Raw genomic sequence first — 72,089 nt, 5'->3', positions numbered from 1 at the left:
GCATCCATACTTCACTTTGTTCACATTTTAACACAGGGAACAGTGTTACAGGTGTGATGTGTGTTTTATTGGTGGCAGGGAGTGAATAGTGCTATTTACAGTGATGGCAAGTCGTCATGGGTGGGTGTCCTCAATGCCAACACAGTGGCAGCCTTGCTGGTAGTATTGATGGGTCCATTATTTCTTACATTAGTTCATATTGCCTCTTAGCAATGTATGGTGGTTGATTGAGTGGGATGGTTGCTGTGCAGATTGTTGCTGAGTTACTTCTTGAAGGGGGCTTGTTCTTTGCTGGGGTTCCAGTGCCATATCTTGGCCTGAGGGTCAGCTTGGGCGCCTGCTGTTGATCTTGAGGAGATGACATGGTTGGCCCTTGGGTTTCCTGTGAGGGTAGTTCCTGGGATGTTTCTGATGATGGTGTAATTTCCAGGTCGGTGTCCGGTGCTGTAGTGGGGGCCTCCTGTCCTGTGTGGGTCTCAGACTGGGTTTGTGCCAGCTGCAGAAGTGCTCCTGCTATGCTGGCCATTGTGGTGTTGTGCTTTTTCCTTGCTCCATGGCCTGTTGGTGGTGTTCTTGCTGCATCCTCTGACTGTGCTCCAGGGTAGATACTATCTGTGCCAACCTGTCATGGGTATGCTGGTAGGCCCCCAGTACCTCAGATATCACATCCTGGGCTGCTGCATTCATCCTGTGGCCTCCCCCTTGGCCCGCTGAGGCCCTAGCACTTGCCCTAGCCCCCTCTGCCTGTGTCCCCTGCACAGGACTGGCAGTACCACTTGTACTGGGGCCCTCGCCTTCTTGCATGTTGGGAGTCGGAGACTGTGGCCTCTGTACCTGTGTTCCACCAGTCTGTGGCCTGGATACACTGGTGTGGGGACGCTTGCCCTCAGCTGCTGGTCTTGACTGGGTAGTAGGGGTGTCAGTGGTATCCTGGGTGGGGCTGCTGCATGGTGACAGTCCAGGACTGTCTGAGGGGCATGCCTGCTCATCAGTGTCCAGGGATCCTTCCCCAGTGTCCTGTGAGGGGCCTCTGTCTCCATGGGGGGCACTGGCACTCCTTGTCCCATCCGTGAGGGTGGCATGGGTGGTGGTGCCTGTTGGGGGACATAGACATGTCTGTTACAAATGCATGAACGCTTAGGGTGCACAGGACTGGGCTATTTTGTGCTGGTGTTACTTTCAGTGGCCATCCAGGGTGCCTTTGTGAGGTTCACACTGCATTTTGCTTCGGGTGTGGGGTTGCATTGGGGGGTGTAGTTCCATTGCGGATCCTTGCAGGGGTAGGTGGCTGTGCACAGGGGGAGGGATGTGGGCATGTTAGTGGGTTTGTGGTCATGCAGGGGAGTGGATTCATTGGCTGTTGTCTGGGTGGTGTATTGGTGCTGGTGGGTGTGGGTGGGGTGGGGTGGTGCATGCATTACAGGTATGGTGTATATGGGGTAAATGTGGATGACTTATCCGAGTACATTCCTCCAGTGAGTCCAGTGAGTCCCTCAGGGTGCAGGATGGCCAGTACCTTTTCCTCCCAGTCGGTGTATTCGGGTGGTGTTGGTGGAGGTCCTCCCCCAGTCTTCTGGACTGCAATGTGGTGCCTTGATGCGATGCCCCTGACCTTCCCCCGCAGGTCGTTCCTTTTCTTCCGGATGTCATCCCTGGTGCATGGATGGTGTCCCACTGCATTGACCCTGTTCACAATGGTCTGCCATAACTCCATCTTCCTTGCGATGAGTGTGTGCTGCACTTCGGCCCCAAATATTTGTGGCTCCACCTTCAGGATCTTGTCCACCATGGTCCTTAACTCCCTTTCTGTGAAGCGTGGATGTTTGGGGGGGACATGGTGAGTGTGGTGAATGGTGTTGGGGCTGGAAACGCGGTGAGGGTGCTCTTCTGTGGGTCAGTGTGCATCTTGTGTATGGTGGCGTTCGGTGTCTGCTTCTGGTGTTCTCCGTCTTCTTTGGCCTGGATTTGTTGCAAAAGATTGTGAGGTGTGTCTAAGAGTGTTTTATGGGGTTATGACTGTGTGTCAGGTGTGTGGGTTTCACGCTTATCCAATGTGTGCACTTCTTGCAGTTAAGTCCACTTGCCACCCTTGGCAGTCGGCACCACCAATGGTTGTTCGACCTCCACTGTCTGCCAAGGTGATTTGTGCATCATTATTTGGAGGGCGGGATGTGGGTGTGCTCGGCGGTGGCGGGGGGAGGTCCAGCATTCCTGCCGACAAGGTCATGGCAGGGACTGGTGATTTTTGGTGGGGTCGGGATTTTTGTTCATTATATGGCGGGTTTCGATTCACCGCCAACGGCGGCCTTCTGTTCACCACCGCCACGGCGGTTGGAGTAGTTTACCTCCATGTTCATAATGACCGCCTAAGTCTGCCACCTTGACAAACTCCCCTGTCTGTCAAATTTAGAGATGACTGGCATCTAATGGGTCATCTCTGTAACTTGAAAATAACCTCCACCAAGGTGGTTTCCTTCAAGATAAAAAACAAAAAGTTTGGTGGACAGCTGCAGCCAGTTTTGAAATCCATTCACCAAGCTTTTAACTTTTTTGTTTTTTGGAAACACATTCTCAAATGGAGTTTATGTCTGAGAAAATTAAGAACAAATGACCCACATAAACCCTGATTGTTTTCTCCTAGGGAGCATGGGAGCATATTAGAAATGGGGTCTCTGGTTGGCAGTCAGTTTGCACTCTGTCCAAGCAGGGATCCTCACTCTAGTCAAGGTAATTGAGATACACAGCTCAGATAACTCCTGCTCACCGCCTTGCTAGCTTGGCACAAGCAGTCAGGCTTATCTCAAAGGCAATGTGTAAAGTATTTGTACAATCACACACAGTAACACAGTGAAAACACCACAAAAGTATTCAACACCAGTTTAGAAAAATAGCCAATATTTATCTGAGTGACAAAATACCAAAATGACAAAAATCCAGCATACACCAGCAAAAATATGAATTTTCAAATATTAAACTTCAATATAGCGCTTAGAAACACCAATGCTTCAATTTGGTGTTATCGCTGCGTCGTGACGGAGTCGTTCCCAACAATCTGACACCAATGACTCCGGTCACGGAGTTACACGGACCCCCAGGTACAGTACCTTTTGAAAGTGATGAAACAAGCCGGTGCACAGAGTCAGGGAGGCGTCGCTGGATCCGGTGCAGCATCAGTTTTGGTGCTGCAGAGCAATGGAGCGGAGGTGTGAGTGCAAAGCGTCAGGTCCTTGCTGCAGAGCAGTGGAGATCAGGTGGCGGCATTGCAAAGCATAGGCTCCTTACGCTTCTAGCGGGGTTAAGTCCTGTGGGTTATGACTCAGTGGGGTGCTCTCATGGGGTCGTGGTCACACCACAGGGCTGCAGGCGCTGCGATGGAGTCAGGTGTCACGAATGTCAATGACATGGCACTCGGGACTCACAAAGTCACGCGACGTCAGTGGCTGCTGCGGCATCAGGCCTGCGATGTCAGTCGGGGTCATTGCACTCCAGCAGGGACTACGGCTTTGGTTGCAGGAGGGGTCAGGTAGCAGCTTCAGTTTGGGTGTCATCCGAAGTCGGTGCACTTAGTTATTCTTGGTTTTTAATCAGCTTTCACTCTCAAGAGCCCAGGAACTGGAGTAGGCACCACCTGGTGAGTTTGAATCCACAGCAAGTGAGCCCAGAGGCTGGTAGGTGAAGTCTTTGCTGTCCCTGAGACTTCTTAAAAGGAGACAAGCTCAGTCCAGGCCCTTGGATAAACTTCACAAGCAGGAAAAACAGCAAAGTACAGTCTTTGTCCTCTCTAAGGCAGAAGCAGCAACTGCAGGCCAACCCAGCAAAGCACAAACAGCAAAGTGGCAGTACTCTTCCTCTAGCTCTTGAGCCCTTCTCCTTGGCAGAGGTTTCTCTTAATCCAGAAATGTTCTAAAAGTCTGGGGTTTTGGGTCCACTACTTATACCTCTTTTTGCCTTTGAAGTAGGCAAACTTCAAAGAAAAGTCTCTGTTGTTGAAAATATCCTGCCTTTCTGATGCCGGCCCCAGACACACACCAGAGGGTTGGAGACTGCATTGTGTGAGGACAGGCACAGCCCTTTCAGGTGCAGATGTCAGCTCCTACCTCCCCACTCTAGCCCAGGAGACTAATCAGGATATATAGGACACTGCCCAGCTCCCTCTGTGTCACTGTCTAGAGGTAATACACAAACATCCCAACTGTCAGTCCGACCCAGACATGGATTCCACAGGCATGCAGAGGCACAGAATGGTTAAGCAAGAAAATGCCCACTTTCTAAAAGTGTCATTTTCAAACTGCCAATCTAAAAACAAATCCTACCAAAAGATGTATGTGTAAATTGTGAGTTCTTTGAAGTCAAACTCCAAATCTCTGTCTGCTCCCAATGGGAAACTGCACTTTAAAGATACTTAAAGTCAGTCCCCATGTTAACCTATGGGAGAGATAGGCCTTGCAATAGTGAAAATTGAATATGGCAGTATTTCACTATTAGGACATATGAAACACACCAGTAAATGTCCTACCTTTTAAATACACTGCACCCTGCCCATGTGGCTACCTAGGGCCTACCATAGGGATGCCTTGCATTTAGTAAATGGGAAGGTTTGGGTCTGGCAAGTGGGCACACTTGCCAGATCGAATTGGCAGTGCAAAACTTCACCCTACAGACACTGCAGTGGTAGGTCTGAGATATGTTTACAGGGCCACTCATGTGAGTGACACAATCAGTGCTACAGGCCCACTGGTAGCAGTTGATTTACAGTCCCTGGGCACCTCCAGTGGAATTTACTAGGGATTTACTAGTATACCATATATGCCAGTCATGGAAACGCCAATCACCAATATAATTTACACAGAGAGCACTTACACCTTAAGACTGATCAGCGGTGGTAAAGTGCCCAGAGTACCAAACCAGCAAAAAACAAAGTCCAGCACACAGTCAAAAATTTAGGAAGCAGAGGCAAAAAGAAAGAGGAAACCTCACCAAGGATGACGGGTCTAACAGGGCAGTATTGTTTTTTTCTGTACCTCACCACCAGGTGGTGGTGACAGGCAGAAAAAAGCCGCATCGAGCGTGCAGTGTGAATGTTTTACACTGTCCCTACTCTGCCAGGCCGTCAGTTTGACTGCCTCTAAATGAAGAGGGAGGTCTAAACGTTTGGCAAACAGGGTACTTTGTACCATTTGCAATGGAATACCCTGTCTGCCAAATTCTAAATCAGACCAGTGTCATGAAGCCCACCACAAATCAATGGCACACCCAGAAATATTTATTTAGCCTAAGGGGAATTTGCTTATTGCATCCTTTTAGAGAAAAGGAAAATAGGCAGATGTCTCCCACTTTTCTTTCTAACAATTTAGGCTCATCTAGATTTACAGTTTTTGAGTCAGATAATCTTGCCAGACAACCTCTCATCTGCACGGTTTATTTGTAGTTGTATGGACCCTTACCCTGATACCTCAAAGCAACAGGCACACACACACAGTAGTTGGCATTTATAGTGACTAATTAATTTTATGTATATTCAACACACAAATTGTGTGTATCAGAATGCTGAGAATAATTATCATAATCTCAGCAGCCATTATATAAAAAAGATGAGAGTGATACACCATATACCCAGGGCCTGTGAATTAAATTCTACCAGTAGGCCTGCAGCACTTTTTGTGCCACCCACTTAAGGAGTACTTCAAAATATGGCCCAGGCCTGCACTGCAACCTAAATGCAGTGTTCCACTGCCATATCTATTTGGGTTTTAAATCCACTTGCCAAGCCCTAAACTCCCCTTTTATTATATATTTATCACCCGTAAGATAGGTCCGAGGTAGCCCATAGGGAAGGGCACTTTGTAATTGAAAGGTTGGACATGTACTTTTAAGTTTGACATGTCCTGGTAGTGGAAAAACTCCCAAATATGTTTTTCACTACTGTCGGGCCTACTCTGCCCATAGGTTAACATTGGGGATTCAGATTTTCATAAAATAAAGTGTAATTCCTGATTGAGAAGCAGTATATCTGCCTCATTGTATTACCTATGGAATTGTAATGATAAATCCTCTTTAATGGTGAAGTTGGATTTACTATTACAATTTTGAAAATGTCACTTTTAGAAAGTTGACATTTTTCCACTGTTAGTCCTGTGTGCCTGCAGCCTGTCTCCAATACATGTCTGGGGTGGGGTGACAGCTGTTTTCTACATTCCCTCTAGACAGCCTCACACAAAGGAAGGGTAGGTGTGACTGAATGGCCATCTGCATGTTGATGAGTCATTCTGGGCACAACGGGAGGGAGGGGCTGACATTTACACCTGGTTAGGCAGTGTTGTGCTCCCACATGAAGGACTATTTAACCCACTGTAGTGAGTCTGAAGCCAGGGCAGTAAGGGAGGACCTCTGTGCGCTTCAAAGACCCCCCTTTGAAGTCACCCTCACTTCAAAGGCACCATTGGGTGTACAAACTGAACCTCTGACCCTACCAAATCAGTATAATTCTGGACCTGTGGATTCGGTGCCAGGAAAAAAAACTGCTTTGCTGCTGAAGGACTGCTACTCTTCTGGACTGCTCTGGATGAACTCCTGTTCAGCTGTGCTGAACTTCCTGCTTCCTGCTGCCCTCTCTGTCTGGCTGAGAAGATCTGGACCTACTCCACTTGAACCAAGGACTTATCTTCCAACCTCCTATGCTAAAGTCTCTGGGACATCAAAGACTTCCAGCACCTGGACTCTGCCAACTGTGAGTCCTCACTGCCAAGTGGTGCCAATCCAGTCCTGGGCCCTTAGAAATGGGTTTGTGTTGCAAAGTGAATTATTGGTAAGGGCAGGTAAGTACCTACACTTAGCAATAGGCCACTAACCTCCACTAGGTCCAGTTAGGTCTCAATAGATTAATCCCAGCTCAATCTCTGGTAGCTTGGCAATAAACATATAGGCTTAATTTAGGCAACAAGTGTGTAAAGCATTTAAATATCTGAAAGCAGTAAATAAGTAAAGCACAAATCAATTAAACCCAACACCAATTTTAAAAACAATAGATTATGGCTGTCATTATGACCCTGGCGGACGGCGGTAATATGGTGGAAAGTACTGGCAACAGGCTGGTGGTACTTTCCACGATATTATGACACTGGCTGTATGTACCACACCGACTGCCATGGCGGTAACAGCCGCCGCGCTGGAGATATCGGTCTCCAGCCCGACGGCCGTCACTGTATCGCCTGCGGGATCATGACCACGCCTACCGCCATGGTTTCCGTGGCTTCCTTACCGTCACGAAAACCATGGCGTTAGGCACTATCAGTGACAGGGAATCCCTTCCCTGTCACTGATAGAGATCTTCCCCACCCCCACCCCCCTCACCAGATGCCCCACCCCCTTCCTCTCCAACCCCCTACATTCACGCTCCCCTTTACACACACATGCATCCCCACACCCATCCCCTCATGCATACATCCATTTACACACACACTTTCATGCATACACGCGGACACGCATTCACAGACCACAACATTCAGGCGCTCACACCTCCATAAAGGCATGCACATTCAACATGGAATACACACCCTCATACACGCAGGCACAAACATTCACACACACACCCCCACACACACACAACACCCCCCACCCACTTCCCCTGTCGGAGCACCCACTTACCTGTGTTTAGGGGGTCCTCCAGCAGGAGACAGGACAGGGCGCTGCTGCCAGCAGCAGCGTCCGCCAGCAGAACACCGCCAGGCCTTATTATGGGTCATAATACGGCTGGCGGCGGTCTACGGTGTGGTGCTGCTGGTGGCAGAAGTGCCACCTTACCGCCATCCGCCAACATGGCCACAGCTGGATTTCCACCGTTCTTCTGGCGGAAATCCCGCGGTGGTCATGATACGGCTGACGGCTGGTAGCCACGGTGATAGTCTTTTGGCAGCCGTGGCCACAGTGGTAGGCAGTTTTTACCGCCAATATTATAAAGGGGGCCTACATGTGTATCTTTAAAATGATACTAAAATGACAAAAATCCTATAAATGGAACCGGAGATATGAATTTTTAAAGATTAGATGTTTTTTAGTGCATAGAAACTAAAAGCAATAATCTGGACATCTTGTAGCACTAGACTGGGGCAAAGTCAAAATTTGAGGGTGACCGCAATGGAGCCCTGCTCGGCTATAGTGAGCGGGAGGCCTCGGTCAATGTTGTACCTTCTGACTTAGGGGCTCATTACGACCCTGGCGGATTTCCTCCGCCAGGGGCGCGGGACGCGGTGGCACCGCCGACAGGCCGGCGGTGCCCCGCGGGGCATTCTGACCGCGGCGGCTTAGCCGCGGTCAGTAAAGGGAAACCGGTGGTCTCCCGCCGGTTTCCCGCTGCCCCCAGGAATCCTCCAAGGGGATTCCGACTCCCCCTTCCGCCATCCAGTTCCTGGCGGTTCTCCCGCCAGGAACCGGATGGCGGGAGGGGGAGTCGCGGGGCCCCTGGGGGCCCCTGCAGTGCCCATGCCAATGGCATGGGCACTGCAGGGGCCCCCGTAAGAGGGCCCCTACAAGTATTTCACTGTCTGCTTGGCAGACAGTGAAATACGCGACGGGTGCAAATGCACCCGTCGCACCTTCCCACTCCGCCGGCTCGATTACGAGCCGGCATCCTCGTGGGAAGGGAGTTTTTCCCAGGGCTGGCGGGCGGTCTTTTGGAGACTGCCCGCCAGCCCAGGGAAAAACTCATAATACCCTCCGCGGTCTTCTGACCGCGGAGCGGTATTATGGAGGGCGGCATCCTGGCGGGCGGCCTCCGCCGCCCGCCAGGGTCGTAATGAGGCCCTTAGTCTTTTTCTTGAAGATTTTCTTCACCGGGACAAAGTCGCAAGTTGGATCCGACTTCCCTGGAGCCCTCTTCGGATACGTGTCGCAGGAGACCTTGGTACAGAATTCTGCCTTCGGACTTAGACGATTTTTCGTGACAGAAATCTTTGTCCAGGATGAATTTGAAATTGAAGCCGACCTCCCTGGAGCCCTCTTCAGATACACTGTGCGGGAAGCCTCAATCAACTTTTTATGTTCGGACTTAGAAACGTTTTGGGAGATTTTTCTCTCCCACATCGGACAACCCTCCACAGCAAGCCAATTTCGAGTCGATGTCGTTGGATTGCCTTTCCACAAGCTCCCAGTGAAATCCTGGAAGTCTGAGGCTCCGAAGCTTTTCAAAGGGATGAACCTGCAAGTCTGGCCGGGTCATGATCGACGTAAGCCAGGTAACTCAGTCCACGTATGGAGCTTTTTTCCTAAGTTTCTCCAAACTTCTCCAAACTTTTGGATCTTCTTCCAGAAGGTCTTTGAAGGTCCATTAGGAGTCCACAACTCTCCCCAAGGTTCCAAAAGCTCTGATTTTCTCCTTGAGTGTTAGGACTCCAACTCCCAGAATGCACCTGGTTCAAATCTAAAAATGACCACTGGTCATTGGTCAGCTGGTTAGTTTCTTCAGGGTTTGATGCAGGGGATGCTGGTCAGCTATTTTTTTACTTGTAGCCAACAGGGTGTCCCTTCTTGAAGAAGTTGAAGAAAGGCAAAGTCTTTTAGTGGTGAAGCTCCAATGTGCAGCTGTTGCAGTCCTTCAGAGTACAGTGTCTAGGTTCAGGTCAGGGGTCCAGCAGGTTACTTTTTCATCTTCTTGTCTTGTTCTATGTAGGGATCTGCAGTGGGGATGCAGCCCTGTCAATTTTATCCTTGCTCCTGGGGTGGGCATCTTCACCAATCACGTGCAGGCCACCATCCTCTTGAGTGACCACTTGCTGGGAAGTGTGGCACAAATCAATCCTAGGAAACAACATTCTCCCAAAATCCCACATGGCAAAAATTCAAACTCAATGCTTAGGTGAGGGTGGGCCCACGCACTGGTGTGGCTGTTTCCCTTAGCACGCCCCTTTCTAGCACTCCCTTAATCAAAACAGGGGACACCTGGCTATCAGGTTTTGCAGGAAATAGGGATGGTCCACTTGCTGGCTCAAATGTTCTTCCCTCCTTTGAAGTATAGTTTGGCTGCTCTTTCCCCATCCTTTTTCACTATCTGCTGAGGCAGTTCTCCTCTCCCAGGCAATTCCTTTTTGTTCAGCCCAGGCCACTTCTCACCTCATCAAGGCAGCCTGGGCAGACTGGCAGAGGCTGGCCAATCAGAGAAGGGCACTACAGAGCAGAAACTAGCAACTTTCAGGTGGAGTTCTAAAACTCTTTCCCTGTGTTAGTTATATTCAATTCAACAATGGCAAGTTGTTGGATTTATTATAACAATACGTTTGATACTAAACTTGAAATATTTAGCTCCTTTCGAGACTTTATTAATTAAAAATAAAGTCTTCCCATGTTAACCTATGGAGCCCATTCACTACAATAGGGGAAAACAAATGTAGCTATTTGTCCCTTACCAGGGCTTACAAAACATCTTTTATAAAGTCCCTGCTTATAGGTATACTGCACCCAACCCTGGGGTGACTCATATATAAAAAATAAGGTAGTTTAAGACTTTCAAAGTACTTTTTAGTCCAAAGTCGAATTTGGGGTTAACTTTAATATAAAAGCAGCCTGCAAGGCAGGCCTGCCTTTACAATGACTCTGGGCATCACAGCAGTGCATCTATGGGTGCACTACCTATGCTGGGGTCCCTAAACCTACATTAACTACCATATACTAGGGACTTATAGGTAGATTGACACAGCCAATTATAATTACCCCAATTTGCATATCCATTTTAATCAAAGCACAGGCCCTGGGACCGGTTAGCAGTGCCCATGGCACCATCACAGTCAGGAAAACACCGGCATCAGTGAAAAATGGGGGCAAAAAGTTAGGGGGCTTTTGCAATCAGCCAGTTTTCCCAAATAGATACCCACCCCCTCAGCTAACACACCCAGGAGACTCAGCCCAACCCTGGGAGAGTCTTCCTGGCTTGTCAGGTGAGGAAGACAGTAAGGGAAATTGGCTTTCCTTTTTGCAGGGCCTACTCTGCCTTACATTCTCCTCTCAGGGTCACTCCCTCTGGGTAGTGAACCCATCCCAACAGTAAAGGGACCCATTTTCAAGTGAAACTTCCCTCTGGTGGAGGGCTTCTTCCTCGTTCTCTCTGCCAACTTGGGTAGTGAGGTGCCCACCTCCCCTATTCCTGACTTTGCTAGGGCAACACCTAGCTTACTCACAGAGATTACTCAACACTTGAGCAACCCCAACATGACCAACAGGGCCAGGGGGCCTGCTTTGCTTTAGACACTGTAGGTCTGCTTCCCAGACCAAGTGCAGTGCTGCGATGAAGGCCAGTACCCAGCAGGGGCTACTGACAGGTGTCAGAACCCAGAACCACACCCTAAGCTCTCCACTGACAGGTGGGTGGGCTGTTTTAGTGGCCACTGTGCGGTCCTGGCACCCCTTTTTCTGTTTAGAGTGGGGGGTTATAACAACCTATGGCAGACATCCTTCCTTTCCTCTCCCTTCTGTCAGTGCCGGGGCAACACCCTGGAGCTGGACAGCTGGCTGACTACTCATCACTTCCTTGGGGTCAGGGAAGGCCTCACCAGTGCCAACTCTGGGCTCCCCCCTACTGGGACAGAAGGCCTTTGGCTCACTGCACCTTTCTTTAAGAGTGGCCTACCCTTCCTTTTCTTTTTCCCTTTTCTTGGGGACCCTGTTTTCTAACTGTAGGTACTGGCTGTAGGAAGCTGGCCTGGTTTGTAGTGGGTACCTCGGGTACTTACACCTTACACCATGTCCAGCTATCCCTTATTAGTGAAATGTAGTAGTGTTCTAGCGCCTTAGGCTGATAGAGGTAGCTATAGCAGAGCAGCTTAGGCTGAACTAGGAGACATGCAAAGCTCCTGCAATACCACTTATAATCAATCAATCAATCAATCAATCAATTTGTAAAGCGCGCTACATACACGTTAGGGTTTGAAGGCGATGGTGGGGGGGAGGGTGCTGCTACTGCTCAAAGAGTCAAGTCTTGAGGAGTTTTCTGAAGGAAAGAAGGTCCTGGGTCTGTCGTAAATCCGCCGGGAGGATGTTCCAGGTCTTGGCGGCGAGGTACGAGAATGATCTGCAACCAGAAGATTTGCGTCAGATGCATCGGATGGAGGCGAGGGCGAGGTTAGCGGAGCGGAGATGCCGGGTGGGGGTGTAGAAGCTGAGTCTGTTGTTCAGGTATGATGGTCCAGTGTTGTGAAGTGCCTTGTGTGCGTGGGTGAGGAGATTGAAGGTGATCCTCTTGTTGACGGGGAGCCAGTGAAGGTCTCTTAGGTGGGGGGTGATGTGGCAGTGGCGAGGGATGTTGAGGAGGAGTCGGACAGAGGCGTTTTGGATGCAATGGAGGCGTTGGAGTAGTTTGGATGGGATACCGGTGTAGAGGGCGTTGCCGTAGTCGAGTCTGCTGCTGACGAGGGCCTGGGTTACTGTTTTTCTTGTTTCTGTTGGTATCCATTTGCAAACTCTGCGAAGCATGGGGAGGGTGTTGTAGCAGGAGGAGGAGATGGCGCGGACCTGCTTTGACATGGAGTGTGAGGAGTCGAGGGTGAAGCTGAGGTTTTGTGCGCTGTCAGTGGGTGTCGGTGGGGGACCCAGCGTGGACGGCCACCATGAGTTGTCCCAGGCGGAGGGGGTGCGCCCAAGGATGAGGACCTCTGTTTTGTCCGAGTTCAGTTTTAGCTGGCTGTCTCTCATCCAGTCGGCGATAGCTTTTAGTCCCTCGTGGAGGTTGGTTTTGGCGGTGTGTGGGTCCTTGGTGAGGGAGAGGATGAGTTGGGTGTCGTCGGCGTAGGAGATGATGTTGAGGTTGTGCTGGCGCGCCACGTGCGCGAGAGGGGCCACGTAGATGTTGAACAGTGTTGGGCTGAGGGATGAGCCCTGGGGTACGCCGCAGATGATGTTGAAGGCTTTGGATTGGTACGGCGGAAGACGGACTCTTTGGGTTCTGCCGGCGAGGAAGGATGCGGTCCATTCGAAGGCCTGGTCTTGGATTCCTGCTGCGTGGAGGCGGGATTTTAGGGTGTGGTGATAGACGGTGTCAAAGGCAGCTGATAGGTCTAGGAGGATGAGGGCTGATGTTTCTCCATTGTCGAGATGGCTTCTGATGTCGTCTGTGGCGGCGAGGAGGGCGGTTTCGGTGCTGTGGTTGCGTCTGAAGCCGGACTGGGAGGGGTCGAGGATGCTGTTGTCTTCGAGGTACCAAGTAAGCTGAGTGTTGACGATTTTCTCGATTTTTTCGATTTTCTCGATTTTCTTCGCCGGGAAAGGGAGCAGAGAGATTGGTTGGACGTTTTTCAGATCCTTGGGGTCCGCCTTTGGTTTCTTGAGAAGGGTGTTGATTTCGGCGTCTTTCCAGCTTTCTGGGAATCTTGCAGTATCAAAGGAGATGTTGATGGCTTTCCGTAGGTGTGATGCGATGGCTGTGTCTGCTTTGTTGAAGATGTGGTGTGGGCAGGGGTCTGATGGTGATCCGGAGTGGATGGAGTTCATGGTCTTGCGGGTTTTGTCGTCGCTGATGTTGGTCCAGGAGGTCAGTCGGATGGAGCGGGTGGAGTTCGTGGTGGGTGGGGTAGGAGAGTCCAGAGTGTGAGGGGAGTTGAAGCTGTCGTGGATATCTGTGATTTTTTGGTGGAAGGCGGTTGCTAGGGTGTCGCGTAGTTCTTGGGAGGAGGTGATGTCGTTGACGGTGGCATTTGGGTTGGAGAGTTCTTTTACGATGCTGAAAAGTTCTTTGCAGTTGTGGCCGTTGTTTTCTAGGTGGGTTTTGAAGGAGGTTCTTTTTGCTAGCCTGATGAGTTGGTGGTGTTTGCGTGTGGCATCCATGAGTGCCGTGTGGTTGTCTACAGTGCGATCGAGTAGCCATATTTGCATGAGTTTTCGGCAGTGGCGTTTGGAGGCTTGGAGGTCGTTGGTGAACCAGGTGGCTTTTTTGTTGATGTGGTTGTTGGAGGGTTTTCTGAGTGGAGCAAGGCGGTCGGCGCAGTCGTTGATCCATAGCTTGAGGTTGTGTGCCGCGATGTCGGGTCGGTGGGGTTGACGGGTGGTTTCTGGGCTAGGGCGTTGGTTAGTTGAAATTCTGTGACTTTGCCCCATCGGCGGCGTGGTGGTTGTTCGGTGAGGTGGTGTTCTGTCTGTTTCTTGAAGGTGAAGTGGATGCAGTGGTGGTCGGTCCAGTAGAGTTCGGTGGTATGGTTGAAGGTGACGTGGTTGCTTGTGGAGAAGATGGGGTCAAGAGTGTGACCGGCTGTGTGGGTGGGTGTGTTGACGAGCTGTCTGAAGCCGAGGTTGGCGAGGTTTTCGGTCAGGGTGGTGGAGTTGGTGTCATTGTTGTTTTCGAGGTGAAAGTTCAGGTCCCCGAGGAGGATGTAGTCCGTGGAGGCAAGTGCGTGGGTGCTGGCCAGGTCGGCGATGGCGTTGCTAAAGGGTGCCCTGGGGGTCACACAGTACTTATACACAAGTAAAGACAATACTCAGTGTTACCAAACATACAGGTAGTTTATTTGGGTAACACAGTACCAAAATATCTTAGAGGCAATACTCCTTCTGGAGATAAGTATTATACACAATATATACACTAGACACCAAAATAAGGTAAGTAATTAAACATAGGATAGTGCAAACAATAGGACATGCTATAGAATGTAATAGGAGAAAATAGGTATAGGGGCAACACAAACCATACACTAAGAAAGTGGAATGTGAATCACAAATCCCCCCTAGACAAGTGTAGTGTGTGCAGAATCACTGGGCGAGTAAGAATACAGTAAAGGTAAGTAAATTACCCACCACGGAGCCCAGAAAAGCAGGAGTAAAGTACTACAAGTTTCCTTAGGACACACTACACCTTGTGATTGGAATTATTGCAAGAACCAACCAAGTCTGCAAACAACAAAAGGTGGATTCCTGGACCTGAAGACCTTCAAAAGAAGGAGACCAAGTCCAGAAGTCGAAAGAAGTTCCAGGAAGGACAGAAGCCCCTGCCAACCCAGAAGAGGGTGCAAAAGCAGAGTCCCCGGTGGGACAAAGACTGCAGAAATGCACCCTAGGAAGATGCCAGCGGGTTCCTGCATGATGCAAAGGATGTCCCACGTCGTGAAGTTGGATGCAGGCGAGTTTTGGCGCTAGATTCCTCCAACAAGCCTTGGTTCTGGCAAAGTTGCATTTTTGCATCAAGTAGGTGCTATCTGGACCCAGGAGGGACCTAGGGGCCTCAACTCTCTGTGAGAAGGAAGAGGGGACTCTCAGCACTTCAGAGAGCCCTCAGAGCGCCAGATAGCACCCACAGGAGTCCCAGGACATGGGGACAAAGGAGGTGCAAAATGCAGTTGGTGCAGCACTACAAAGGAAGGTCCCATGCTGCCGGAGACCAACTCAGTGAGTTGAGCGTCGCAGGATAGAGTGCTGGGTACCTGGCCCCGGCTGTGCACGAAGGAATTTTGAAAATAGTGCGCAGAGGCCTCAGGAGGTGAAGAAGGCATAGTGCACAGGGGTACTGTCATTCTAGGGGAAGGCAAGGTCTTACCGCCTCCAAATTGGGACAGCAGGACCACAGGACAGTCTGTGTCGATGGGGTCCACCCTCTGTGTTCCAAGGAGCACACTCGTCACCAGGAGAGGATTCCAAGAGAACAGGTCGTCAACTTAGAAGGTGCCTGCTTCAGCAGGGGAGTGACTCTGGGGTCATTCTGACCCTGGCGGTCAGTGTTAAAGCGCGGCCAACCCGGCAACAGGCTGGCGGCCTAAAAAATTGAATTCTGACCCTGGCGGGAACCGCCAACACAGGCCGCCGCATTAACACTCCGACCGCCACGGCGGTACAAACAAACAGCGCGGCGGTCACCGCCAACAGGCAGGCAGCAGACAATGTACCGCCCATCCTATCACGACTCACCAATCTGCCACCTTTTCCGGGGCGGGAGCCCTGCCGATAAAAACACGGCGGAAACAGACATCTCCAATGGAAAACGCTTACTCGACACACTCCACGCGGAATCGGAACAGCATGGAACCCGAACTCCACATCCTCCCAGCCATTGCCTTCCTGCTCTTCTTCCAGGATCACGAACCTCGCCGCAGACGACAACGGTGAGTACTGCACCTACGACACAGGAGAGGGGGGAGGAGGAAAGGTTACAGGCACACACATACGCCACACACCCACCCCCACCCTTACCCCCACCGAAATACCTACACACCTATGCAGATAAAAAAGGCAGCGTGACACCCCCAACCCCCCCCCCAAAAAACAAAGACAAAAGGCAATGAATGTAAAAGTAGAACTATATTATTGCAACAATAAAGTATAGCGACCTTAGCAATATATGAAGAATCAATACACATCTAGAACTATATCCATACAAGTAGCAAAAGTCCGGCCCAGTCTTTCAAAGTCCAAATGTCCGTGGGCCAATGTGCAGCAACACATGGGCAAAGCCCACACACGAGATCGAGTCCATTGGAGAGAACACTGCTGGGGCATCACTAAAATAAAAAACAGGCACCTCAGGGGGAAGGGAAGGGGGGGCACCTCAGCCACATGAGTCCACGACGCCAGATCCACGAAGGCCCTCCATGCCCACTGTGCCATCCTGGGGAGTGCAAAGCCACAGTCTCACAAGTCTCTACAGTGGGTGGATTGCCCACTGTGCCATCCTGGGGAGTGCAAAGCCACAGTCTCACAAGTCTCTACAGTGGGTGGATTGCCCACTGTTACATCCTGGGGAGTGCAAAGCCACAGTCCATCAGGTGGATTACAGAGACCACTGGTCATGGAGGAGGCATGGTTGGCAGAGTGCGTTGTGAAGGCCTGCCCGACACAGAACCGGGACTGCCAATGGGCCAGCGGTGCTTGACAGGAAGGGCCCAGCGGAGCGGTGCTTGAGATGAAGGGCCCAGCGGAGCGGTGCTTGAGATGAAGGGCCCAGCGGAGCGGTGCTTGACAGGAAGGGCCCAGCGAAGCAGTGCTTGAGATGAAGGGCCCAGCGGAGCGGTGCTTGAGATGAAGGGCCCAGCGGAGCGGTGCTTGAGATGAAGGGCCCAGCGGAGCGGTGCTTGAGATGAAGGGCCCAGCGGAGCGGTGCTTGACAGGAAGGGCCCAGCGGAGCGGTGCTTGAGATGAAGGGCCCAGCGGAGCGGTGCTTGACAGGAAGGGCCCAGCGGAGCGGTGCTTGAGATGAAGGGCCCAGCGGAGCAGTGCTTGACAGGAAGGGCCCAGCGGAGCGGTGCTTGAGATGAAGGGCCCAGCGGAGCGGTGCTTGAGATGAAGGGCCCAGCGGAGCGGTGCTTGACAAGAAGGGCCCAGCGGAGCGGTGCTTGAGATGAAGGGCCCAGCGGAGCGGTGCTTGAGATGAAGGGCCCAGCGGAGCGGTGCTTGACAGGAAGGGCCCAGCGGAGCGGTGCTTGAGATGAAGGGCCCAGCGGAGCGGTGCTTGACAGGAAGGGCCCAGCGGAGCGGTGCTTGAGACGGCGGTGCCCAGCGGAGCGGTGCTTGACAGGAAGGGCCCTGTTCAGCGGTTCTGGTCACGGCGGGGCCCTGTTCAGCGGTGCTCCTCACGGCGGGGCCCTGTTCAGCGGTGCTTATCACGGCGGGGCCCTGTTCAGCGGTGCTCCTCACGGCGGGGCCCTGTTCAGCAGTGCTTCTCACGGGGCGGCCCTGTTCAGCGGTGCCTGTCTTGTGTTTCCAGTAAACCACACCTGGCCAATAATTGCCGCTCAGTCTGCATCGGACCTTTCCGTTGCGGGCCCTCCTGTGATGGAGTCCTGGGGCCCTGGGTCTCCTCCGATACCCCCGGAATGGGGCTGGTGGGGCCCTCATGGCCAGGTCGGCTGCTCCCTGCCTTTTGCTCCTTGCTGCCCTTGCCCTCCTTGGCAGACTGTCCGTGGCCCTTGGCTCCCTTACCCGATGTGGCAGGTGACGGTGCAAGGCTACCCTCCTTGGGGGCAGGCGTATCAGGCCTGTCGCGCCTGCCCTTCAGTTTTTTGCTCCTCTTCCCAAGGGTGGGGGCTGGTTGTGCCTTTGCTGCTGGATGATGTCCCAGCCGAAGGAAAGGGCGGACTCCAAAAACCAGGCACGACGTTCTTGGGAGTTGCTGGGCTGGTGGTGGCTGAGGTGTTTGTTGAACTCTTACGGGATGGAGGGGGTGGGTCAGGTGAGGAAAAGAGGTCCACTTTAGAGAGGAAAATTTTCTTTGGAGCCATGGGAAGGGTAGCTGGAGTGGGTATGGGAGTGGAGGAAGAGGATGTGGTTGTAGGAGAGTCAAGTGTGCTGTCTTTGCGTGCAGGTGCTTGGGCAGGAGGCTGACGTGAGGTGGATGGCTGTTGTTTGGGTGCCTGCCTGCGTTTGTGTGGTTGGGAAGCGGGGGTGACAGACACACTGGGAGAGGACACAGGGGACGTGTACATGGCAGTGGGGGTGGTGACTGCACGTGTGCGGACTGGTCTGGAGGGTGTGCTGGTGATGGGTGCTATGGCTGATGGTGGTGTGCTTGCAGGTGTGTGTGGAGACGTCACAGGGAGGGAGGAGGGAGACGAGGAGGTGGGGGACACAGAGGAGGTAGTGACTGTTGGCATGTCTGCATCTGGATGTTGCTTGGGTGAATGCTTGTGTGTCCTGTGGTGCTTATGTCTGGATGAGCTGCCCTTGGGTGTTGAGGTGTGTGCAGACTGGTCTGTAGGTGTGGATGGGATAGGATGAGGAACAGGGGAGTGGGACTGGGTGGAGGGAGTCAGAAGAAGGAGGCTGGAGACAGGGACAATCGCTGCCGTCAGTGCTGAGGCCAGAGCGTTGAACGATTGTTGATGGGCAGCCTGACCCGAATGAAGGCCCTCCAGGTATGCATTGCTTTGATGCACCTCCCTCTCCACACCCTGGATGGCATTCAAAAGGGTAGACTGCCCAACAATGATGGTCCTCAGGAGGTCAATGACCTCCTCACTGAGGGCAGAAGGGGTGACTGGGGCAGGGCCTGAGGTGCCTGGGGCGAAGGAGATGGCCGGCTTCCTGGCCTTGCGGGCCGAGGGGCTGGTGGGAGGGCAGAGCTGGTGCGCTGGGTGGCGGCTGTACCTGTAGGATCGGTGGGCACGGATGTTGCCGCCACCGCAAGGGAGCTCCCTTCCAAGGACGTGTCGGTGTCGCTGACGTCTCCACGGGTCCCCGTGGTGGAACCCCCCTAGCCCTCCGTCTCACTGGTCATGTCGGAGTCCGTTGCATGGCCCTCCGGGGCCATGTGAGATGCAGCTCCCTCTTGCGCCGATGCGACTTCTCCTCCGCCTGATGATGCTAATGCACACATTCACAGAAAAACAAAGAAAATGGGGGGGGGTGGAGAACATAAAGACAAGTTGAGTGCATGCATTGGGGACACCGTTGGCGGAGAGGACAGACACAGAAGCCCCCTGCACTACGCTGCGCACTTGGGGTACACTACTCATTCACTGGGACATGCCCTACAAGCCTATGGGCGACAATTGCCCACACAGTATACACTGGTCCATGAATCGCCTTACTAGGCACCCTACAGAGGTGGGGGGCGGGGGCACAGGACCATACTTCACGGACGGGCCTATCCTACAGGAATCGCCTTGGCCTAGGGATACCCACAGCCCTCCTCCCCCACCCAGGCACTTCCACTGCGCGCAAAATAGCTGAATGTGCTGGTACTCACCCCCTTGTGTCTGCTGTGATGTCCTCAAGCGCCCATCTAAATCGGGGTAGGCCACCGCCAGGATCCGGGACATCAGGGGGGTCAAGGTACGACTGGCACCCCTCCCTAGGTTGGGAGGCCATCCCCAGCAGAGCCTCCGCGGTCTTCCTGCTCCGGCGGCGGATGTCCTCCCACCTCTTGCGGCAGTGGGTGCCCCTTCTGTTGTGGACCCCCAGGGCCCGGACGTCCTTGGCGATGGCACGCCAAATGTCAATCTTCTGATGGGCGCTGACCTATGTGACATGTACAGGGGGGGAAGAGAAACATCATCACTTTTCTGCATGCTCGATGTGAGTGGCCCCCCCCTCCCCAACCTTGCCATGTGGCACATGCTCTCATCTGTCGTGCCATGCATTCGTCATTCGCTGCCCTCCCCTCCATCGTACATCCTCCCCACTCAGCCCAGGCATTGGGCACTATGCATTGCCCCCGTGTACTCACCTGTTGGTCTGGAGGCCCGTAGAGTAGCGCATACTGGGGGAGGACCCCGTCCACGAGCTTCTCCAACTCCTCGGAACTGAAGGCGGGGGCCCTTTCCCCAGTCGTAGCAGCCATTGTCACTTCCAGACCGAGGTCACAGCAGCACTTGCAGTATAGGTCCTCTCCTGTGGATGCTCAGGTCTCGTGTGATCAAGCAGAGAGAAAATGGCAGTTACGGCCGCGGCGGTGCGTGCCGCGGCGGTGCGTACCACGACCGCCGGCGCTCACCGCCATTGGCTCCTGAAACCCATAGGGTTCAATGTTGTCCAATGCGGCTTTGCGCAGCGGACTGCGACCGTCTACCGCCATGGTGTGCCACGCTTGCGCAATGACCTCACTTCACATTGTCACACTTCACAGGTCAGGCAGCCGCCATTTCAAGGGCCCCCATGGCTTAATTCCTACTGCATCACACATGGCTAGGCCTTGCACCGACAATCATACTAGCTATTCAATCCCGAGAGATTTGTGTACTGTGCATGCTGTGGGCACTTACCTGTGGGTTGCTTGACTCTGTGCTCCATGTTGTCCTTCCTAGGCATCGTCCGCTGGGACTTGCGAGGAGACGGAGGAATCTTCCCGTGTACAGACCGCTGGTGGACCTGTCGACAATGGAAGAAAGACACGTCATACTCACCTACAGACTCAACCGTGCCACTATACAGGAACTGTGTGCCCAGCTGGAGCCAGACCTGATATCACCCATCCGCCAACCCACAGGGATTCCGCCTCTAGTGCAGGTGCTGTCAGTACTGCATTTTTTTGCCAGTGGATCATTTCAAACTACCGTGGCCATTTCATCTGGGATGTCTCAGCCTATGTTTTCAAAGGTGTTGCCCAGAGTGTTGTCTGCCCTGATGAAATACATGCGGAGCTACATCATTTTCCCTGAGGTAGTTGACTTGCCTACAGTGAAGGGTGATTTCTATGCACTTGGACACATTCCCAATATCATTGGTGCCATTGATGGTACCCATGTGGCTTTGGTTCCCCCAAAAGACGATGAGCAGGTGTACAGGAACCGAAAAAATTATCATTCGATGAATGTCCAGGTGGTCTGTTTGGCTGACCAGTACATCTCCCATTTAAATGCCAAGTTCCCAGGGTCAGTGCATGACGCGTCCATCATGCGAAATAGCAGCATCCCTTATGTGATGGAACTGCTACAGAGACACCGTGTGTGGCTAATTGGTGACTCTGGTTACCCAAACCTGCCTTGGCTATTGACCCCAGTGAGGAATCCCAGGACCAGGGCAGAGGAACGGTACAATGAGGCCCATGGGCGTACCAGGAGGGTGATTGAGCGGACCTTCGGCCTCCTGAAGGCCAGGTTTAGGTGCCTGCATATGACTGGTGGATCCCTAATGTACTCACCAAGGAAGGTGTGTCATATCATCGTGGCCTGCTGCATGCTTCACAACCTGGCTTTGCGACGCCAGGTGCCTTTCCTGCGGGAGGATGGTCCAGATGGTGGTGTTGTGGCCGCTGTGGAGCCTGCGGAGAGTGAAGAGGAGGAAGACGAAGAGGACGACACAGACAACAGGGACAGAGTGATACTGCAGTATTTCCAGTGACACACAGGTAATAATCTACTCCTGCATTGTATTATATCTGTAACTGTAGTGGCTCTCTACTGTCTGACCTTTCACCCCAATGTATGGTAACTTAGTTGTGTATATCACTTCCTATTTCAGTGATCTGATCCCCACGGAGTGCCCTCTGGCTTTTTTCCCCATGGACTACCGCTGTGTGACACTGGTATGTTGTCATCACAATGTAAATAGAAATGTTTTGTTGGTTATATCGAATACATTTGGTTTAAATAAATAGATAGCAGAATCCAGTTGGTTTTTGTGCAATATTTGTGTTTATTTAAGTTTTCAAATAGGTGTATAGTTCAAAAAGGGTGATGGGTGATGGTGGAGGCATGTCCATGGCAGTGTCCAGACTGTCGTTCCTACAGGTCCATTGTCCATATGCCTGTGGAAGGTGGAGCAGGGGCAGTTCAAGGTTGGACAGGGTGAACAAGTGGGAAAGTGGGATGACATCTGGGGGTTTCCGTGCATGGTGGGGGTCTTGACATCCTAATCTGTCTTCTTCCTCGATCTCAGGCCTTTCTTGCGGGGTGGTTCTTGTTCTGCAGGTGGTGGGGTCCGGGAGGGCCGTTGCTGTTGTGTCGGGGCCTCCTGACCACTAGCGCCGGCGGAGGTGGTGGGCTGTTCTTCCTCCATGCTAGTGGCAGGGGCCACATGGTCCCGCAATGTGGTGACAATCTGGTTGAGTGCCACCGCGATTGTACCCATAGCGGAACTGATGCTGGGCAGTTCTTCCCGGAACCCCATGTACTGGCCCTCCTGCATGGCCTGGATCTCCTGGAACCTGGCCAGGACCGTCGCCATCGTCTCTTGGGAGTGGTGGTACGCTCCCATGATGGTGGTGAGGGCCTCTTGGACAGTGGGTTCCCTAGGCCTGTCCTCCCTCTGTCGCACAGCAGCCCTCCCAGTTCCTCTTTGTTCCTGGGCCTCTGTCCCCTGGACGGTGTGCCCACTACCAGTGCCCCCAGGTCCCTGTTGTTGTTGGGGTTGTGGGTTACCCTGGGTGCCCTGTACTGGTAGACACACCGCTGCTTGACCTGTCCTGGAGACAGAAGCATGGGCCCGCTGGGTGGGTGCTGTGCTGGTGTTTCCTGAGGGGGGTAGGTCTGCTGTAGCCTGTGGCTGACTGAGGGTAACCGACTGTCCAGAGGTCCCCGATGGTCCGGGCTGGTCATCAGGTTCTAGGTCGACAGAGCTGCTGTCATCACTGGGGGCCTGTTCTGGGGGTGGGATGGACAAATCTGGACCCTCCTGGCCGGTGTGTTGGCGTTCGGGCCCTGCAGGGGTAAAATAGTATGGTTATTGATTTTGTGTGTGCCATGGCATGCGATTTGTGGGTGCCCTTGTCCCCCAGTGCTGGCAGTCCCATGTGGGAGGAGTTGTGAGGGTGGTTTGTGGGGGGGGATGGGTATGTGCAGTGGTCATGCTTAGGTGATGGGTGTCCATGGTTTGTGTTGGCATTCAGGGGTTGGGGTTGGGTTGGGTGGGTTGTGCTGGTGAGACATTAACAGGGAGTATGTGTGCTGGGGGGTTAGGGGTGAGGGTGGGGGTGTGGGTTGGCATGCTGGTGGTTGGGGGGGGTGAAGAAGTTGAGATTAGACTTACCAGAGTCCATTCCTCCGCCTACTCCAGCGAGGCCCTCAGGATGCAGGATGTTCAAGACCTCTTGCTCCCATGCTGTGAATTCGGGTGGAGTGGGTGGGGGTCCGCCGCCAGTCTTCTGCACAGCGATGTTGTGTCTTGACACCATCGACCGCACCTTCCCCCGTAGGTCGTTCCAGCGCTTTCGGATGTCTTCCCGATTTCTGGGATGCTGTCCCACAGCGTTGACCCTGTCGACGATCCTTTGCCATAGCTCCGCCTTCCTGGCTATTGTGGTGTGCTGCACCTGTGTGCCGAAGAGCTGGGGCTCTACCCTGATTATTTCCTCCACCATGACCCTGAGTTCTTGGTCCGAGAACCTGGGGTGTCTTTGGGGTGCCATGGGGTGGTGTGGATGAGGTGTGGGGTGGTGTTTGTGGTGATGAGTGTGGTGGTGTGTGGTGTTTTGTGCGTAGATGTGGTGTGGGTGATGATGTTGGGTTCCTGTGTGTGTTGTGGTTTGCGTTCCCTGTGCTCTCTCTCTGTGTATTGCGCCTTGTCTCTGAATTTCGATTTGTAGGGGTTTGTGGGTGATGTGGGTGTGTGTTTTATATGGTGATGGGTGTGTGGGTGTGTTGTTTGTATGTGTATCAGGTGTGTGTATTTCGAATTGTCCAATGTGGCTGTGTTTTGTAAAGGGGTGTGTATTTTGAGCGCGGCGGTGTGTACCGCCAATGGAATACCGCGGTTGAAAGACCGCTGCGTGGATTCGTGGGTCGTAATGGCATGGGCGTGTTTGTGTTGGCGTGACGGTGGAGGTTTGGTCATCTCCAGTTTATCGCTGATGAGGCGGGCTTCAGTGGATGTCGGGTTTTTGGCGGTTTGGCAGTTGTGGGTTAGAATGACCGTGGCGGTTTACCGCGGCGGCGGCGGTATGATGGCGGTCTTCTGATCGGCGGTAAGAGCCTTTTACCGCCAGGGCCAGAATGACCCCCTCTGTCACCCCACGGGAGATTTCTTTGGTCCTTCTGGTGTAGGGTGAAGACAGGGAGTCCTCATAGCGTGCACACCATGGAAACTGTTGCAGTTGCTGGCTGGAGGAGCGGAAGTTGCAGAGGAAAAGCATACCTTCTCGATACTTTGTTGCTGTTACAGTGGTTCCTGGAGCAGGTTGTGGTTGATCCGAGCTCAGAGGATGAAGTAGTAGTTGCAGAGGATTCCTGCTGGACACTTGCAAGTAGAATCTGAAGAGAACCCACAGGAGGGACCCTAAAAAGCCCTGAGAGGGGGATTGGCTACCTTCTCAGGTATGGACCTGTCAGGAGGGGTCTCTGATGTCACCTGCTGGCACTGGCCTCTCAGAGGCCTCCAGAGTGTACTCACACCTTGCAAAGCAAGATGGCTGAAGTCTGGGACACACCGGAGGAGCTCTGGGCACCCCCCCAATGTGGTGATGGACAGGGGAGTGGTCACTCCCCTATCCTTTGTCCATTTTCGCGCCAGAGCAGGGACAAGGGGTCCCTGAACCGGTGTAGACTGGCTTATGCAAGGAGGGCACCATCTGTGCCCTTCAAAGCATTTCCAGAGGATGGGGGAGTCTTCCCCTCCCCAGCCTGTTACACCTATTTCCAAAGGGAGAGGGTGTAACACCCTCCTCCCAAAGGAAATGCTTTGTTCTGCCTTCCTGGGACTGAGCTGCTCAGACCCCAGGAGGGCAGAACCCTGTTTGTGAGGTGGTAGCAGCTGTAGCTGCATTGCAAGCCTCAGAGAGCTGGTTAGGCAGTACTGGGGGTCCATGGTGTGGCCCCCAGGATGCATGGAATTGGCTGCCCAGTACAAGATTTGGAATAAGGGAACAATTCCATGATCTTAGACACCTTACATGGCCATATTTGGGGTTACCATTGTGAAGCTACATATAAGTATTGACCTATATGTAGTGCACATGTATAATGGCATCTCCGCACTCACAAAGTTTGGGGAATTGGCCTTGAACTATGTAGGGGCACCTTTGCTAGTGCACGGGTGCCCTCACACTTAGTAACTTTGCACCTAGACTTCATTAAATGAAGGTTAGACATATAGGTGACTTATAAGTTACTTAAGTGCAGTGAAAATGGCTGTGAAATAATGTGTGCACTATTTCACACAGGCTACAGTGGCAGTCCTGTGAATGGGTTTGTCTGAGCTCCTTATGGGTGGCAAAAGAAATGCTGCAGCCCATAAGGATCTCCTGGAACCCCAATGTCCTGGGTACCTAGGTACAATATACTACCATATACTAAGGACTTATAAGGGGGGTCCAGTGTGCCAACTGAAATTGGTAAATGAAGTCACTAGCCCATAGTGACAAATTTAAAAGCAGAGAGAGCATAAGCACTGAGGTTCTGGTTAGCAGAGCCTCAGTGACACATTTAGGCACTACTGACAACACACACATTAGGCCACAAACTATGAGCACTGGGGTCCTGGCTAGCAGGATCCCAGTGAGACAGGCAAAACACACTGACCTACAGGTTTTTATCTATGAGCACTGGGGTCCTAGCTAGCAGGATCTCAGTGACACAGTAAAAACACACTGACACACACTCACAAACAGGCCAAAAGTGGGAGTAACCATGCTAGAAAGAGGCTACTTTCTCACACTTTGGGTCTCAGGCATGCCCTGGGCGACTGCCCCATCTGGGATCAGACTAACCTCTGGGAGGTAATTGCCCAGGATACAATCTGAGGGCAAGTCAGCACTGACAAACACCCTTTATCAGTCAAGGATACCATCCCTCTCTAGGGGCACTATGGCAACAGGTTTGGTGCTGACCTCACCTTTGGCTATCCTGGCTCTCCTTTTCTACCCTGGGACATACATGTTTGGAGGCATCAATCGCTCACTAACAATGGTGTGACTGGCAAATGTGTATCGCAGGCCAGTGGTAGCGATCCCTTTCAACTGAATGGGCTGAAAGTGCCTTCTCCCACCCAGGTTCATGCTCCCACCCTTAGGGATCACCAGCTTACCATATGGACCTGTCTCCCAGCCCAATGCTACGAGGACCTTATCACCTGAGGAGTCCTCCTCTTTGGCTACTTTGGACAGCCCACTACTAACCACCTTCTTGGAACAGGCTGCATCTCCTCTTAAGTGACCTGTCTGCTGTCAGTCAAAGCAGGCGTTGTTATCCAAGAGCTTTTTTAATCCTGGGGCTCCCTGTCTCTGTTTGCCAGAGTCAGAGTGGGATTTACTCTCCTCCTTCTTAGGGTTCTGGGGTATAGTGGGAGTCTCTGTGGTGGGCTTACCACCTTCCTCTTTAGCTTTTTGGGGAACTGACCCCAACTTCTTCGAGTCTCCGCCCTGGGACTTCACAACCACTCTGGTTCTCAACTACTCATCAGCTGCCTCTCCCAGCTCCCTAGATCTGGTAAGCTTAGACTCCACTAGATTCTGGTGTAACATCTCTGAGATACAATTGGTCAAGGTGTGCTCCCTTATGATCAAATTGTGTAGTCCCTCATAAGTATTTACTTTGTTACCCTGTATCCAGCCCTCTAGTGCCTCAGCTGAGGTGTCTACAAAGTCAACCCAAGACAGAGTATTGTCCTTCTGGGTGTTCCTAAACTTTATCTCATACTGCTCTGGTATAAGACCAAACTTCTGTATGAGGCACTTCTTCATTGTGGGATAGGACTCTGTCTCATCCTCCCCTAGGGTCAGTAGCCAATCCCTCTCAGATACTGGAATCAACTCCCATAAGAGTGAACTCCTGTTACGACTCTGTCGTCCCATTTCTAGGGGGCGCTGTAAGGGGACTGTCGGAAGCCTGGGAATCACCTTAACACTTATCTAGAGTCCCTTGCTGACTCCTGTTTGTTTCTCTTTTCTCCATGGTACACTTGTGTAGTACTACATTTGCTTCCTGGGACTGCAAATCCCATAATGCACAGCTTGGTAGTCAGGGAAACCCGGATTCTGTTTCCCATTGTTTTCTATGGGAGAAGTCTAGTTGCTCCTTTTCACCGGATCCTCTCCTCCAGGACTTGCAAGTGTCTGAAACTACACACACCTGAGACCTCTCCTGTGCAGCCCAGCTTGGAACTGCTTATAAGCAGCCATTTCCTCAAGATCCCCGTCGTGCATTGGACTTCGATTCATTTGTGTTACAGACCCTTTGTCGGATGGTGTTCCAGTTGTGTTCCTGTTCTGTTCCAGCTTGATCCTGTTTCCTGTTTCTCTGCCCTACTCCTGTTGTTCCAGCCAGAGTCTGCTCCCTATCTCTTAGCCTTGTACCCGTTTGTTTCTTCCAGAGCCTGCTCCCTGTTTCTCTGCCCTGCTCCTGCCTTGTTTCAGCCTGAACCTTCTCTCTGTTTACCAGTCCTGTTTATTGCTCATTTCCTACTCCCTGTATTCCAGCCCTGTCCTTGCCTGTTCCAGCCAGAGCCTGCTCTCAGTTTCCCAGTCCTGTCTCTGTTTGTCCCAGCCAGAAGTTTGCGCCCTGTTTTCAAGTCCTAGTCCCGCCTTTACTTCAGCCTGAGCCTGTTCCCAGTTATTGCCTCTGCCTCTTTGTTTGTTCCCTTCTGTTTCTGTTTCTTCTTGGTTCTTTGTGTCTGGTAAGTGTTCTATCAGTCTTCACCAGTGTATAAGTGTCCTCCTTTGTACTGGGGTTGGCTCCTGGTTTCCAGGAGGCAATTCCAGCCCCCATCCTTGTCTAGTGTTATACATTGTCTTTCGTGCCTAAAGGTGACAGTGTGCTATTGCTGTTTTCTCAGGAATCGCCAATGTTTCCAGCTGGACCCACAAGAGCGTGTCCTGTGTATGTAAGTACTATCCGTGTTTGTGCTCTAGGGTCCAGAGACAGAATCACTTCTGCTGCCTCCTTTCTATGGGGCTGGTAGGGTGACTATCTGTAAGAGAAAACTGCACAGAGGCATTGAGATTCCCTGTAACTGTGGGAGGTTCTGCACCTCACTCTGTGTACAACCCCAGCGTGTTTGTCCATTAGTAATCTGTTTGTTCACACAAGGGTTGCTCTGCTTTTACTTTCCTGTGCCTGTTCATAGCTGTCCTTTCCGTGTATGCCTTTAGCTGCTCTTCTTCCCCAGTATACTACCTCTTTAGGATATTAGGTGACCTCAAGGGGTGTCCCAACCAGAGTCCTGATCAGACCCGCCCGAAACCGTGACAGAATGCACGACCCAAAAATGTCAAGCTCCCCAGGCAGCAAAGGCACACGCAGACCTCAAATGCTGATCCATCAATGTTCAACTATTATAATATCTGTGATTATGACCCCCAATCCCTGTCTGTAGAAGAATTACAAAGTAATAATGAGTTTTTGGAGGTTCTATTACCTCAAACAGGGGAGAATCTTCCTAACAGTGAAAGTGTTTTTGCTACTTCTGCACAAGACATTTACTCTCAAGAAAACCTGGTTAATTCCTTGCCTTATGCTAGTGCATCCCAAATTCACTTCCAGGACTCTGTCAAAACAAAGAACCCTGACACTGTTTAAGAAGCCACACTAGGGATTCCCTTGTTTTCTGTTGAGTGCTTCAGCCCATCTAGGCCAGTTTCTCAGAATTCAAATTGCAGTGTTGACTCTTATAAAGACCTATCAGTCCCTCAGATCTTTCAAGTCAGCAGGATAGACCCTGTATCTAAGGGATCAGTAAAAACTGTGGGATTCCTTAGTTCAACTCAAATGGCTTGTGCTCCTCCCAAATTGGATGATAATACACCAGTCTCAATCCCTAAAAGCTCTGCTAAACCCTTTTCTATTCTGAGTGGGTTTGATAACAATATGGACATACACACACTAAAAGAGCAGTTTTGGCAGATTAAAAGGCAGATATTGGACTTCTATGATGAATATGTTGTAACATACACAAGAAATCGTGCACGTGGGCTCTTTTCATCAATGCATATTTCACTGTTGCCAGAACCAGGCATTCTGTTTATCTGTAAGGTAAAAGAAGTAACAGAGCAGCTGATGGAAACTAATGCTAGGCAATTTGAAAACCTGAAAAAAGAAAATGATCACCAGCTTTGGCTTAAAGAACAGTATGCTACTTTGTGTGCCTCTCCAATGACTTCTATAGAGCAGATTGTCCCTTCTATTAATGATAGTCAAAAGACAGCTCCAGTTATAAATATATCAGCCTTCAGACTCTCTCTCAGCCTGTAGTTCTCCAGTGAAAATTCCTGTACAGTTGACTGAATCTCTGACATCTCTGAGAGATTTGACACCTCTTGATTCAAAGGATGGATCAGAGTCTTCAGAAGGAAGTGTCTCAGCCCCTCTATCAGAACAAATAAAGCCAAAGGAAGAAGAGAGTTCTGATGCAGAATCCAATAGCTGCACCTTAAGAAACCAAGATATGACTTTACTGGAGATTAATGGCAAGTTGTACAACAGTGTTGAAGAATCTGAATTTAGTGATGACAGTGGTTCCTGCCTTGCTGTGAACAAACCTGTAGATAGTGCTGTTCAAATGGCGCACACACCAGAATTTTCAGATTGTAGGGATACTCCTGCCCTTTCAAACAATATCATAGAATCTTCAGGTTATGAAGAGACAGTTCCTGTTTCAAGTGAATTAATGGATTTTTCTGACCGTGAAGAAATACATGCAGTTACTAGGAATGTAATGGACTTCTCAGAAAGTTTAAAAATCTCTTCTATGTCAAAGCAAACCGTGAAGATTTCAGACAAGGAAGAAAGCCAGCAATCTGAAACTAAACAGCCTGTCATAAGAAATGAGAGCCCTCTCCTAGAACTAGACCCAGTTACAGCCTCAACCACTGATCCTGACTTGCTGTTTCCTGCCACTGTGTATCCTGTTTCTAGCTCAACAGTTAGTGAAGAACAGATCTTTAAACTACCGGTATCTGATTTGATGTAAAACTAGCCACACCAATGCCACCTGCTGTGTCTCTGAAATTAGACTCCTGAAAAACACCAATCTGAAACCAAAGCTCAAGTACTGAAAGATGTAATATGTCCCACTAAAACTAAAGACTTGAACTTGAATCTTGTATTCAAAGATCTGATGATAAGTACTGTTCTTAGTGTTTTATTGCAAGAAACCATCATCAATTCAAAGGTTAAAGCTGAAAATTTAGATAACAATGTAGAGGTGATTTCTGAAGAGACTCCAGTTCTATTTCTTTCCAAAGAACAACCTTTCAATTTTAACAGAGTTGAAGATCAACTACCTGTAGTAGAAACACCTTGCAAAGAAACCATTTCTGATACCACGAACACACCACAGAGCACTTGCAATGAAGAAATCCCAGTCTTGTCTGAAGATCACCCTAAAGAATTAGTTTGTGGAACTTCTACATTTTCAGATGTTAATCCAGTTTCTAAAGACATGAAAACTCTTGTTGCTCCTGAATTTGATACTCCAAAGTCATCCAAGATGAAAGAAAATTCTGACTTTTTCATGTTTACCTTGAGAACACCAGTTACCCATGTCTCCCAAGTCTCTATGCTTTGCAAGCCTCGGACCACAACCATTGCAAATACTGCTGCAGAAACTGACATATTCTGCTTGTCGGAAGGTGTTACAGACCTGACTGTTACTAATACGCCAATTATCTCCTCCAAAGAAAAAAGTATAGAACAGGAAACTAATGTCATAAAGAATACCGCCCATAATGCCATTCCAGATCTCCTTGCTCCTGAATCCAATTCACCAGAAACCAACTCCATGCACTCCTCCCATATCACTCAAACAATAAAGAGGAAAGACATCGGAGCCCATATGGGTATTAATACATGCTTTGCTCATTGGAAGATTCACCTATGGCAGGACTGTAAACTTATCCACCAAGGTTGGTGTTGGATTTTCTTGCTGTGGCTTTTCCTCTTCAACTTTTTTCAGCCAAAGGATCGCCTTCTCTTCTTGAGCAGACTGGTGGGAGGGGGTATACTGTTACAACTCTGTCGTCCCATTTCTAGGTGGTGCTGTAAGGGGACTGTCGGAAGCCTGGGAATCACCTTAACACTTATCTAGAGTCCCTTGCTGATTCCTGTTTGTTTCTCTTTTCTCCATGGTACACTTGTGTAGTACTACATTTGCTTCCTGGGACTACAAATCCCATAATGCACAGCTTGATAGTCAGGGAAACCCGGATTCTGTTTCCCATTGTTTTCTATGGGAGAAGTCCAGTTGCTCCTTTTCACCGGATCCTCTCCTCCAGGACTTGCAAGTGTCTGAAACTACACACACCTGAGACCTCTCCTGTGCAGCCCAGCTTGGAACTGCTTATAAGCAGCCATTTCCTCAAGATCCCCATCGTGCATTGGACTTCGATTCATTTGTGTTACAGACCCTTTGTCGGATGGTGTTCCAGTTTTGTTCCTGTTCTGTTCCAGCTTGATCCTGTTTCCTGTTTCTCTGCCCTGCTCCTGATTGTTCCAGACAGAGTCTGCTCCCTATCTCTTAGCCTTGTATCTGTTTGTTTCTTCCAGAGCCTGCTCCCTGTTTCTCTGCCCTGCTCCTGCCTAGTTTCAGCCTGAACCTTCTCTCTGTTTCCCAGTCCTGTTTACTGCTCATTTCCTACTCCCTGTATTCCAGCCCTGTCCTTGCGTGTTCCAGCCAGAGCCTGCTCTCAGTTTCCCAGTCCTGTCTCTGTTTGTCCCAGCCAGAAGTTTGCACCCTGTTTACAAGTCCTAGTCCCGCCTTTACTTCAGCCTGAGCCTGTTCCCAGTTCTTGCCTCTGCCTCTTTGTTTGTTCCCTTCTGTTTTTCTTGGTTCTTTGTGTCTGGTAAGTGTTCTATCAGTCTTCACCAGTGTATAAGTGTCCTCCTTTGTACTAGGGTCGGCTCCTGGTTTCCAGGAGGCAATTCCAGCCCCCATCCTTGTCTAGTGTTATACGTTGTCTTTCGTGCCTAACAGTGACAGTGTGCTATTGCTGTTTTCTCAGGAATCGCCACTGTATTTCGAGCTGGACCCACAAGAGCGTGTCCTGTGTATGTAAGGACTATCCTTGTTTGTGCTATAGGGTCCAGAGACAGAATCCCTTCTGCTGCCTCCTTTCTATGGGGCTGGCAGGGGGACTATCTGTAAGAGAAAACTGCACAGAGGCATTTAGATTCCCTGTCACTGTGGGAGGTTCTGCGCCTCACTCTGTGTACAACCCCAGCGTGTTTGTCCATTAGTAATCTGTTTGTTCACACAAGGGTTGCTCTGCTTTTACTTTCCTGTGCCTATTCATAGCTGTCCTTTCTGTGTATGCCTTTAGCTGCTCTCCTTCCCCAGTATACTACCTCTTTAGGATATTCGGTGACCTCAAGGGGTGTCCCAACCAGAGTCCTGATCAGACCCGCCCGAAACCGTGACAACTCCAGTACTGAGGCTTAACTTTCCTCATCCTGAGAGCCCTCTCAAAGGCTCTCAACCACTTGTCTATGTCATCCCCCTCTTGATAAGCACAACTGCTTTGGGTAGTCTGGGGCACACCTCACCATCCCTGGACACCTCAACTTCTATATCGCTGCCACCATCTTTTTATTCACTTCTTCTTCTCTATGGCCAACTTTTTTGCCTCCAAAGCTATGAGGGCACCTGGGCCTCAAGTTCCATCTTCCTGAAGTCCAATTCTGCTTCTTCTTGGGCTCGTATCACAGACTCTCCCTTCCCACTAGCTCTGGATGGGGCCCTAACTACTGAAGTAATGGACAGGCGATCATTCTCCTCCTCTTGGAGGTTGAAGAGGACATCTTCTCCTTCCCTTCCTAACTCTGAAGCTTTCTCTGACTCCATCAGCACTGCATAGGCTTAAAGGGACTGAATCATTACATTCTTCCTAAGGTTGTTAGCAGCAGACAATCCCCTCCTTCTACCACAACACCCTAATCGCAGCTGCAGTGAGTGTGGGTAGACTAGCCAGATCAAGCTCCATGGCATCACTAGGTTTTTGTGTCACTTAAAAAAAATTGGTACCAATTAATCAGAACAATTTAGAAAAATCCAAAATGGATTAATTAAAAACAAATTTCGGATTGTTAACTTGCTTCACTTAAAACTGTTTTGTGATATTACACACTGGATCCCACCACTGCGCACCAAAAATGTTGGAAAGTGGATTATTGGTAAGGGCATGTAGGTACCTACACTTAGCAGTAGGCCACTAACCAGCACTAGTTCCAGTTAGGTCTCAGTAAATTAATCCCAGCTCAACCATTGGTAATTTGGTAATTTGGTAATGAGCAGATAGGCTTAATTTAGAAGACAGGAGTGTAAAGCATTTAAAAATCACACAATAGTAAATAAGTAAAACCCAAAACACAATGAAAATCCTACAACAGCTTATAAAAATAGATTATGGCGGTCATTATGATCCTGGTGGTGTGGGCCGCCATGCCGGTGGTGGCGGGAAAACCCACACCGCCACATAATGAACTCTTGGAGGACCAATATAGGCTGCCCTCACTCACCGCCAGACTGCCTCCTTCAGGCAGTCTGGCGGTGGTCAGCATCATCATCCAGCAGTGCTGCCCCTCGGATAATGATCCCGCACTCCCCAGCCTTTCCCTGGCGGGTTTCCCCGCCAGGGAAAGGCTGGCAGAAGGTGTGCACTGGGGCCCTCTGGGGGCCCTTGCACTGCCCATGCACTTGGCATGGGCAGTGCAGGGGCCCCTGTGCAGTGCCTTTTTGTGCAGGTCACTGCCCAATTTACGGCACCGTCAATGTCACGGCCAGGCATTCCTCTGGGCCGGCCCAGAGGAATGTTCTTTATACAGCCAACAGGGTTCCGGAGGAGCTGGCGGTCACTTGAAAGACCGCCACCATGAACACAGCAGTTTCAACCGCCGTGTTCATAATGAGGGCCTATATCTTTATCTTTACAATGAAACTAAAATGACAAAAATCCAATAAAAGGAACAGAGACACGCATTTTTATAGATTAAATGTTTTTTAGCGTATAGAAACTAAAAGCGCCATTCTGGATATCTGGTCGCCCTCGACCGAGGCAAAGTCAAAATTTGAGGCCGACTGCGATGGAGCCCAGATCAGCCACAGTGAGCAGGAGGCCTCAGTCAAAGTTTTACCTTCTGACTTAGTCTTTTTCTTGAAGATTTTCTTCACTGGGACAAAGTCGAAAGTTGGATCTAACCTCCCTGGAGCCCTCTTCAGATACGCGTCGCAGGAGACCTCAGTGAAGAATTCTACCTTTGTACTATGATGATATTTTTGTGAAGGAAATCTTTGTCTGGGAGAAACTTGGGCTGTGATTTATACTTTTTTTGCGCCGCATTACCGTCATTTATTGACGCAAAAGCGGCACAAACTTACAAAATACAGCTGTATTTTGTAAGTTTGTGCCGCTTTTGCATCACAAAATGACAGTAATGCAGCGCAAAAAAAGTATAAATCAGGGCCTCAATATTGAAGCCGACCTCCGTGGAACCTTCTTCGGATATGCTGCGCAGGAAGCCTCAGTCAACTTTTTATGTTCAGACTTAAAAACTTGTTTAGAGCTTTTTCTCTCTGATGTCGGACAATTCTCCACAGCAAGCCAATTTCAAGTCAGCGTCGTTTGATTGCCTTTCCATGAGCCCTTCTGAAATCCTGGAAGTCTGGAGCTCCGGAGCTTTTCAGTGGGATGAATCTGCAAGTCAGGCCGGGTCACAGTCGAGGTAAGCCAGATTGACTCACAACGTCGGGTCAGTCCACTTCTGGAGCTTTTTTCAAAAGTTGCTTCAAACTTTTACAAACTTCTGGATCTTCTTCCAGAAGGTCTTTAAAGGTTCTTTAGGAGTCCACAAATCACTTCAAGGTTCCAGAAGCTCTGTGTTGTTCCTTGAGGATTAAGACTCCAAATCCCAGAGTGCACCTGGTTCAAATCCAAAAATGACCACTGGTCAGCTGGTCAGTTTCTTCAGGGCTTGATGCAGGGGACTCTGGTCAGCTACTTTCTACCTGTATCCAACAGGGAGTCCCTCCATGAAGCAGTTGAAGACAGGCAAAGTTCTTTTAGTGGTGATTCCAAGTGTGCAGCTGGTGCAGTTCTTCAGAGTGCAGTGCCCAGGTGCAGGCCGGGGGTCCAGCAGGGCAGTCCTTCTTCTTCTGCTTCTCTTGTTCCCTGCAGAGATATGAGGTGGTCTGTCAATTTTATCCTTGTTCCTGCGATGGAAAGCGGGGGATGGCTCTTGACCAATCTTGTGCAGGCCATCACCCTCTTGAGTAACCACTTCCTGGGAAGTGTGGCATAAATCAATTCAAGGGAGCAACAGTCTCCCAAAATCCAAGATGGCAAAAATTAAATCTCACAGATTAGTTCTGACTGAGCTCACCCACTGGTATGGCTAAGATTCCCGTAACACACCCCTTTCCAGCCCTCTCTTACTCTAATCAGGGGGCACCTGGCTCTCAGGTTTTGCAGGAAATGGGGGCAGTCCACTTGCTGGCTCAAATGTCCTTCCCTCCTTTGAAGTACTGTAGGACTGTTCTCCCTCCATCTTGTTTCACCATCTGCTGAGGCAGTCTCCTCCCCCAGGCACTTCCTTTGTGTTCAGCCGAGGCCACTTTACTATTCATCAAGGCAGCTTGGGCAGTCTGCCAGAAGTAGGCCAATCAGAGAAGGGCACTACATTACTGAAACACAACTTTCAGGTAGAGTTCTAAAACTCTTTCCCTGAGTTAGTTATATTAAATTCAACATCTATGCAGCAAAACTAAAGGACAAGCAATGGCCTATATATTGCACACGAATAGCCGTGCAACATATATGCTACCTACGCTATGGCCTATATAGCTCAAGGCACATAGCCAAGCAGCAACACTTATACAGCAACACCAATGCCTAAAGAATGGCCCAAATACAGCAACACTAAGGGCCACGCAGTGTCCCAACTACAGCGATGCTGAGGGCCACAGAGTGGCCCAGCTATAGTAACGCTAAGAGCCACCCAACTCATATGTTGATGATTACTAATTTACCTTCACGTGCAAGGATCCAATAATATGCATAGATGTTTTTAGCATTAAAATTTAGCACAAATTTAAAAATATGCAACATGTATGGGTACGGATACATATTACACATGTACATATGTGTCTGCACAGTAATGCACACAAAGAGCCATATGTTTGATACATACATGCAACACAGCAAAGCACTTTGCTTGCTTGAAGTGTGTGAAAGTGAAAAGGTCAGAATGCTCCAGGTTCCTCCTTATATGCAGCATTCATATAAATTCCCACAGTGTTGGCTTGCACCACCACAGGCACCCTCCCATAATGTTGCAAGGGTGCCTGCCTTGCAGGCAAGTTCTTTTTGGTACTGGAAAGTACACCTTCCAGCACATATGGAAACCTCTGAGGCACATTCCCATTTGTAAGTGTGCTACTGAATGCAGCACAATTAGACAGTGCAAACAAAGTTGAGAGAAGGCAGTATGTTACCAGCATGCACCTCTAGTGTGGAGTTGTAAAACTATGACACATTCCATATACTAGCAATATTTGTTCGTCTGGTGAGAGTTCCAAATCCATACCTGTATCTGTACAATGCTATATGTAAGTTTAACAAATGTGACTTGTTGTCAGACCAAAGACTGTGATGTTTTTAGTTTGATCCTCTTAGTTCCCAAGCTTTCTCATCACTCAGGTTACATGTCATATTACTGCTTGTGTCATATGTTTTTCAGTTCAGTGTGATTTCCAGTATATAATAGCCATTGATGGGGATGACTGGGGTCAGCCTTCTTGCCCGCATCTGTTGCCTGTGGGGGACTGCAACCTCTAGAAACTATCTGTTAGCTGAGTAGGTAGGGCTAACTTCATCAAGTGCTTTTTAAATAAAATATGCCTACTTTGGCACAGGACACCTGGGGCCAGCCTTCTTGCCCGCATCTGTTGCCTGAGGGGGACTGCAACCCCCAGAAACCATCTGTTAGCCCAGGAGGAGGGGATATCTTCATCAAGTGCTTTAAAGCTCAGGACACCTACTGGGGCACAAAGATGGGCCCATCGTAGCCCATCTGAGCCAGGAAGAGGCAGGGCAGGGCCACCCCACCTGCCAACTGGCACTTGCTGGTTATAACACCAGGCAAAGGATTCTGTACATAGGCAAACTTCAAAAAGTCACCATTTGGTAAGATTATTCACCCTAAATAAGGAACATTAAGGTTGCTAATGGCTGACTTGAAATCAGTTGGGGCACAAAATTAATTTTACTGACCCAACTGCTGTATCAATTGTCTTAACTGCTGCAAGTCAATTGATTGACCATTAAAACAGACTTGTTTAACTTACTTGTGGGTTAGTCTTAGCTGTGGAACTATGGGGAAGAGGAAAGCCCAGAGTTCCCCGCAGGGCATGACAAATAGCAAGAGGGTGGTTTAACATCCTGCTGGGGCATGTGAGATAGGCGAGATTGATAATCTAATTGAAGAAGTGGAAGCATAGTCAAACAATGAGGGGGAGTCTCTACTTATAATAAGAAGGAATAACAGAGTGTTCATAATGTGAATAATGCACTACAAAACCAAGGTAGCTTGGACAAAAGTAGCCCACACAACATCACTTATATCCTTGAGGGCCCTTGCACTAACCATAATAGCCATTTTGTTGATGGTGGGATTATGAGCTCACGGGACAGGGAGCTTCATGGGGATGAAACACCCAATAAGATGTAGGAATGTGATCGCGTGAGAGAGTTCAGAGATGTTATTGGCCAGCTGGGGGAGAAATTTGTAATTCACAAACCCAAGTTGCCCAATTAAACTCTGTGATTGAGAGGGCCAGACTGATTCACTTGATAACAAAGGAAAACACCCAAAAGGGGATGAAATATAAGGAAGAAGGGAGTAGGCCCAAGCCTACAAGAGACTACAACTCTTGAGAGGGAATCCATCCTCATCAAGGATGATGTGACATCTTGTAGCGCTAATAAGGGGAGTAGGGCACATATGTATCCCCTAGACTGTCTAAGCAGTCCCCCCACAAATTGTTCCATCATATAGCTGGAATCAGTCAAAAGAATAGAGATGTCAATCACTTCTCCCTACTACTATGCAGACTACTCAGTGGAGTCCCAGGGAGACCAGTAGAATTCAGGATTTCAACCGACAAGTAGGGAAGAAGTCCACATAACAAGGTTGCTCCTTACATAAATAGACCCAAAGGGTAAGCAATTATAGGATTGTTATTCTCTGATAAGATCAGATTTACTAGAGATAAAGCACTGCCCCTCCTAGAATGTACAGCATGGCTACGTGGCCTAGTGCTAAGTAAGGAGGAGTATGCTACTGAGTTTGTGAATCTATATCTGCAAAAATCACCACCTAAGGGATCACAAATACAGTTCTAATTTACCTTGCCACCTAAGGAGGGTTCCGCCGATGTTCCCCGATAACCAAGCAAGAGAACTCATGAAAACTCCCATTGCTAGGTGTAACAACGATGGCCTCAATGAGGTTGACTGACAAAGGGAAGATAACAATGTTCCTTTTGGTAGTAATTTGAAAGCGATCACATATTCTTCTTTCACCACCACTAGAGTGCAGTTAAGTAGACGAAAAGAAAGACATGCGACTATGGCTGGGCAGGTAAATCGGGGTACCTACAAGCACTGGAGGTCCCTCCGGCGCATTGGATTCTGCAGGACTGCCCCAGTCTGACATAGCCATGAGCCTCAAGGTTATTCAAAACACAAAAACGACCCTGGAAAATAGAGTGGGTAAGGTCCAGATGGGCATAGCTCTTCTCTACCAGGATCTCCATAACATGGCTGTCGGGGTTGGTGAGGCTGAGCTCCAGGTGTCCTCTGCTGAGGATGATGTGTCCATACTGAAGCAGCAAGTGGGCAGCGTTCTCACTGCCTCAGCGGTTCTGGAGGAACGGGCAGAAGATGCTGAAGACTACTGTTACTGCAACAATCTGCACCTGGTGGGCTTTCCAGAGGGGTCGGAGGCACACAATGCTGCAAAGTTAATGCCGGATTGGTTCCATTTGTGGGTCCCAGCCTTGGCAGGTCCATAGTCCCCTTGCCCAGTGTTTCAAATGGGGTATTTGGTTGACAGTCAGGTTCCCCCTGTCCAAGCAGGGACCTTTACTCTAGTCAGGGTAAAAGAGAATCACAGTAAGCTAACCCCTGCTTACCCCCTTGGTAGCTCGGCACAAGCAGTAGGCTTAACTTTAAAGTGCTAGGTGCAAAGTATTTGTACCAACGCACACAGTAACTTAATGAAATCACTACAAAATGACACCACACAGGTTTAGGAATATAGGAAATATTTATCTAAATAAAACAAGACCAAAATGACAAAAATCCACAATACACAAGTCAAGTTATCAATTGAAAAGCAAAAAGAGTCTTCATGTAGTTTTAAACACTCACTAACACTATTAGAGTGAAAATGTACTTTGGATGTGTCAATAATAACCCCGCTCAGGTGAGTGTCTGTCAAAAAGGGCTTGCGATGTGTCGATTTCACTCACGAGCAAGAACTTTGCGTTGTTTCTCCTTTCGTCAGGTCAATGCGCGTTGTTTCTTCTCTCCGCAGGAGAGCGATGCGTCGATCCGGTCAGCACTCTCTAGTCTGGGCAGGCCTTGCGTTGTTTTTACACACCCAGCGGTGCTTGCGTCGGAAATCCAGCAGCACGATGATCAGAAAACCACGCAGCGCGGGTTGCGATCTTACCACCCTCCTCAGCGATGCTGCGCGTCATTTCTCCAGCTCAGTGCGCCGATTCTTCGGTCACGTTACAGGCGAGAGTCGATTTTCAGCCGCGAAGCCGCCAACACGTACATTTTCCAGCCGCAGATCAGAGTTGCATCGATCTTTTCCCTGCACAGCGTTCTGTGCGTGGATTTCGTCCTCTTAGGCTGCCAGCTTCTCCTTTCAGAGTCCCAGGAACTGGATGGGCACCACAGGGCAGAGTAGGAGTCTCTCCAAAGACTCCAGGTGCTGGCAGAGAGAAGTCTTTGCTGTCACTGAGACTTCAAACAACAGGAGGTAAGCTCTAAATCAAGCCCTTGGAGATCTTCACCACAAGGAAGGCAACACAAAGTCCAGTCTTTGTCCTCTAGCACAGGCAGAAGCAGCAACTGCAGGATAGCTCCACGAATCACAGTCACAGGCAGGGCAGCTCCTCTTCCTCAGCTCTTCAGCTCTTCTCCAGGCATAGGTTCCTCTTGAGAAGTGTTCTAAAGTCTGCGGTTTTGGGCGCACTTCTTATACCCATTTTCTCCTTTGAAGTAGGCCTACTTCAAAGTAAAGTTTCTCTTGATTGTGAAATCCTACCTTGACCAGGCCAGGCCCCAGACACTCACCAGGTGGTTGGAGGCTGCATTGAGCGAGGGCAGGCACAGCTCATTCAGGTGTGAGTGACCACTCCTTCCCAATCTCCTAGCAGAGATGGCTCATCAGGAAATGCAGACTACACCCCAGCTCACTTTGTGCCACTGTCTAGTGTGGAGTGCAACCAGCCCAACTGCCAAACTGACCCAGATGGAATCCACAAACAGGCAGAGTCACTGAAATGGTATAAGCAAAAAAATGCTCACTTTCTAAAACTGGTATTTTCAAACACACAATCCTGAGATCAACTTTACTAAAAGATGTATTTTTAAATTGTGAGCTCAGAGTCACCAAACTCCAGATGTCAATCTGCTCCCAAAGGGAATCTACACTTTAATCAGATTTAAAGGTAGCCCCCATGTTAATCTGTGAGAGGGACAGGCATTGCAACAGTGAAAAACAAATTTATTAATATTTCACTGTCAGGACATATAAAACACATTACTATATGTCCTACCTTAACCATACAGTGCACCCTGCCCTTGGGCCACCTAGGGCCTACCAGGTAGGAAAAGGGAAGGTTTAGGCCTGGCAAGTGGGTACACTTGCCAAGTCGAATTTACAGTTAAAACTGCACACACAGACACTTCAGTGGCAGGTCTGAGACATGATTACAGAGCTACTTATGTGGGTGGCACAACAAGTGCTGCAGGTACACTAGTAGAATTTGATTTACAGGCCCTGGGCACCTCTGTGTAAATACAATTTACACAGAGAGCATATGCAGTTTAGCACTGGTTAGCAGTGGTAAAGTGCTCAGAGTTCAAAAGCCAAAACAACTCTCAGAAAAAAATAGGAGGCAGGAGGCAAAAAGATTGGGGATAACCCTGCATGAACTCAGAAGTGAAACAACTCCCCCTACCAGCCTAAAGCCAGGGCAGAACAATCAATACCTTGATGTAGTTCCCTGATTGGGGCGATAGAACAAGGACCCAGGCCCACAGCAGCAGGGGCATGTTCCAGTTCTACGCCTTCTTGGCTCAAGGTGGATCCCTCTGTCCATACTCTCAGGGCCCACTATGCTAACCCATGGGTAACCCTTCTCCACATCTGCATATACCATCTGTGCAGCATCTAACTTTACTTTGCTCACAGATGTATCCCAGTGGGCAGATAGTACCACCAGGGCCAACACAGTGGTGTTGCCCACTCCACCCCGTGGTGTGACTCTCGTCCCACCCCCCCAGGAGCAACTCTGTCCACCAGGACAGCAAGCCACAGTGACCCCAGACAACTGTCAGGGATGAGAGCCCGACCTCAGGCCTCTCTAACCACTGTGACTGTGGAGAGTGGGGAGCGGTAGCCCCAGGTGCCTGGCACCCTTTGACCACTCTCCCTTCCACCAGGTCAGGGATGACAACCTGACACTGGTCCTCCCCTCTGGGGCTCTGTACCCTGCCTCTAGGAGCGATACCCCCAGTATACAAAATTGTCAGGATGCTTGTAGAAGCAGTCCCGCACAATTCCTTAAACCAGTGTAGGGATGTTAACCTGCAACTTGTCTTCCCCTCTGGGGCTCTGTACACTCACTGCAGGGACGGCACCCTCAGAGTCCAAAATTGTCAGGGTGCTTGTAGAAGCAGTCCTGCACAATTCTTCCACCACTGCAGGGATGTTAACTTGCCACTGGTCCTCCAGGCTGGGGTCTGTACCTTCAGGTTGGACCAGGGCCTGGGGTAAGGCTTCCCTTCCCCTGCTCTCCCTTCTGGGGTCCTGCACCCCCCAACTAGGAGTGCCCCCACCGAAAAGACAACATGGTAGGGGCACTGTTAGAAGTAGCCCCCTTCCTCCAGGTCCGGGGGACACCCTGAACCTGGCCTTCTAATCCATGGTCTGTACCCTTAGATTGCACTGGGGTCAGGGGTGAGTCTCTCTCTCGCCCCAGTCCCTACTCTCAGGGTTTTTCACCCCCCCCCCCCCGGGAGAGTACCACTAGAAATCACACCAGGGGTGGTGATTGGGCAAACCGCCCCCCCTTTTAGGTCAGGGTTTACCCCCTGCACCTGATCCTCCAGTCCAGGATCTGTACCCTCAGACTGGACCACTGCCTGGCAACCCAGGACTTCCTGGGGGGCATACCTACCCCCATCTGGTCAGATTTTACCATCTCATCCTGGTCATCCAACTCAGTCACCATCCTGCGGTTGAACCACAACCTGGCACACCAGGACTTCCAGGGGGGCACATCTACCCCCCTGGAGGGACACACTATCCCCAAGGGCCATACAGGAGTCTGGCTGGCACAGTTCTCCTGACCTCTGCCCATCTGACAGAGTCTGGATTCCCTCCAACCCAGAAATGGTCTCACCAAGCTCATTCCTGGGGGCTCTGCTCTCAGAGCTGACCCTCCAGGTTCTCCACTTGGGTTCGCACCCTCCTCTCAACCCTCAGCCCTACAAAATGACACAACACAGGACTTCTGCACCCGCTCACTAGGAATGGTACTGCCAGACACCAGAACTGGTGGGACACTGGCTACAGCCGCCTCCCAAGTTCCCACAACACTATGAGGTCTCCCTCAACAGATGGCCCTACGGTACAGGCTAGGCTCCCCTTCTCGTGTTCCCTTCTGGAACTCTCCAGGACCTGGGACTGTATCTTGGGCACCTTGGGCCTCAGTCCATCCCCATTCGCTCTCCTCTGAGACTTGACATGGGGTCCCTCACACATCCCAGTACACTGGGACCTACCTGGGACACTACAATCCTTCCCTACCTCACCTGGTTGGGAAATACCTAGACCATTCCTCTCAGGAGCACCCCTCAATGCCTATTCAGACTCTCTAGTACTCACCCAAAGGTCTGCCTCCATTGTAAGTTCCCTGGGGTCAGAGAACTCACACTCCACCTGGTGTTGGTGTAGCTCTGGAAAATAAGGACTAGACATATGCTCTCAAGCAATTACATCACACAGCCTCTCACATGAATTCCCCAAAGTACCCTTCACCAAACCATCCAGTGACTCAGCTTTAAAAAAGTACCCCACATCACCCTCCTGAGACTGGTGAGACAGTACCTGACTGCCCCTGACACTCAACCCACACTCTTCGGGGATGTCCTCACACTCCAGGAATTCTATCTGTGAGGAACCCCTCTCCCTGTCACTCTCACCTAGATTCAGTAGAGTGTCCCTCCCACCAGTAGGAATATGATTCCCCATGCCAGTTCCCAAATCCACCTCAGGGACCCTGTGAATCACTGGAGCTATCTCATACCCCTGAACCTCCTGGCGTGTGTTAATTCCCTCCTTCAAGTAGGGCACCACATCTCTTGGCATGTGCGTTTCTTCAGAAGCACTGGATATAAAATTGTTGCTGCCACCATTCTAGCTGGACTCAGTCCTCATGACTTCCAGGTCTTTCAGTTTTTAGCTCATAAGCCAAAATCATCCCTTTTTATCTCTAAGTCCCTTTTCCACTCGTCAAACTCCCTTTGCATCCTCCACTTTTCTGCCTCCAACTGGCGAGCCCTTTCTGCCTGTCTGTCCTGCAAATCATTAGGAGTAAGACCCTTAGAGGACCTACTGCTACCACTCCTGGAGACATTCTCCCCAGGTGTAACAGGTACCTCTACTACACCACTGTGTAGACTCTGTACTTCCCCCATCCATATCCTCTGTGTGCCCCCCCAGCTTCCGTGTCTGTCACCCAGGCCCTCAGTGCCTCTTGCAGCTCCCCCTTCCTGGCGGAGCTCTTAACGGGACAGGCAAGATCTTTACAGAACTGTTTCAATTGAGCAACTGAGTACCTCTTCAGTTTCCCTAATTCAAACACAGCTCCCACTGTTGCATCTCCAGATTGAGACATGATGGCCACAAGTGCAAAGGTCTAAGGGCAGAAAACAAGTTCCCAATGAAGTAAAAAGAATCAGTCAAGGTATCAGCAAAATCATGGAAGTAGAACAAAAAGGAGTCCCAAAGAGAAAAAGCAAAATCACAAGACAAGAAGTATGTGGTTACGTAGTGGTCTGAAATCAAAACAGTAGTGTAAACTTAGGGCCAGATGTAGCAAACGGTTTGTGGGTCGCAAACGGCGAAAATCGCAGTTTGCGAGTCGCAAACCTGAGTTTGCTATGCAGAAATGCATTTTGCGAGTCGGGACCAACTCGCAAAATGCATTTCAGAGTCGCAAATAGGAAGGGGTGTTCCCTTCCTATTTGCGAGTCGGAGTGGTATGCAACTCCAATTGCAACCGCATATGCGGTCGCAAATGGAGTCGCAGTTACCATCCACTTGAAGTGGATGGTAACCCACTCGCAAACGGGGACGGGTCCCCATGGGACCCCTTCCCCTTTGTGACTGGACCCCAAATTATTTTTTCAGGGCAGGTAGTGGTCCAAGGGACCACTACCTGCCCTGAAAAAATTCCGAAACAAAAGGTTTCGTTTTTTTTTTTTAAGTGCAGCTCGTTTTCCTTTAAGGAAAACGGGCTACACTTGAAAAAAAAAACTGCTTTATTTAAAAGCAGTCACGGACATGGAGGTCTGCTAACTACAGCAGGCCTCCATATCCGTGAGTGCCTATAGTCACTATGGGACCCCATAGCGACTCGCAGACGGTGTCTGAGACACCGTTCTGCATTGCAAATTGCGAGTTGCAATTTGCGAGTCGCTCGGACTCGCAAATTGCAAGTTGCAATTTGCAAAGTTGCTACATCTGGCCCTTAATTACTGTATGTCAAGTACAAATACAAGTCCAATTCCATCACTGATGCCAATGTTAGAAATGGGGTCTTTGGTTGGAAGTCAGGTTACCCCCTGTCCAAGCAAGGACCCTCACTCTAGTCAGGGTAAAAGAGAATCACCCTCAGTTAACCCCTTCTTAACCCCTTGGTAGCTTGGCACGAGCAGTAGGCTTAACTTCAGAGTGCTAGGTGTAAAGTATTTGTACCAACACACACAGTAACTTAATGCAATCACTACAAAATGACACAACACAGGTTTAGAAAAATAGGAAATATTTATCTAAACAAAACAAGACCAAAACATCGAAAATCCACAAAACACAAGTCAAATTATCAATTAAAAAGAAAAAAGAGTCTTCATGTAGTTTTAAACACACACTAACACTGTTAGCGTGAAAATGTACCTTGGGTGCGTCACAAATAACCCCGCACGGGCAAGTGTGTCAAAAAGGGCTTGCAATGCCTCAATTTCATTCCCGAGCTAGACCTTTGCATTGTTTCTCTTTTCGTCAGGGCCGTGCGCTTCGTTTCTTCTTTCCGCAGGAGAGCACTGAGTCGATCAAATCAGCACTCTCAGGTCCGTGCAGCCCTTGCGTTGTTTTTACACGCCCATCAGTGCTTACGTCAGAAATCCAGCCACACGATGATCTGAAAACCATGCAGCGCGGGTTGCAATCTCACCAGCCTCCGTCAGCGATGCTGCTTGTAGTTTCTCCAGCTCCGTGCGTCGATTCTTCGGTCGCGTTTACAGGCAAGCGCCAATTTTCAGCCGCGAAGCCGGTGGCGCGTAGATTTTCCAGCTGCAGATCAGAGTTGCATCGATTTCTTCCTCTTAGGCTGCCAGCTTCTCCTTTCAGGAACTGGACGGGCACCGCAGGGCAGTGTAGGAGTCTCTCCAGAGACTCCAAGTGCTTGCAGAGAGAAGTCTTTGCTGTCCCTGAGACTTCAAACAACAGGAGGCAAGCTCTAAATCAAGTCCTTGGAAATCTTCACAAGATGGAAGGCACACAAAGTCCAGTCTTTGCCCTCTTACTCTGGCAGAAGCAGCAACTGCGGGATAGCTCCACAAAGCACTGTCACAGGCAGGACAGCTCTTCTTCCTCAGCTCTTAAGCTCTTCTCCAGGCAGAGGTTCCTCTTGGTTTCCAGAAGTGTTCTAAAGTCTGTGGTTTTGGGTGCCCTCCTTATTTCCAATTTCTCCTTTGAAGAAGGCCTACTTCAAAGCAAAGTCTCTCTTGAATGAGAAATCCTGCCTTGCCCGGGCCAGGCCCCAGACACTCACCAGGGGGTTGGAGACTGCATTGTGTGAGGGCAGGCACCGCTCTTTCAGGTGTAAGTGACCACTCCTCCCCTCCCCCCTAGCACAGATGGCTCATCAGAAAATGCAGACTACACCCCAGCTCCCTTTGTGTTACTGTCTAGTGTGAGGTGCAACCAGCCAAACTGTCAAATTATCCAAACAGAGAATCCACAAACAGGCAGAGCCACAGAAATGGTATAAGCAAGAAAATGCTCACTTTCTAAAAGTGGCATTTTCAAACACACAATCCTAAAATCAACTTTACTAAAAGATGTATTTTTAAATTGTGAGCTCAGAGTCACCAAACTCCATATGTCACTCTGCTCCCAAAGGGAATCTACACTTCAATCAGATTTAAAAGTAGCCCCCATGTTAACCTATGAGAGGGACAGGCCTTGCAACAGTGAAATGTCACTGTCAGGACTTATAAAACACATTACTATATGTCCTACCTTAACCATACACTGCACCCTGCCCTTGGGGCTACCTAGGGCCTACGTTAGCGGTTTCTTACATGTAAGAAAAGGGAAGGTTTAGGCCTGGCAAGTGGGTAAATTTACAGTTAAAACTGCAAACACAGACACTGCAGTGGCAGGTCTGAGACATGATTACAGAGCTACTTATGTGGGTGGCACAACCAGCGCTGCAGGCCCACTAGAAGCATTTGATTTACAGGCCCTGGGCACCTCTAGTGCACTGCACTGGGGACTTACTAATAAATCAAATATGCCAATCATGGATAAACCAATTAACAATACAATTTACACAGAGAGCATATGCACTTTAGCGCTGGTTAACAGTGGTAAGGTGCTCAGAGTTCAAAAGCCAGCAGCAACAGGTCAGAAACAAATAGGAGGCAGGAGGCAGGAGGCAAAAAGATTGTGGATGACCTTGCAAAAACTCAAAATTCTAACACCCAGCCCCAGTGTGGCCTCTGGTTTTTTGGGTCCTTTACTTCAGAGACACAATCCTCAAGGAGTCTGTGGACGATCTGAACTGTGCCTCAAAAATGTACTCATCATGTTATTTCCTGACTATACAAGGGCCGCACACAACAGTGTCATCGCTCCTTTATAGAGGTAAAACAAAGACACCGGGCACTAACCTTTCAATACATGCTTCTCTTTCTGGCTAAAGGTCCTTTTAAACTCTAAATCCTTTTTCTTTGAGACCTTCAAACAGTCCTGGGAATGGATCGAGGAAAAGAAGGACCTTTGTGCCCCATCAGACTCACCGGGCCCTGGTGGTGGTGCCCACCAGGGATCGTCTGGCCAGCCCCAGTGACAGTAGAAGTGGTGAACCCATTCCTACAAAACCTGGGCTTGGGGTGATGGTGGGCGGGACTCATCGAGCTCAAAATCAGAGCCCCTCACCTCCGGACTGAAGGGGGCTGGGGACGGACAGCAGAAGGTCTGTCTGGCATGGGCTCCTTAGAAAGTGGATTCCCAAACTGCCCCGGTGTGATTCTTCTACTTGGACCAGACCTCAGTGAACATACAATGATCCTTCATAGCAGCTGAGTCTGCAAGATTCTCCTCGCTATAGCATTTTGCTTTTCTGTAGGGGGAATGAGCGTTTTTGCACCCATTATATGCTCGTCTTTTTGCCTTTCCTGTTTTCTATTGGTGTTTTCTTTCCCTCCATTGAGGTCCAGTTAGGGCGACAGATGCTTATGCTGCATCAACGGCTCCTCCGTTGAGGCAGAGGAGCTTCACCCCACTGCTCTCCCAGCAATGAAAACATGAAAAATAAAATGATAAAACAAAGTTTATTAATATTTTATTTTTCAACATTTATCTAAGCCTAGGGTGGGGCGGGCCGGGCCATCCTGATAGACAACTGCAGAAAGGAGGAGTCACTGCTCCAGGTGCGCATGTTGGTTTGGCCGGCCAACTTAGGATGGCCAAACCCACATGGGCCAACTTAGGATGGCCAAACCCACATGCAAACTTAGATCTCTCCACCCGAGCTGTGCTGTACAGCTGGGTAGAGAACAGGCACAGGGTTGAAGTACTTTAGTGAGCGCCAAACCAGAGCGCTCAGACCAATCCCGGCACTGCTCTCATGTTGGATAGCTGGGTAATACCAGCATGGGAGCGATGTCCGGATTGGCGTAGGGGAGTCTGTGGACTGCTGGGAGTCAAGGAGCAGAGGTGCAGAAGAGCACAGAGGCAGCAGATGGCAGGGAAGTACTATTTTTTTAATAATCTTCTCCACGAGCTGGCTCCTGTGCTGCCCCCTGCACTGCCCTACCTCTTTAATGCCACAGCAGCCACTACTGGATGCAAGTAGGAGATTGGGGGACTTGGGGTTTGGTTTATTGTTTGGGGAGTTCTTTTTTTGATTTGTGTTTCAAACACCACTGCTTGCTTCACAGCTACACTCGCTTCACATGCGTCCTTATCAGTCCTGTGATTCCCCTTCCCTTATGATTGTGTGTGCATACTCTGGCCTAGGCTTCCCCTGGGTCATTCCTTACACCTACCTCAGCATACCATGCCCTCCTTTAAACTGATGTTCTGGAATATGAATGGCCTCCTGGATCATATTATATCATATCATAAACGCATGGCGGTGCTGCATTTTGCCAAGTGCTTTCAAATGGAGGTTCTCATGCTCCAGGAGGCTCATCTCCTGGGCTCACCACTATCCCTTTCTTGGTTGATACGGCTATCCTACTACACTGGGTGGTCCCCATGACTATATCTCAATCCGATATAGACACTCAGGGGCACTACGTAGTGGCAGATGGCATTCTTGAGGGCCTGCCATTACAACCCTGTCATTGGTCTATCTACCTACCCAGGCTCCCACTGGGACATCGTCCTCCTTGACCACCTTACTTCGGAAGTTGTCTACGGATGTCTTCATCCTAGGTGGCGAATGTAATGCAGTACCCAACCCTGAACTGGATGTCTCTGGTCACCTACCCATGGGCTAGCTTCTTGTGTTAGAGTTTGGTGGAGAGGATTGCTCTTTCACAAGATGGATATCCCACCTACCGTATTATGATCCCATAATAGCCTATGCAGATCGTAATATGGTGGACAGGATATCCATCACGTTTGTGACAGAGCAACCTGTCTGCTAAACTCTAAATCAAGCCCATGGTCTGCATTTATAATCCTGTAACTGCTGATGGTTCCAGGAGCCTCTCTGTTCTTTGAATGGACGTAATGAAGAATATCATGTGAATAATAAATAATCTAGCTGAATTGAGCAGGGATTCCAGTAAATTGCCATGGAACAATTGTATTGTATGAATCCATAATGTATTGTCAGTACTTGTAGATAGCTAAAGCAACAGTATCAGCAGGTTTGCTAATCAATAGAACTTGTGTTTTCAGGGCTGATTTAAAGGCAGTGAGAGGCCCCTGTAATGCCCTTGTAATGTCTAGTTTGATTCCTATATATTGCAAATGAACAGGGATGCCATCTTAAGGTATGTACTGGGCACTCGACAATACGAGTTATCCAGCTTCATAATGGCTTCACTGAAACCTATGGTGTTTGGTATCAATCACTGCAGTGTAATAAATCCATACTGATGCCAGTATTGGATTTATTTTGACATGAACCTTGAGGGCACCTTAGATGTGCCCCCTGAAACCTAGTGTGATACCAGATTAATTGTGCCTCCTCTTTGATAGAAGACAAAAATGTGTGGTCCATGGATTTGAGGAGGGCATGTCCTGTAGCAGAAATGACCTGATTATTGCTTTCAATGAACCAGGTTTGGTATTTTTGACCATTGAGCAACATGCCAGAGAATTAGCCTGTCAAGCAAAATGTTGCCCTACTAGGCCTAATTCTAGATGAATTTGTGAGCTGGCACAGCATTGTCACAGGCGAAATAGCCTCTGAATAGTATTCCACCGTATCAAATCTAATATAGGGGCAAAACTGCCTTCAAAGGCCTGGTGGCCATAGAGCATAGAAGCAATTAATTTTGCTCTGGTAACATGTAGGATTGAAGTAGCCAAGGGACATTGCGGTTTGATGTTGAGCTTAAAAATAGTGTATGACACCAAATTTCCTTTGTGCCTTAAATTTGCCAGGTAATATCTTGGTGAGCCTTTCTCTGTCAGTCAAATGCCCAGATATTTGTAGCATGCTGAGTACTTGAATTGGCCTGGGCCAGCTAGCCATATTTTCTCAGTGTTCTTTGGGACCTTTCCGAAAATCATGAAATTGGACTTAGATGGATTTAATTCAAACCATGTTCGCAATTATAGACAAATAGTTTGTTTAGTGCCCTTTGCAGCTCTATGTATGTATGATCAAGAAGGACACTATCATCTGCATACTCTTAGATTTGTGCATAGGTGTTCATGACCTTTGGAAGGAACAATCTTTCTTTGCCAATAGTGAACCCAATATCTGCAGTGTAGAGGCTGAATGATAGAGGGGGAAAGGATAAAGCCAAAGTTCAGACACCGATTGGTAAAGATCTTTTTTGAAATGGTGCACCCTTTTCTAACATTCATCTGGACCCAAGTATATGATTATAAAAAGAATTACGGCTTGAAGAAAAGCTGATGAAATGCCCCAAGCTACCAGCTTCCTTAGCAATATATGCCAATCAACCTTATTAAAAGCAGTAGCATAATTTATAAAACAGGAATATAAAGGGGGTCATTGAGGGCTAGTAGCTTGATGGATTAAATAAGAAAGTAATACAATACTGACTGTGGTTCTGCAATTTTGTCTAAATCTAGTTTGAAAAAAAAAGGAATGACATTCTTGCTAGTTGTCCAAGAGTGAAGTTCTTGTAATAAGATCTTTGCATTGGCTTTACTTTTGACGTCCAGTAATGCAATTTGGAGATAATTGGATGGATCTGATCTGCTACTGTTGTTCTTCAAAAGTGAGTGTAGGATTGACCACTGCCATGTGGCCACGATTGACAGGGATGTAGTTCAGGGTGGGTGTTTGGGATGTTACACCCCTTAATAAATACAATTTCTAGTAAATAGTTGGGACAGCTGCTTTCAGTCGGGTATGGTGTGGTGCCTGTCAGAATTCACCAGGAGGGTTTACATACACACAGACATATACACCCACACACTCTCTGTTTTGAAAGACTTCAAAGATGTTGGTTATTTTAACAAATATTGTGTTTTCTATCACTTAACACCCTAAGAATCCAATCATCTCTCCCTTCCCACTGCCCCTTAAGACTCTTTTTGCATTGTAAATGTTATCACCATGTTCTTTAATGTCCTTCTCTTTACTTGGAGGCAAGGAATCCACCTCCATAAGATGATCGTAACGATAAAGTGACAGAATGTAGTTTTCCCAGATGTCCAAGGCTATTTCATTGTCTTAGTGATGGTTGATCATCATTGTCAAATCATTAAAACATTTTAAAAAATGACTGTGATCTTTATGTCTTAAATAGCTATTAATCTTAAGCCATTGACTTTCAATACATTTGATCTTTTCTCCCCAAAACATCCTTCCATAGTGTCTTTTTTAAGCATCTGTAATTGTTCCTTCAGGGTGGTTCGTTACTTGTGATTTGTTGTATTCTGTGAAGCTGTGCATTATATAACATAAAGTCACAAGAGTACCATTTATTTTTATTTTTGTTATTGGTTTTATGACTGTGAGGTGCTATGTGGTTAGTGTGCAGAGACAATTGGCACATTGAGGTAGAAGCTAACCAGGTCCCCAGTGCCAGTGCTCTTTCCCTAAAACAAGGTAAACGGTCTACTTGTATACAATAGGCCCAAACTTTAGGACCTCTGTAAGTCCCTAGTAAATGGTGCCACTGGTGCCTAGGCCTCTGTACTAAAGAGGGTCCCTAAGGGCTGCAAGATGTATCATGCCATCCCAAGGGACCCCCCTATAAATTGCACACAGCCTTTCATTGCAAACTGCATGTCATGGTGCAAGCCATGAGTGAAAACATGACACAGCACACTCATTGTGTGCCATGCCCCAAATCACTGTATCTGATATATGTAAGTAACCCCTACAGCAAGCCTTAGAGACCTACTGCAGGGTGCATTATATCTGATGCAGAAATGCCCCTGTAATGTCTAGTTTGATTCCTATATATTGAAAATGAACAGGGATGCCATCTTAAGGTATATACTGGGCACTCGTTATCGTTATCCACACGTTATCCAGCTTCATAATGGCTTCACTGAAACCTATGGTGTTTGGTATCAAACACTGCAGTGTAATAAATCCATACTGATGACAGTATTGGATTTATTTTGACATGTACCTTGAGGGCACCTTAGATGTGCCCCCTGAAACCTAGTGTGCTGGTTGACTAGTATCGACCAGCCTGCCACCACAGACAGGTTTCTGACACTTGGAGGTGAGAGCCCATGGTCTCAGAGGTCAGAAACAATGTCTGCTCTAGAGGAAGGTGTTATCTCCTCCTCCAGCAGGATGGTTAGTGTATCTGCATACCAAGGCCAGGAAATTCAAAGTGGCTGTCGCATTTAATATGTGATCCAGCTTCCCCCAGACCTGAGACTTGCTACCCCCTATCCTGAGGCCCATTGGGCTCCAGGGCAGATGGGAATTTAGCTCTGCAAGTAGGCCAAGCTAGTCACACTCCTAAGTTGGGCAGCTTGATGGTCTCCACGATTAAAGGGTTCCATCATCTTATTTTTGGAGGAATTAGGAATCCTGGAACAGGGTTATGCTCACTCCCTGCAGCAAGTGACCATAAAGGGGGCATAGTCACCCCAAGGCTACGTATCCAATTGTCTACTACCCTACACCCCCCCAAACATCCCGAAATTGAGTATTTAATTGCCCCCCTGACACCAGGAACTTAGATTCATCTGACTGAAGAAGAAGGAGCACAACGAAGAGCCGACCACTGCAAGAACTGAGGACCAGCCCGGACTTTTGGTGCCAAACCCTGCCTACCTGCTGCTGTCCGACTTGTCCTGCAGCTGTGCATCTTCCAAAAGACTTGGAGGGCTGCCAGCACTTTGCCAACCAGCCAGCATCTCCTTTTGGGTGGAGGAGCCACTTCCCTGCATCTGCAAGCACATACCACACTTTCCTGGTCCACCGTTTTGCTGGCCATCGAGCCCCCGAAGGGAGAAACTTGCCAGGAGGAGGTTGTTGTGTGACCAGGAGACCAGTGCGGATGCTTCTACTGAGCCTTGAGAAGCTGCCCCCTTCAGGAACCACACAGCACCAATACCTGGCGCACAAGAGCATTCTAGTAAACTTAAACTGCTCGCCCACACTACTACAAAAGAGAGCATTTAGGGTTATTACTTTAACCTCTGTCAGCCAATAATGGTCGCCTGCACTCTCTGCATAGTGTACCCTCACTTTGGTACACTGCAGAGATAGCCAAAATCCTACACTTATGGAGAGAGTCAATCAGATCTGGCCAGATCAATATTACATTGTTCGGAGATACAGCCCCCAACAATTTTACTCTCATTAGTGTGACTTCACAAGATGATTTCCAATTGAGCAAGGCTTTCTCACCATCAGAGACTATTTAAATCTAACTAACTCATTGTCCATCTGACCATGACGGACTGTACCATAGTTGTGTTGTGGGCATAGCGCCCGCAAAAGGATCAGATCAAAACAAAGACCTTGCAATGTCTATATGGTTTTCATGTAGGTCCTGGTTTGTACCATTCCTGTCACAGGAGCTGAACTCTACCCCAAAAGTGAGACACCATTTTTTATCAGGAGATGGGAATTCTAAGTGGTAAGAAATTTGTGGAACCCGATAGGTTCCAGGAATTTGTCTCAGAGATATATGAGAAACATGTTTGTTTTTAGACAACTTTTGAGGATTGCAAGGCCCTTTGGGTAAAAAAAAAATGTTGTGCAATCCACACAAGCCAGATCAGTCTGGACTACCTCTCTGTCTAGTTTTCAGAAATGTATAGGTTTAGTAGGATTCTCTGGGCTTCGGATGAAACTAGGCCCAAAAACCACAGTGACCCGCACTGCAGGAACAGATCATTATTGCCTAGGTGGAGGTGAAGCCGAGGTCCAAAATCCGCAGCGCACATTGCAAAAAAAGGGTCTGTTGTGTGGCAGAATTTGCTCTGTCCATTTTGGGTTTTGGTGCCTTTCCTGACATTGGTGCTTGGCCCACCCACACAAGTGGGGTACCGTCTTTATCACCCCAAGTGTGGAAATGCTGGGCGGTAGGAAATTTATGGATCCCTGCTGATTCCAGAACTATTCCACAAAGTTTGTTTTAGCCAAAGTTTGAGGTTTGCTGGTTTTCTCCGGGCCGCTGAACTAGGGTCCAAAGTACAAAACTATGCACATTGTAAGAAAAGTGTTAATTTTGCTGGGTGAAATGTGATGTCACTCGGTCAAGTTTTATGGTGTTTTGTGCTGCTGTCTTGTGGTTCAGCCACAGAAGAGGGCACCATCTCTATAGGGAGACATATGAGAATACTGAATTTTAGACAATTTGTTAATATTTTCTGCCTCCAAATGTAATCCAGTGTTCAAGAAAGAAGACATGATGCAATATGCCCTCTGAATCACATGATACTATGGGTAACCTCAAATACAGATGTGTACAAATAAGCATCCGTTCCTACCCTCAATATCCTGCGCACATCTCAGAAATTCATAGGTTTTCTTATATCAATTTTTCACTAATTATATTTTACCATATATTCCGCTATGTGGTCGATATGCCTTGAAAAATCATTATAAGGTGGAGCTCAGCTGTTGGCTTTGAGTATCATGAGTTTTTGGAGAACCTACAAACATCATATATCCCCGCAGTCAGAAAGGTTGATCAGACGTAATAGTATGTTGTTTTTGTAAATCTGCCACGGTGACAAAAAAAATACATATGAAACCTTTGTCAAAAATGGCTGTTTTCCTACCTATTTTCATTATGTTTGTTATTTCAATGACTAGTTTCTTTGGAAGAGGATTGAGAGATCTTCATAAATTACCCCTTGCTAAATTCAAGATTTTGGCCCTCATTCTGACCCTGGCGGTCAGTGTTAAAGCGGCGGCCAACCCGCCAACAGGCTGGCGGCCTAAAAATATGAATTCTGACCCTGGCGGGAACCGCCAACACAGGCCGCCGCTTTAACACTCCGACCGCCACGGCGTTACAAACAAACAGCGCGGTGGTCACCGCTAACAGGCAGGCGGCAGACAATGTACCGCCCACCCTATCACGACCCACCAATCTGCCACCTTTTCCGGGGCGGGAGCCCCGCCGATAAAAACACGGCGGAAACAGACATCTCCAATGGAAAACGCTTACCTCGACACACTCCACGCGGAATCGGAACAGCATGGAACCCGAACTCCACATCCTCCCAGCCATTGCCTTCCTGCTCTTCTTCCAGGATCACGAACCTCGCCGCAGACGACAACGGTGAGTACTGCACCTACGACACAGGGGAGGGGGGAGGAGGAAAGGTTACGGGCACACACATACGCTACACACCCACCCCCACCCTCACCCCCACCGAAATACCTACACACCTATGCAGATAAAAAAGTCAGAGTGACACCCCAACCCCCCCCAAACAAAGACAAAAGGCAATGAATGTAAAAGTAGAACCATATTATTGCAACAATAAAGTATAGCGACCTTAGCAATATATGAAGAATGAATACACATCTAGAACTCTATCCATACAAGTAGCAAAAGTCCGGCCCAGTCATTCAAAGTCCAAATGTCCGTGGGCCAATGTGCAGCAACACATGGGCAAAGCCCACACACGAGATCGAGTCCATTGGAGAGAACACTGCTGGGGCATCACTAAAATAAAAAGACAGGCACCTCAGGGGAAGGGAAGGGGGGGCACCTCAGCCACATGAGTCCACGACGCCAGATCCACGAAGGGCCTCCATGCCCACTGTGCCATCCTGGGGAGTGCAAAGCCACAGTCTCACAAGTCTCTACAGTGGGTGGGTTGCCCACTGTGGCATCCTGGGGAGTGCAAAGCCACAGTCTCACAAGTCTCTACAGTGGGTGGGTTGCCCACTGTGCCATCCTGGGGAGTGCAAAGCCACAGTCCATCAGGTGGATTACAGAGACCACTGGTCATGGAGGAGGCATGGTGGGCAGAGTGCGTCGTGAAGGGCTGCCCGACACAGAACCGGGACTGCCAATGGGCCAGCGGTGCTTGAGATGAAGGGCCCAGCGGAGCGGTGCTTGACAGGAAGGGCCCAGCGGAGCGGTGCTTGAGACGGCGGTGCCCAGCGGAGCGGTGCTTGAGATGAAGGGCCCAGCGGAGCGGTGCTTGACAGGAAGGGCCCAGCGGAGCGGTGCTTGAGACGGGGGTGCCCAGCGGAGCGGTGCTTGAGATGAAGGGCCCAGCGGAGCGGTGCTTGACAGGAAGGGCCCAGCGGAGCGGTGCTTGAGACGGCGGTGCCCAGCGGAGCGGTGCTTGAGATGAAGGGCCCAGCGGAGCGGTGCTTGACAGGAAGGGCCCAGCGGAGCGGTGCTTGACAGGAAGGGCCCAGCGGAGCGGTGCTTGAGACGGCGGTGCCCAGCGGAGCAGTGCTTGACAGGAAGGGCCCAGCGGAGCGGTGCTTGACAGGAAGGGCCCAACGGAGCGGTGCTTCAGACGGGGGTGCCCAGCGGAGCGGTGCTTGAGATGAAGGGCCCAGCGGAGCGGTGCTTGACAGGAAGGGCCCAGCGGAGCGGTGCTTGAGACGGCGGTGCCCAGCGGAGCGGTGCTTGAGATGAAGGGCCCAGCGGAGCGGTGCTTGACAGGAAGGGCCCAGCGGAGCAGTGCTTGACAGGAAGGGCCCAGCGGAGCGGTGCTTGAGATGGCGGTGCCCAGCGGAGCGGTGCTTGACAGGAAGGGCCCAGCGGAGCGGTGCTTGACAGGAAGGGCCCAGCGGAGCGGTGCTTGAGACGGGGGTGCCCAGCGGAGCGGTGCTTGAGATGAAGGGCCCAGCAGAGCGGTGCTTGACAGGAAGGGCCCAGCGGAGCGGTGCTTGAGACGGCGGTGCCCGGCGGTGCCCAGCGGAGCGGTGCTTGACAGGAAGGGCCCAGCGGAGCGGTGCTTGACAGGAAGGGCCCAGCGGAGCGGTGCTTGAGACGGGGGTGCCCAGCGGAGCGGTGCTTGAGATGAAGGGCCCAGCGGAGCGGTGCTTGACAGGAAGGGCCCAGCGGAGCGGTGCTTGAGACGGCGGTGCCCAGCGGAGCGGTGCTTGAGATGAAGGGCCCAGCAGAGCGGTGCTTGACAGGAAGGGCGCAGCGGAGCGGTGCTTGAAATGAAGGGCCCAGCGGAGCGGTGCTTGACAGGAAGGGCCCAGCGGAGCGGTGCTTGAGACGGCGGTGCCCAGCGGAGCGGTGCTTGAGATGAAGGGCCCAGCGGAGCGGTGCTTGACAGGAAGGGCCCAGCGGAGCGGTGCTTGAAATGAAGGGCCCAGCGGAGCGGTGCTTGACAGGAAGGGCCCTGTTCAGCGGTGCTCCTCACGGCGGGGCCCTGTTCAGCGGTGCTTCTCACGGCGGGGCCCTGTTCACGGCGGGGCCCTGTTCAGCGGTGCTTCTCACGGCGGGGCCCTGTTCAGCGGTGCTTCTCACGGCGGGCCCTGTTCAGCGGTGCTTCTCACGGCGGGGCCCTGTTCAGCGGTGCTTCTCACGGCGGGGCCCTGTTCAGCGGTGCTTTTCACGGCGGGCCCTGTTCAGCGGTGCTCCTCACGGCGGGGCCCTGTTCAGCGGTGCCTGTCTTGTGTTTCCAGTGAACCACACCTGGCCAATACTTGCCGCTCAGTCTGCATCGGACCTTTCCGTTGCGGGGCCCTCCTGTGATGGAGTCCTGGGGCCCTGGCTCTTCTTCGATACCCCCGGAATGGGGCTGGTGGGGCCCTCATGGCCAGGTCGGCTGCTCCCTGCCTTTTGCTCCTTGCTGCCCTTGCCCTCCTTGGCAGACTGTCCGTGGCCCTCGGCTCCCGTAGCCGATGTGGCAGGTGACGGTGCAAGGCTACCCTCCTTGGGGGCAGGCGTATCAGGCCTGTCGCGCCTGCCCTTCAGTTTTTTGGTCCTCTTCCCATGGGGGGGGGGTGGCTGTGCCTTTGCTGCTGGACGATGTCCCAGCCCAAGGAAAGGGCGGACTCCAAAAACCAGGCACAACGTTCTTTGGAGTTGCTGGGCTGGTGGTGGCTGAGGTGTTTGTGGAACTCTTACGGGATGGAGGGGGTGGGTCAGGTGAGGAAAAGAGGTCCACTTTAGAGAGGAACATTTTCTTTGGAGCCATGGGAAGGGTGGCTGGAGTGGGTATGGGAGTGGAGGAAGAGGATGTGGTTGTAGGAGAGTCAAGTGTGCTGTCTTTGGGTGCAGGTGCTTGAGCAGGACGCTGACGTGAGGTGGATGGCTGTTGTTTGGGTGCCTGCCTGCATTTGTGTGGTTGGGAAGCGGGGGTGACAGACACACTGGGAGAGGACACAGGGGACGTGTACATGGCAGTGGGGGTGGTGACTGTACGTGTGCGGACTGGTGTGGAGGGTGTGCTGGTGATGGGTGCAATGGCTGATGGTGGTGTGCTTGCAGGTGTGTGTGGAGACGTCACAGGGAGGGAGGAGGGAGACGAGGAGGTGGGGGACACAGAGGAGGTAGTGGCTGTTGGCATGTCTGCATCGGGATGTTGCTTGGGTGAATGCTTGTGTGTCCTGTGGTGCTTATGTCTGGATGACCTGCCCTTGGGTGTTGAGGTGTGTGCAGGCTGTTCTGTAGGTGTGGATGGGATAGGCAGAGGAACAGGGGAGTGGGACTGGGTGGAGGGAGTCAGAAGAGGGAGGTTGGAGACAGGGACAATCGCTGCCGTCAGTGCTGAGGCCAGAGCGTTGAACGATCGTTGATGGGCAGCCTGACCCGAATGAAGGCCTTCCAGGTATGCATTGCTTTGATGCACCTCCCTCTCCACACCCTGGATGGCATTCAAAAGGGTAGACTGCCCAACAATGATGGTCCTCAGGAGGTCAATGACCTCCTCACTGAGGGCAGCAGGGGTGACTGGGGCAGGGCCTGAGGTGCCTGGGGCGAAGGAGATGGCCGGCTTCCTGGCCTTGCGGGCACGGGCCGAAGGCCGAGGGGCTGCTGGGAGGGCGGAGCTGGTGCGCTGGGTGGCGGCTGTACCTGTAGGATCGGTGGGCACGGATGTTGCCGCCACCGCAAGGGAGTTCCTTTCCGAGGACGTGTCGGTGTCGCTGCCGTCTCCACGGGTCCCCGTGATGGAGCCCCCCTCGCCCTCCGTCTCACTGGTCATGTCGGAGTCCGTTGCATGGCCCTCCGGGGCCATGTGAGATGCAGCTCCCTCTTGCGCCGATGCCACTTCTCCTCCGCCTGATGATGCTAATGCACACATTCACAGAAAAACAAAGAAAATGGGGGGGGGTGGAAAACATAAAGACAAGTTGAGTGCATGCATTGGGGACACCGTTGGCGGAGAGGACAGACACAGAAGCCCCCTGCACTATGCTGCGCACTTGGGGTACACTACTCATTCCCTGGGACATGCCCTACAAGCCTATGGGCGACAACTGCCCACACAGTATACACTGGTCCATGAATCGCGTTACTAGGCACCCTACAGAGGTGGGGGGCGGGGCACAGGACCATACTTCACGGACGGGCCTATCCTACAGGAATCGCCTTGGCCTAGGGATACCCACAGCCCTCCTCCCCCACCCAGGCACCTCCACTGCACGCAAAATAGCTGAATGTGCTGGTATTCACCCCCTTGTGTCTGCTGTGATGTCCTCAAGCGCCCATCTAAATCGGGGTAGGCCACCGCCAGGATCCGGGACATCAGGGGGGTCAAGGTACGACTGGCACCCCTCCTAGGTTGGGAGGCCATCCCCAGCAGATCCTTCGCGGTCTTCCTGCTCCCGCGGCGGATGTCCTCCCACCTCTTGCGGCAGTGGGTGCCCCTTCTGGTGTGGACCCTCAGGGCCCGGATGTCCTTGGCGATGGCACGCCAAATGTCAATCTTCTGATGGGCGCTGACCTATGTGACATGTACAGGGGGGGAAAAGAAACATCATCACTTTTCTGCATGCTCGATGTGAGTGGCCCCCCATCCCCAACCTTGCCATGTGGCACATGCTCTCATCTGACGTGCCATGCATTCGTCATTCGCTGCCCTCCCCTCCATCGTACATCCTCCCCACTCAGCCCAGGCATTGAGCACTATGCATTGCCCCCCGTGTACTCACCTGTTGGTCTGGAGGCCCGTAGAGTAGCGCATACTGGGGGAGGACCCCGTCCACGAGCTTCTCCAACTCCTCGGAACTGAAGGCGAGGGCCCTTTCCCCAGTCGCAGCAGCCATTGTCACTTCCAGACCGAGGTCACAGCAGCACTTGCAGTATAGGTCCTCTCCTGTGGATGCTCAGGTCTCGTGTGATCAAGCAGAGAGAAAATGGCAGTTACGGCCGCGGCGGTGCGTACTGCGGCGGTGCGTACCGCGACCGCCGGCGCTCACCGCCATTGGCTCCTGAAACCCATAGGGTTCAATGTTGTCCAATGCGGCTTTGCGCCGCGGACTGCGACCGCCTACCGCTACGGTGTGCCACGCTTGCGCAATGACCTCACTTCACATTGTCACACTTCACAGGTCAGGCAGCCGCCATTTCAAGGGCCCACATGGCTTCATTCCTACTGCGTCACACATGGCTAGGCCTTGCACCGACAATCATACTAGCCATTCAATCCCGAGAGATTCGTGTACTGGGCATGCTGTGGGCACTTACCTGTGGGTTGCTTGACTCTGTGCTCCATGTTGTCCTTCATAGGCATCGTCCGCTGGGACTTGCGAGGAGACGGAGGAATCTTCCCGTGTACAGACCGCTGGTGGACCTGTCGACAATGGAAGAAAGACACGTCATACTCACCTACAGACTCAACCGTGCCACTATACAGGAACTGTGTGCCCAGCTGGAGCCAGACCTGATGTCACCCATCCGCCAACCCACAGGGATTCCGCCTCTAGTGCAGGTGCTGTCAGTACTGCATTTTTTGGCAAGTGGATCATTTCAAACTACCGTGGCCATTTCATCTGGGATGTCTCAGCCTATGTTTTCAAAGGTGTTGTCCAAAGTGTTGTCTGCCCTGATGAAATACATGCGGAGCTACATCATTTTCCCTGAGGTGGGTGACTTGCCTACAGTGAAGGGTGATTTCTATGCCCTTGGACATATTCCCAATATCATTGGTGCCATTGATGGTACCCATGTGGCTTTGGTTCCCCCAAAAGACGATGAGCAGGTGTACAGGAACCGTAAAAACTATCATTCGATGAATGTCTAGGTGGTCTGTTTGGCTGACCAGTACATCTCCCATTTAAATGCCAAGTTCCCAGGGTCAGTGCATGACGCGTACATCATGCGAAATAGCAGCATCTCTTATGTGATGGAACTGCTACAGAGACACCGTGTGTGGCCGCTGTGGAGCCTGCGGAGAGTGAAGAGGAGGAAGACGAAGAGGACGACACAGACAACAGGGACAGAGTGATACTGCAGTATTTCCAGTGACACACAGGTAATAATCTACTCCTGCATTGTATTATATCTGTAACTGTAGTGGCTCTCTACTGTCTGACCTTTCACCCCAATGTATGGTAACTTAGTTGTGTATATCACTTCCTATTTCAGTGATCTGATCCCCACGGAGTGCCCTCTGGTTTTTTTCCCCATGGACTACCGCTGTGTGACACTGGTATGTTGTCATCACAATGTAACTAGAAATGTTTTGTTGGTTATATCGAATACATTTGGTTTCAATAAATAGATAGCAGAATCCAGTTGGTTAATGTGCAATAATTGTGTTTATTGAAGTTTTAAAATAGGTGTATAGTTCAAACAGGGTGATGGTGGAGGCATGTCCATGGCAGTGTCCAGACTGTCGTTCCTACAGGTCCATTGTCCATATGCCTGTGGAAGGTGGAGCAGGGGCAGTTCAAGGTTGGACAGGGTAAACAAGTGGGACAGTGGGATGACATCCGGGGGGATTCGTGCATGGCGGGGGTCTTGACATCCTACTCTGTCTTCTTCCTCGATCTCAGGCCTTTCTTGCGGGGTGGTTCTTGTTCTGCAGGGGGTGGGGTCCGGGAGGGCCGTTGCTGTTGTGTCGGGGCCTCCTGACCACTAGCGCCGGCGGAGGTGGTGGGCTGTTCTTCCTCCATGCTAGTGGCAGGGGCCCTTTGGGGGGCCACATGGTCCCGCAATGTGGTGACAATCTGGTTGAGTGCCACCACGATTGTACCCATTGCGGAACTGATGCTGCGCAGTTCTTCCCGGAACCCCATGTACTGGCCCTCCTGCATGGCCTGGATCTCCTGGAACCTGACCAAGACCGTCGCCATCGTCTCTTGGGAGTGGTGGTACGCTCCCATGATGGTGGTGAGGGCCTCTTGGACAGTGGGTTCCCTAGGCCTGTCCTCCCTCTGTCGCACAGCAGCCCTCCCAGTTCCTCTTTGTTCCTGGGCTTCTGTCCCCTGGACGGTGTGCCCACTACCAGTGCCCCCAGGTCCCTGTTGTTGTTGGGGTTGTGGGTTACCCTGGGTGCCCTGTACTGGTAGACACACCGCTGCTTGACCTGTCCTGGAGACAGAAGCATGGGCCCGCTGGGTGGGTGCTGTGCTGGTGTTTCCTGAGGGGGGTAGGTCTGCTGTGGCCTGGGGCCGACTGAGGGTAACCGACTGTCCAGAGGTCCCCGATGGTCCGGGCTGGTCATCAGGTTCTAGGTCGACAGAGCTGCTGTCATCACTGGGGGCCTGTTCTGGGGGTGGGATGGACAAATCTGGACCCTCCTGGCCGGTGTGTTGGCGTTCGGGCCCTGCAGGGGTAAAAGAATATGGTTATTGATTTTGTGTGTGCCGTGGCGTGCGATTTGTGGGTGCCCTTGTCCCCCAGTGCTGGCAGTCCCATGTGGGAGGAGTTGTGAGGGTGGTTTGTGGGGGGGGATGGGTATGTGCAGTGGTCATGCTTAGGTGATGGGTGTCCATGGTTTGTGTTGGCATTCAGGGGTTTGGTTTGGGTTGGGTGGGTTGTGCTGGTGAGACATTAGCAGGGAGTATGTGTGCTGGGGGGTTAGGGGTGAGGGTGGGGGTGTGGGTTGGCATGCTGGTGGTTGGGGGGGATGAAGTAGTTGAGATTAGACTTACCAGAGTCCATTCCTCCGCCTACTCCAGCAAGGCCCTCAGGATGCAGGATGTTCAAGACCTCTTGCTCCCATGCTGTGAATTCGGGTGGAGTGGGTGGGGGTCCGCCGCCAGTCTTCTGCACAGAGATGTTGTATCTTGACACCATCGACCGCACCTTCCCCCGTAGGTCGTTCCAGCGCTTTCGGATGTCTTCCCGATTTCTGGGATGCTGTCCCACAGCGTTGACCCTGTCGACGATCCTTTGCCATAGCTCCGCCTTCCTGGCTATTGTGAAGTGCTGCACCTGTGTGCCGAAGAGCTGGGGCTCTACCCTGATTATTTCCTCCACCATGACCCTGAGTTCTTGGTCCGTGAACCTGGGGTGTCTTTGGGGTGCCATGGGGTGGTGTGGATGAGGTGTGGGGTGGTGTTTGTGGTGATGAGTGTGGTGGTGTGTGGTGTTTTGTGCGTAGATGTGGTGTGGGTGATGATGTTGGTTTCCTGTGTGTGTTGTGGTTAGCGTTCCCTGTGCTCTCTCTCTGTGTATTGCGCCTTGTCTCTGAAGTTTGATTTGTGGGGGTTTGTGGGTGATGTGGGTGTGTGTTTTATATGGTGATGGGTGTGTGGGTGTGGTGTGTGTATGTGTATCAGGTGTGTGTATTTCGAATTGTCCAATGTGGCTGTGTTTTGTAAAGGTGTGTGTATTTTGAGCGCGGCGGTGTGTACTGCCAATGGAATGCCGCGGTTGAAAGACCGCCACGTGGATTGGTGGGTCGTGATGGCATGGGTGTGTTTGTGTTGGCGTGACGGTGGAGGTTTGGTCATCTCCAGTTTATCGCTGACCGCTGATGAGGCGGCCTTCAGTGGATGTCGGGTTTTTGGCGGTTTGGCAGTTGTGGGTCAGAATGACCGCGGCGGTTTACTGCAGCCGCGGCGGGATGATGGCGGTCTTCTGACCGGCGGTAAGAGCCTTTTACCGCCAGGGTCAGAATGACCCCCTTTGTCTACTTCTCAGAAACAGGTGTTTCACAGCCGTCTCAAACACAAACTGTAAGTAGACAATCCAAAAAAAGGGAAAATGAACTACTGCTATGAAAAACTCAAAAACTGTGGTAAAATTGGTTTGTTATACAACTCTGCTTGTCCTGGGAACCTAAGAAGATGGCGATTCTAGCACAGCAAAGCTTTTGTTGATGTCATTATTAGAAAAAAAGCACATGCCTTCTTACACAGCACTTTTCCCATTTTCCCAAGGTGGCCAAACATTTGCTACATTTGAACTATTTTGCTCCATGTCCAGGGGAATTCGCAAACACTGGTTACCTTTAGAACCACCAGTGTGCTGGACAAAGGACACAGACTGATGTGGATACCTTATGTGAAAAATGACTTATGAAGGTTAAGACTCTCAGCTGACATACTAGATACTAGAGAACTGATAAACAGCTGTATCACAGTGTTGGATTCTTGTAATTGAGTCTATGGACTTTGGAATACATATAAAAACCAATAAATAACTGAAATTTATACAAAGAACAGAGCACAGAATTTTTGGAATAGGCAGGGTTTCTGTATATTCAACCCAGATGTTAAAGAAGCACAGTAAGAGAACCAACCAAGCCCAATCACTCATAAATACAGACACTAACAGCAAGGGTCTTACAGATATGCACCTTCTTGTCTAAAGAAATACACCTGATCTGTATTTTTTTTTAATAGAAGGATTGCAAAGGTGAGGATGCATTTCACATATATCATAAGTATTTTGCTTTCTCCGTAGCCCGTAGCTGAGGCGAGGCCTTTTTAAAATGGCAATTGGGCCTATTCTTTTTTCTTTCAATGATGATGAATAGTATTTCATTTCTGCGCAGAGGTGAATGTGGTACAAAGTTCAGCCTACTACTTGCCACAGCTGTAAACTGCTCAGCACTGGCACCAGCAGTCATGGACACTGGGTCAGGAAGGCACAGACAATAAAATAGAGTGGCAGGGACGGCAACACACATGAACGGTGACTAAGAAACACAGTCCCTGGCACATGGATTAATTGAGTCTAGGGCAGGGTGACACTGGCACTGGTACAGAAAGACACACTGGCCTTTGGACAGAAAACAAAAATCACTCTGGCACAGAGGCACAAACACTGAGGTGGGTAGACACGGAAATAGGGATATCATGGCACCAGGACACTGAACTGAAAGCCAACAAAACCACAAGAAAATGGACACATGAGATTGTCACGAACACTGGAACAAGGAAAACAGACCCCGGGGCAAGGAGACATAAACTCTGGGGTGGGTAGGCAAGTGCAATGGGCAGGGAGACAAAAGCACTGAGATACTGTGATTTGTACAGGAAGAGTTGAACTCTGGGACTGGGAAACTGTTATGTTATTCTCTGCTTGAACAAGGAGTATAGTTGTTGATGTCACTGAACTTTTTCTTCTCAGGCATTATTCTGTTCTGTGACAGTGGAAGGATGCATTCAAATAGAGGACATGGAATCTAATTTGTGGCTTTGTTGCCTTGCAAATTATAGGCAGTGAGAAGAAGTACTGGTTGTGGAAGTGCCGCACACTAAGGGATCAACTTCTGTCTTAACCACTTTCTTGTTTATAGTGTCATATGGAAGCCCTAACTGGCTGTGGGATACAGTGGGCTTTTCATATTTTCCATGTGTAAATCCAGACATCCAAACTACCTGGTAGCGGTAACGTCTGTGCGTTATAAAGTCACAAGTTAGTAGGAATCTGACGGGATATACTGATGAGTTATAATGCAACAAGCAGGGCGTACCAATCAATAATGCAGCAGATGCAAGTGCTACTAGAGCCTGGAATATTAAGGGCCATTGCATCCCAATTATGACTGTATTTTACTATCCAACAAGAGGGCAAGGCTACATTTCTGCAGCATTCGTGTGTACAATATTCTGTGTGTTACCAGCGTGTTAAGTGTTCTCTGTTTATGGTTGTTGTGTGGTGTCTTGCACAAAAGAATCCTACCGTGCAGTGGAGAATACCATGTACCTTTAATATGGATATTTTTCCCCCCAGGATTTCTTCCTTTTAATATAGCATTTCTTGCAAATACTTAAAGAGGTTGGGCAGCCTAACAGGTATAGTGAGCTCATTGACGCCTCCCAACAACATAGCAACAATTTAGCACTCTATTTCTAACAGAAGATAGTAGATATTTATTCAGCTTTTTCTGGAAACCTATGTCACTCACCCAATACTACAGGTCAGGGCATTTCACAAGGCATTTCACTTTCACACTTCTTTCCCTTTACTGAAGACTTGGTTTCTAACTCATTAGCCACACTGAAATCGGGCTCTCCTCCTGACCCTGCCCCCCCACATGTTCCTACTTTGGGTGCCTCTGTTATAGCTCCTGTTGTTACCGATCTTTGGAATTCCTCCCTTAATGGAAGCATCGTCCCAGATCAATGGAAACATGCCATAGTCAATCCTTTACTAAAAAAGCCTCATCTTGATGCAGCCCTTTTGAATAACTATAGACTTATCTTTCTGTTGCCAGCAGTGTCTAAAATAATAGAAAAGCATGTGAACATCCATCTTTCTGGTTTCCCTGAAGATAACGACATTCTCCATCCCACCCAGATGGGTTTTAGGTCACTCCATAGCACGGAGTCGGCACTGCAAGCGGTCACTGAGGACGTTAGATGGCGCCTTGATCAAGGTGGTGCAGCGGCCATTATTCTTCTTGACCTTAGCGCAGCTTTTGGCACTGTGGATCACGGCATACTTCTTTCGAGACTGGTGGAGATCGGAATTACAGGCAGTGCTCTGGGTTGTCTCTCCTCCTTTTGGAGGGGAGGACCTTTCGGGAATTGGACCGGTCCTTTCTATCTAACCATCTGTCAATCAACTGTGGAGTAGCCCAGGGTTCTTCGCTTAGCCCCACGTTGTTTAATATTTATATGTACCCACTCGCAGAGATCGTGAAGCCATATGGTCTTTCAATTGTGTTGTATGCGGATGACACTCATCTGGTGGCTTCATTCTCCACCAATCCCAGCACTAATTGCCCTGCACACATACCCTGCCTTTAGGCAGTGACCAGATGCATATCGGAATGCAAGCTGAAGCTTAATGAAGATAAAACTGAAATAATGGTATTAAGACACCATCCCCATTTGGGGCTCCACTCTTCCATCTTGGACCCCTTAAGGAATTTGCCTCCCCCTAAAGAGAATATCAAGAGCCTAGGCATGTGGCTAGACCCTCGGCTCATGGTGCCATGGGGTGGTGTGGATGAGGTGTGGGGTGGTGTTTGTGGTGATGAGTGTGGTGGTGTGTGGTGTTTTGTGCGTAGATGTGGTGTGGGTGATGATGTTGGTTTCCTGTGTGTGTTGTGGTTAGCGTTCCCTGTGCTCTCTCTCTGTGTATTGCGCCTTGTCTCTGAATTTCGATTTGTGGGGGTTTGTGGGTGATGTGGGTGTGTGTTTTATATGGTGATGGGTGTGTGGGTGTGGTGTGTGTATGTGTATCAGGTGTGTGTATTTCGAATTGTCCAATGTGGCTGTGTTTTGTAAAGGTGTGTGTATTTTGAGCGCAGCGGTGTGTACCGCCAATGGAATGCCACGGTTGAAAGACCACCGCGTGGATTGGTGGGTCGTAATGGCATGGGCGTGTTTGTGTTGGCGTGACGGTGGAGGTTTGGTCATCTCCAGTTTATCGCTGACCGCTGATGAGGCGGCCTTCAGTGGATGTCGGGTTTTTGGCGGTTTGGCAGTTGTGGGTCAGAATGACCGTGGCGGTTTACCGCAGCCGCGGCGGGATGATGGCGGTCTTCTGACCGGCGGAAAGAGCCTTTTACCGCCAGGGTCAGAATGACCCCCTTTGTCTACTTCTCAGAAACAGGTGTTTCACAGCCGTCTCAAACACAAACTGTAAGTAGACAATCCAAAAAAAGGGAAAATGAACTACTGCTATGAAAAACTCAAAAACTGTGGTAAAATTGGTTTGTTATACAACTCTGCTTGTCCTGGGAACCTAATTAGATGGCGATTCTAGCACAGCAAAGCTTTTGTTGATGTCATTATTAGAAAAAAAGCACATGCCTTCTTACACAGCACTTTTCCCATTTTCCCAAGGTGGCCAAACATTTGCTACATTTGAACTATTTTGCTCCATGTCCAGGGGAATCCGCAAACACTGGTTACCTTTAGAACCACCAGTATGCTGGACAAAGGACACAGACTGATGTGGATACCTTATGTGAAAAAAGACTTATGAAGGTTAAGACTCTCAGCTGACATACTAGAGAACTGATAAATAGCTGTATCACAGTGTTGGATTCTTGCAATTGAGTCTATGGACTTTGGAATACATATAAAAACCAATAAATAACTGAAATTTATACAAAGAACAGAGCACAGAATTTTTGGAATAGGCAGGGTTTCTGTATATACAACCCAGATGTTAAAGAAACACAGTAAGAGAACCAACCAAGCCCAATCACTCATAAATACAGACACTAACAGCAAGGGTCTTACAGATATGCACCTTCTTGTCTAAAGAAATACACCTGATCTGTATTTTTTTTTAATAGAAGGATTGCAAAGGTGAGGATGCATTTCACATATATCATAAGTATTTTGCTTTCTCCGTAGCCCGTAGCTGAGGCGAGGCCTTTTTAAAATGGCAATTGGGCCTATTCTTTTTTCTTTCAATGATGATGAATAGTATTTCATTTCTGCGCAGAGGTGAATGTGGTACAAAGTTCAGCCTACTACTTGCCACAGCTGTAAACTGCTCAGCACTGGCACCAGCAGTCATGGACACTGGGTCAGGAAGGCACAGACAATAAAATAGAGTGGCAGGGACGGCAACACACATGAACGGTGACTAAGAAACACAGTCCCTGGCACATGGATTAATTGAGTCTAGGGCAGGGTGACACTGACACTGGTACAGAAAGACACACTGGCCTTTGGACAGAAAACAAAAATCACTCTGGCACAGAGGCACAAACACTGAGGTGGGTAGACACGGAAATAGGGATATCATGGCACCAGGACACTGAACTGAAAGCCAACAAAACCACAAGAAAATGGACACATGAGATTGTCACGAACACTGGAACAAGGAAAACAGACTCCGGGGCAAGGAGACATAAACTCTGGGGTGGGTAGGCAAGTGCAATGGGCAGGGAGACAAAAGCACTGAGATACTGTGATTTGTACAGGAAGAGTTGACCTCTGGGACTGGGAAACTGTTATGTTATTCTCTGCTTGAACAAGGAGTATAGTTGTTGATGTCACTGAACTTTTTCTTCTCAGGCATTATTCTGTTCTGTGACAGTGGAAGGATGCATTCAAATAGAGGACATGGAATCAATTTGTGGCTTTGTTGCCTTGCAAAATATAGGCAGTGAGAAGAAGTACTGGTTGTGGAAGTGCCCTACACTAAGGGATCAACTTCTGTCTTAACCACTTTCTTGTTTATAGTGTCATATGGAAGCCCTAACTGGCTGTGGGATACAGTGGGCTTTTCATATTTTCCATGTGTAAATCCAGACATCCAAACTACCTGGTAGCGGTAACGTCTGTGCATTATAAAGTCACAAGTTAGTAGGAATCTGACGGGATATACTGATGAGTTATAATGCAACAAGCAGGGCGTACCAATCAATAATGCAGCAGATGCAAGTGCTACTAGAGCCTGGAATATTAAGGGCCATTGCATCCCAATTATGACTGTATTTTACTATCCAACAAGAGGGCAAGGCTACATTTCTGCAGCATTTGTGTGTACAATATTCTGTGTGTTACCAGCGTGTTAAGTGTTCTCTGTTTATGGTTGTTGTGTGGTGTCTTGCACAAAAGAATCCTACCGTGCAGTGGAGAATACCATGTACCTTTAATATGGATATTTTTCCCACCAGGATTTCTTCCTTTTAATATAGCATTTCTTGCAAATACTTAAAGAGGTTGGGCAGCCTAACAGGTATAGTGAGCTCATTGACGCCTCCCAACAACATAGCAACAATTTAGCACTCTATTTCTAACAAAAGATAGTAGATATTTATTCGGCTTTTTCTGGAAACCTATGTCACTCACCCAATACTACAGGTCAGGGCATTTCACAAGGCATTTCACTTTCACACTTCTTTCCCTTTACTGAAGACTTGGTTTCTAACTCATTAGCCACACTGAAATCGGGCTCTCCTCCTGACCCTGCCCCCCCACATGTTCCTGCTTTGGGTGCCTCTGTTATAGCTCCTGTTGTTACCGATCTTTGGAATTCCTCCCTTAATGGAAGCATCGTCCCAGATCAATGGAAACATGCCATAGTCAATCCTTTACTAAAAAAAACCTCATCTTGATGCAGCCCTTTTGAATAACTATAGGCTTATCTTTCTGTTGCCAGCAGTGTCTAAAATAATAGAAAAGCATGTGAACATCCAGCTTTCTGGTTTCCCTGAAGATAACGACATTCTCCATCCCACCCAGATGGGTTTTAGGTCACTCCATAGCACGGAGTCGGCACTGCAAGCGGTCACTGAGGACGTTAGATGGCGCCTTGATCAAGGTGGTGCAGCGGCCATTATTCTTCTTGACCTTAGCGCAGCTTTTGGCACTGTGGATCACGGCATACTTCTTTCGAGACTGGTGGAGCTCGGAATTACAGGCAGTGCTCTGGGTTGTCTCTCCTCCTTTTGGAGGGGAGGACCTTTCGGGAACTGGACCGGTCCTTTCTATCTAACCATCTGTCAATCAACTGTGGAGTAGCCCAGGGTTCTTCCCTTAGCCCCACGTTGTTTAATATTTATATGTACCCACTCGCAGAGATCGTGAAGCCATATGGTCTTTCAATTGTGTTGTATGCGGATGACACTCATCTGGTGGCTTCATTCTCCACCAATCCCAGCACTAATTGCCCTGCACACATACCCTGCCTTTAGGCAGTGACCAGATGCATATCGGAATGCAAGCTGAAGCTTAATGAAGATAAAACTGAAATAATGGTATTAAGACACCATCCCCATTTGGGGCTCCACTCTTCCATCTTGGACCCCTTAAGGAATTTGCCTCCCCCTAAAGAGAATATCAAGAGCCTAGGCATGTGGCTAGACCCTCGGCTCATGGTGCCATGGGGTGGTGTGCATGAGGTGTGGGGTGGTGTTTGTGGTGATGAGTGTGGTGGTGTGTGGTGTTTTGTGCGTAGATGTGGTGTGGGTGATGATGTTGGTTTACTGTGTGTGTTGTGGTTAGCGTTCCCTGTGCTCTCTCTCTGTGTATTGCACCTTGTCTCTGAATTTCGATTTGTGGGGGTTTGTGGGTGATGTGGGTGTGTGTTTTATATGGTGATGGGTGTGTGGGTGTGGTGTGTGTATGTGTATCAGGTGTGT

Source organism: Pleurodeles waltl, chromosome 9, assembly GCF_031143425.1.
Source record: "Pleurodeles waltl isolate 20211129_DDA chromosome 9, aPleWal1.hap1.20221129, whole genome shotgun sequence".
Classification (NCBI taxonomy): Eukaryota; Metazoa; Chordata; class Amphibia; order Caudata; family Salamandridae; genus Pleurodeles; species Pleurodeles waltl.
The sequence above is the reverse complement of the archived record's forward strand: the minus strand, read 5'-3'. Positions refer to the sequence as shown.